We start from the raw sequence: 71,094 nt of genomic DNA on the forward strand, positions 1-71,094 counted from the left end.
GGTGCAGTGCAGTGCAGTGTGGGTGTTTACAGTAACACCTTTTTGATCTACAGTGTTCGCTTTCAATCTTTTTTTCCCCTCCTGTGCACCCAGGAGCTGAAACACACACTCAGACTGAAGCGCCTACGGTAGCCGCTAACTGGACGGACTCTCTGGCAATTGACCTTTTGCAGGTAAGCCTGGGCTCCCTTTGTACTATACTATTATACAAAATACAAGCTACTAGCGTTTGATCAGTTCTTACGCATATTTACCTTTGTGTTTACTTTTAGATTTCCCTAATTTTCCTTGAGGTGCTTCTTGTACCTTTTTTAGTGTAGTAACATTTCCTTGGCTTTTAGAAGGGTTTAGCAGTGTCTTTACCAGCAGGGACAGATTTCACATGACAATTATGATCAGATTACACACGGTAACATCCCGCAGCGAGGGGGTGGATGTGCATACCATGTCTGTGAGTGAGGAAAAACATACATTAAGGCAAAAATATAACGTAAAAATGAGTGATTACCCATAATCTTTAACAACAAAACCGTCATTTTGGATCATGACGTAGTCTTAAAGATAAGAGTAAGCGATGTAAGAGACAAAACCTGATTTCCCCTCTTAACTTAATTAGAGAACAATTTTTATGAGGTTCTCGTAAACGTGTGGTTTTTAGCGTTTTAATGATTTCTAGTGTATCGCTGCACCAGCTATTAAATGTAATATCCTCCCTAAATCACTGTATCTGTGAAGACCCACAAGATCCTGTGAATCTGATTCACAAGGGACGTCAGCAGCCATTGTTTTTAGACGAAGACGGCTGACTTGGGATAACCCTATCCCCGAGGCTTTGTGGCACCGTGTGTTTGTCTGAGGCATGCAAAGTGTTAATTGGAGCGTCTCAGGTGTAAAGTGCAGCACCGGTGCAGTGAAGTAAATCTTCTGGGACCTGTGGAAAGCAATCCTAGAGAATATACAACAGGGCAATCAAAGTAGGGAGGAAGAACAATGTAAGAGAAACAGTTTGAAACCGGTTTCTGTGTATCTGATGGCTTTCTGCAGTTGGATCGTCCAGTTATTACTTTATACCGAAACTTCATCATGAATACTTCATCAATCAATTAAACAAATTTCCTCCTCAGAAATTCTAAGGTTTGATTTCTTCCTCTTTTTTTTCCCTCTCCATCCTTCACACCGCTCTGTTTTAGTGGAAAAGCGGAATACGTCTTGAATCATGAGCTCAGTGGCAGTGTTGACCCCGGAAAGCTTTGCGGAGCATCGCAGTGGCCTCAAGGGCCAGGAGATGACAGGTAAGAGCCGCCCGTCATCCTTCTACCTGTTTTTACTTTTGTTAGAAGGTTTCACCTCAGCGGCCCGAGCTAGTTCAGTAACCACATTTAGATTCCCCCTACTTTGCTGTGCATTCTCTCTTTTCTTGTACTATACATGCTATTTTCTGAATTATGGTTTTTTTTCTGAGGCATGTATGATTTTTTTCCCATCTCGCTGTGTAACTACACCCATACGATCGCTGCATCCATCCATACATGCATTCAGTTTTCTTTCTTCATCCTCACCTTCATCCTCGCCTTATTCATCTTTGTCTCTCTGGGCCAGGCTGCGTCCCGGAGGATGAGGCCTACATCCCTACCTACCTGGAGGCCTTTCCTCCGCTGCCGGAGAAGGGGGCACCAGGGGAAAAGACAGGGGAGCCAGTTTCGGTGTGGGGGGGCAAGATCAGGCCCATCAAAGCCTCCGTCATCACCCAGGTCAGGCAGCCACTGACTACACACACAAACACGCAACACTATATAGCAGTATTAAAAACACTCAGTTTCTATTTGCTAACTGTTTTGAAGTCATTCATGCAAAAGAATGTAATGCATCAATACTATACATCGATGTTCATTCCTCTGCTCTTTAGATATCTTTCTGACAGTGACTAAATTTGGCCACAAAGCGGTCAATAAGATGCACCAGTTATGGGAAAATAAGCAGATGAGACACGTTGCCTGAAATGTGAACCTCCCTCTCCTCTGCTCTGCCCGGCTCTGTGTAGGTGTTCCACGTGCCCCTGGAGGAGCGTCGCTACAAGGACAACAGCCAGTTCGGGGAAGGCGAGGAGGCCAAAGTGTGCTTGGACATCATGCAGCGGACGGGTGCTCACATTGAGCTGTCCCTGGCCAAAGACCAGGGCCTGTCCATCATGGTCACCGGCAAACTGGACTCGGTCATGAAGGCTCGCAAGGAAATCGTAGCTCGCCTGCAAACGCAGGTAAATTCACTTCAGTGGTTTGTGCTTCTGTTTAGTTTTATGTTTACACTGTTGGGATACTGGATATATTGAAAATATTGCTTTTCTTTGGCTAAATAAAGATTAAGCAGTCCAAAGCATCAATGCAATTGAAATTAGTTCTTTCATTTTGACATTTAAAAAATGCCTGTCGTGACGCTTTTATTATTGATACATTGAGTGACGATATATTGGTGCAAGCACATTGTGTGCTAGTGATGATTAATGTGTTTTTAAGGATTCTATTTTTCTGTATTTTGGAACCTCACTAAGTCTATCTTTGAGTGACTGAAATATAAAAGTTTGTTTTGTCTAAATGGTGAATACTATTGGAAAAATGCCACGGAGTAACAGATGTTTCTTTGGAGAAGGAAAAACGACTCGCATCACTCAAACTTATGAATGGGATCCGAGCTTTTAATGCAACATTAAAATGGGACATCTGTTACTTTTATTGGTGTTGGCTTTTTTTACATCCTCACAAAATTATATAGCAGAGTTAGTTCTTGCTGCAGCTTGAGGAATCCTATCTGTGCAGGCAGGCCGGTGTAGGACAAAAAGTTGAGCTGAATAATGACCGTCAGCTCCCCAGGGTGGCCTTTCTTGGCTTCAGCAGTAAACATGCTGATTTCCACTTCAATTGGTGCACTGAGATCCACCCGTATAGCTGAGCTGCAGTTATTGATACAGTAATGCAGAAAAACAAGCCGCACTCTTCGCAAGGTTAAATGCTTTTGTTTTTGTTTACCGACTGAAAACTTAAATATTCCATTGTTACGGATAACTATGGTCCTTGATAAACTAGAGAATTGATATTTTAATATTATGGAAATGTCGAAACCGCAGCTGCTACATCAGCAATTCCATATTTTATGAATATGTCTGACCTCTAACTTTGTTCAAAAGATGGACATAATGCTAATATAAGAAGTTCAGCCTTTTTCCAATGCAACCCTGAATAAAACATCCTCCCGCTCCTCCCAGGCTTCGGCTACGGTCGCCATCCCCAAGGAGCACCATCGCTTTGTCATTGGTAAGAACGGTGAAAAGCTGCAGGAGCTGGAGCTGAAGACCGCCACCAAGATCGCTATTCCACGTCCTGACGACCCCAGCGCCAACATCCGCATCACTGGCACCAAGGAAGGCATCGAGAAGGCTCGCCATGAAATACTCCTGATCTCTGCTGAACAGGTGAGCTGTGGGGTTTGAAGTCATCTTTAAAGATGGAGGCCTGAAAACGGAAGTAGTTGAAGGTTAAATGGCTATCACCCCCACCTCACGCTCACCTGCTCAACAGGACAAGCGTGCAGTGGAGCGTCTGTCCCTGGAGAAGGCCTTCCACCCGTTCATCGCGGGCGCTCACAACCGGCTGGTGCAGGAGCTGAGCCAGGAGACAGGCGCTCGCATCAGCATCCCCCCACCCAGCCTGCCCAAGGACGAGATCGTCATCACCGGGGAGAAGGAGGCGGTCGCCCTGGCGCTCAGTCGCATCCGAGCCATCTATGACGACAAGGTGTGTTTGATCAGAACGGTTTCTAGTGACCATAGATCTAACTAACTCACCTCATTGACGAAGAATTGATTTGTAAAGCCATTCGTCTTTAATGTAACTCCAATGTATTTGATTGTGTGGGTGGACTCTTGATAAAGACACATATCATGTAACTGCAGCGTTCTCGTTCCAGCTGGGGACCTTTGTTTCATGGCATACAGCTCTCTCTCCCTCTATTTCTACTCTTAACTGTCTATGAAGGACAACAAACTGTTTAATGCAAGTTATTTTCCAGCATCTGGATAATAAATTAAGTTGATATATCAGGGCCCTTAAACTTTGGTACAACTTACTTTATTACCTTAAACTGTTAACATTCTAATTTCCATTGTCTATTGTCTATTTGCTGTTTGCTATTTTTTTGTCAAATTCCTTTTTTTATCTATTTATTTGTTTCAGAGATTTTCATTCTTTCACCGCTGTTGAATTACTTTTTGTTTTCAAAACGTTAAAGCTTTCTAAATGAAGGATCCGGAAACATATCAGCGTACAGTTTGCATGAAGCACTAAAGCAAAACCAAACATGTAAATCAGATTACAGACAGTTACTCACTTGTTTGTTTACATTCCTACCGGCTCTTGTTCTCGGATCATTCAGATTCTTTGTCGATTTTTCAGTAATTTATGCCAATTTTAGTCTGCGCTACGCTTGACCTGAATGAGGCTTTATGGTACGACACGGGTTTGCAGATGTTCACTTTGTGGTCCTCTGTTTCCACCACAGTCTCACTTGAACCACTTTTTCACTCCTGCCTGGATCTTAAACCTCAGCTGCGAAAGCGATGTTTGGTGACGTTACACAGACTGTGTGTTTGGAATAAGGAGGTTTTATCATTCTTTACAACAGTGGTGTTGTTGTTTTCACACACAATGGATTGATGAAACGTGGAGAGGAAGTGTGTGTGTGTGTGTGTGTGTGTTAGATGAATGCCGAAGATAGGCAGGTCGGAGATAATGTGGAAAGAAAATTGGATTTCACCAGAGAACAACAGGATGAGAATGCTAACGTTGTTTAGTGCATATGCATGAGAGGCAAAAACTAATATATTCTCCTGCATTCAATCCCTCTCCTCTCCCTCTCTTCTTGCCGGCTTATTTCCCTTTCCCTCACGGTCGCGTCTAACACATTACAACTTTCCTCTGCTCTGTCCTTCCTGTTTTCTGTCTACTGTTGTGGTCCCATCCATCCCTCAGTGTGCTCCTCAATTTGTTCCATGCGACTCTCTCATTTTTTCTAATCGTCTCCCCATCCCACCCTGCAGAAGAGGAAGACCACCACCATCTCTGTGGAGGTGAAGAAGTCTCAGCACAAGTACATTATAGGTCCAAAGGGCAACACCCTGCAGGAGATCCTGGAGACCACGGGGGTGTCTGTGGAGATGCCTCCTCTGGACTCTGGCTCAGAGACCATCATCCTCAGAGGGGAGCCTGACAAGCTGGGACCGGCGCTCACACAGGTGTACGCAAAGGTAAGCAGAGGGGTGGTTGAGAGTGCACGATAATTATCTTTTGGATCGTCGCACTAGCCAATCCTCACATTACTTGGCATTACAGTCATTTGATCCATTGTCAATATAACATGTGCTGGTGCAGCTTTAGATTCCAGCCAGCTATTTCGAGATTTCAGTGAGCTTGTGAATGTAAATTGTATGTGAACTTTTTGTCCCTGTGCAGGCGAAGAGTGTGATGGTGGTGGAGGTGACCGCTCCGGCCTGGCTGCATCGCTTCATCATCGGCAAGAAAGGACAGAACATCGGGCGGATCACACAGCAGCTCCCACGGGTATGGAGGGGGGAGAGATGAGAGAGATGGGAGTTAGAAACTAAGGACAAAACAGTCAGGTCTGCTCCTACAACATGACGGATTAATAGTTGTCGCAGTATGGCTCAGAGACCGCAACAAAACAGGAAGACAAGCGAGCTGGCTGCTAATAACAGCAATGTATTTGCCACAAACATAAATGAAACAATACAACGTGTAGGTGTCAGTCGTGAAGTGCATGTATGGGTGTGTGTGTGTGTGTGTGTGTGTGTGTGTGTGTGTGTGTGGCAGTGTAGGAAGAAGCAGAATATAAAGCAAAGGAACAGTGTCATGCCGTCAGCAGAAAGGATTTTCTCCCCCGGAGAGCGAGGCTGCTGAATGAAGGAGTCAGATGAGTTCAGGTGTGGCTCATCCAGCTGATGACCCCCCACCTGCAACAAGGACACCTAGTGTATAGGAAGGTCGTCACTCACATAGTGCAAACCATGTAGGAGGTGAAGAAGGAGGGAAGATGTAGAAGTGACAGCAGCATGGCAGAGGATACTTGTAACATATTCTGAGTTTTATTTACTGTGACACAGTGTGAGTCAGTCTTTATTTGTGTGTGTGTGTGTGTGTGTGTGTGTGTGTGTGTGTGTGTGTGTGTGTGTGTGCTTGCGTAGGTTCACATAGAGTTTACTGACGGTGAGGAGCGCATCAGTCTGGAGGGTCCAACAGCGGAGGTAGAACAGGCTCAGGCCCAGATACAAGAAATCATCAAGGACCTGGTGAGTGTACACACACACACTCACACTCACACTCACACTCACACTCACACTCTCACGCGCACAAACACACACACACTGACTCACTCGCTATAATAAAATAATAAACAAAATTATTTCAACTAGATTTTCAATTTATAAATGTGTCTGTTACCTAAGCTTGATATACATCTGTATTTAACTTTAGAGCGGAAATGATCAGTTAATTTATATTTGTTTTAAGTCACTAGCTCAAATTTGAACTTGATATTGTTTTGAACTTTTTGCCAGACAAAACAAGCATGTGGAAGACGTCATCTTGGGCTTTAAGAAATACTGATGTGCATTTTTCACAATTAAGAAACAGAAAAATCTGTAATTGTTGCCCTTCATGGGATGTTTAATACAAGAAGATGAGCAGTGTTAATCACTAACCTCATGAGTAAAAAGGCTCAAAACAGTCAGATACTCCCGATATTATTTCTTGGTGGTTCACATTCTTAACCAAAATTACATGAATCACTGCTGTCGGAAGTTCATTCCTATTCCCTCTTTGAAAGACTTAAAGTGACTAAATGGGTTCAGTACTGCAGCTCAGGGACACGTTGAGTGATACATGTCCTTCTGCCCCTCTGTGTCCAGCTGGTGAGGATGGACTACACTGAAGTCATCATAGATCAGCGTTTCCACCGACACCTCATCGGAAAGAACGGAGCCAACAGTGAGTACACTTCTGTTCCCCTGACCTCAGCCAAAAAAACAAAACATTAACATTTCTGGGGTTTTTACAGTTCAAATACCAGCCATTTTATTTGCCTTTGACTCAGTAAATGTACGGTAACCACTTTTTGGGTTTGACTCTTGTAGATGACTGGTTTGCTTGTCCAATGATAGATTGGGAGAGCCAGTTAAGAGACCTTGCATCAAGTTGTGGTTTCCATCATGCAAAATATATATACTTTAAGTTATGTTGTGTTACAGTCTGACAATAATTTATCCGTGGGTCTTGACACACAATCTGGCGTGTACTTAAAAGTCTTAAGGGCTTGAAAAGTAGCTGTAAAAAGTTGTAAAGCGAAGAAATAGACTAGGATGAAGGAACAATTAACTGATTAAACAGCCAATGTGCTCTATGACAGACAAACCTGCATCCTCTTTACAGCCACCTTTCATGCCTGTAGTTGTGAGTTTTTTTAATGCAGATTTGGGTAAAAAACTTCTTACACATCTTTGAAATTTCAACCCTCTCTGTCACACCATCCATCCCCTCACGACAGTCAATCGGATCAAGGAGCAGTACAAAGTGTCGGTGAGAATCCCCCAGGACTCTGAACGAAGTGGCCTGGTCCGGATCGAAGGAGACCCTAAAGGGGTCCAGCTGGCGCGCAGAGAGCTCATTGAGATGGTCCAGAGGATGGTGAGAATGGGGTCAAAGTTTAGATTGGTTCATTAATTCTGCTGGTTGGCATAACCCCCCCAAAAAAGCTCTTTACACAGAATACAAAGTGGCCTGCTCACACTTTTCCCACAATTTCCAGGAAAACGAGCGCACCAAAGACCTGATCGTGGAGCAGAAGCTCCATCGAACAATCATCGGGCAGAAGGGAGAAAAGATTAAAGAAGTTCGAGACAAGTTCCCTGAGGTGAACATTTTCTTTGACCCTTTCTGCTCTTTATCTCACCGTTTATTGCGAAAAATGTAGTTTCTAACCCACTTCTTATTTCATTTGACAAGTATTATCTCCTCCGCTTCTAGGTCATTATCAATTTCCCCGACCCGTCGCAGAAGAGTGACATCGTCCAGCTGAGGGGCCCGAAGAACGAGGTGGAGAAATGTGGAAAGTTCCTCCAGAAAATCATTGCCGACCTGGTACGACCCAGCTCGTTCTATCTTTGTCTCTCCACCTGTCTCCGTCCTTCCAGACGTGACTTCACAGCAGCTTTCTTTCTCTTCCAGATTGAGAGCAGCTTCTCGCTCTCTGTTCCCATCTTTAAGCAGTTTCACAAAAACATAATCGGTAAGGGCGGCGCCAACATCAAAAAGGTGAGACTTTGAAGTGGACTTTGCATTATTGAAATTTTTTATGTTAAAGGAAGAAAATAACAGATGTTGTTTGATCAGATCCGTGAAGAGACCAACACCAAGATCGACCTGCCGACAGAGAACAGTAACTCTGAGATGATCGTCATCACGGGCAAGAAGAGCAACTGTGAAGCAGCCAGAGAGCGAATCCTCGCCATCCAGAGAGAACTGGTGAGAGATGCAGGACTGTTTTTATCCTTTGCTGCAGCTTCCAGGGTTTCTTTTTTGTATTTACCTTCCTTCAATGGATGTGATTAACAATATTGAGACACTTAGCAGTAATATCCTAAAATCCGTTTAGTTTCTATACTTTTTAAAGGCGTACTAGCCAGCTTTAATATAAATAATAATAGTTTAATTTTGATTAAAATATAACAAAACGTTACAACCGAAATTGTAGTTCTTTTCACCAAATTTAAAGCTGGAGTGCGGGACATTAACATTTAGATGAACGTATGTTACATTCAAGCTCTTGCCAAAAAAGTTCACACTATGCTGATTATCGTTGGGAAAACTCTGCAGTCGTGCTGTCTGTGGTGTTTTTCCCACGCTGGTGATGCGTTTTACATCTACCAGCCAGAGCTGAAGGGGCAGGAAGGTGGAGACCACAGTGACGGAGCAGCAGCTGAGAGTATGGCAGAAACCATAGTGGAATATCCTCAGATTTCCACCATGCCTAGAAAATCTTCTTGAGTGGATGCTCAACATCCAACGCTGCAAATGTCCCTGGCTCACATTTCTCTCTTCATCTCTTCAGGCCAATATCAAGGAGGCCGAGGTCGCCATCCCTGCCAGGCTGCACAACTCTCTGATCGGCTCCAAGGGCTGCCTCGTGCGCTCCGTCATGGAGGACTGCGGCGGCGTCCACATCCATTTCCCCTCCGAGGGCTCCGGATCAGACAAGGTCACCATCAGAGGGCCTGTCGGTGAGGTGGAGAAGGCCAAGAAGCAGCTGCTGCAGCTGGCTGAGGAGAAGGTGGGTGGGGAAAGAAAAGTTTGAAGAATGGATACAAAGAGTTAATGAACACGAGAGGTGACTTAAATGAGAGATAAGTGAGTAACCATAGAGAGGAAGGGAAGAGAGGTTGAATACTTACATCCCTTTCCTGTTCTTTGTCCTCCTCAGCAAGTCAACAACTTCACAGCTGAGCTTCAGGCAAAGCCGGAGTACCATAAGTTCCTGATCGGTCGCGGAGGGGCCAATATTCGTCGTGTGCGGGACAAAACGGGGGCGCGCATCATCTTCCCGTCGCCAGATGACACCGAGCAGGAACTGATCACCATCGTAGGGAAGGAGGAAGCCGTTCGTCAGGCGCAGAAGGAGCTGGAATGTCTCGTCAAAAACCTGGTAATTACTACGCTACACAAACGTTTGTCATATTGTCTTGGATGTTCATTTTTAAATTGGAAATGCTAAATGTATCCTCCGAAAAAACTGTAATCTATTCAGAGTTGTATTCTTAACCATCCCTTTCTGTACTTAAGTGGCCTCCCCTTACTACGTGGCTGTTGTCTCCCTCTCCAGGACGACGTGGTGGAGGACAGCATGGTAGTAGACGCTCGCCACCACCGCCACTTCGTGTGCCGGAGAGGCCAGGTGCTGCGGGAGCTAGCGGAGGAGTACGGGGGCGTAGCCGTGAGCTTCCCCCGTACCGGAGCGAACAGCCAGCGGGTCACGCTGAAGGGAGCCAAAGACTGTGTGGAGGCCGCCACGAAGCGCATCCAGGAGATCATTGAGGACCTGGTGAGAGTTTGTTTCATTACAAAACATTTTGAAATTTTCTTTGTAAATTATGTTTATTCTCAAAAGCACACAGTACACAGTTATATATTGCGAATGTCATTTTTCATATATATGTAATGTGTATATACACAAAAGTGAAGATGGTGTAGGAGGGTATTACAGACACACAGAAACAAGTAATGAGTTTTAGAAATTGGAAGTTATTTCTATTATTAATTCCAAGATCACTAAATAAAAAATAAAACCGTCCTAGGCCACAGAAATGGTTCATGAATGTAATGAGAGCGTTTTCAATTTATCAAAGTATTGTATGATCGCATTACAAAACATCTTGAAAACATTTTTCTTTTATATATGTTCATATTGACACAGTTTGCTCGGATTAAATATGTTATGGAAGTAACCCTCCTGAACTCTTGATGTGTCTTTGTTTGTCTCTCGTCTTCCTCCCCCCCTCTCGCTCTCTCTCCCTCTCTCTCAGGAGTCCCAGGTGAGCGTGGAGGTGGCCATCCCTCAGCGCTACCACCGAGCCATTATGGGGCCGAAAGGTTGCCGCATCCAGCTCATCACCAGGGAGCACGAGGTCCAAATAAAGTTCCCAGAGAGAGACGACAGTGTCGCAGGTTAGACATATAACACACAAGAGAAATGCACCTGCTGCTACCATACTAATGGTGTTGTTGATACGTTGCCACCACAAAGAGAGCAGAAAAATAAGAGTCGTATCAGCCAGTTTTTGAAGAAGTGATATAATGTGTGGCTGCCAGTGGAAATGGAAATTGCACCCAAAGTTATATGCTTACTCCAGCAAAAAATGACTTTTAAGCAGTTATCTGTTGTGAAACTACAGGTCAGGAGGCTCCACCACAGGAAAACGGTGAGGTCAGTCCAGAGGCGGAGTTTGTTGCCCGCAAGTGTGACATCATCACCATTGCTGGGCGTGCAGAGAAGTGTGAACTGGCGAAAGCCGCCCTCCTGGTAAGCGGCACTGGTACTTCAATCACACACATATGATGCTGCCTCTTTAATTTAATTTCCTCAATAATATTCCTGTCGCTGCTTTCTCTGCCAGGCGCTGGTTCCCATAACGGAGGACGTGGAAGTGTCTTACGAGCTGCATCGCTACATCATTGGCCAGAAGGGCAGCGGGATCAGGAAGATGATGGAGGAGTACGAGGTTAGCTAAGACTCAATGGTGCCATCTTCTGGCCATGTGTCCTTTCATACTGCAGTTAGCAAAAATCAGCATTTTGGCTGCTTAACACGTGATACATTTAGTCATTTTATTAGTTTAATTGATGAGAAACATGGAGTGTATTTAAGGGGTATAAAGTCATCTCCATGTTGTGTGTGTTTGTTTTTTGCAGGTGAACATCTGGGTGCCTCAGCCAGAGAAGCAGCTGGACGTGATCAAGGTGACGGGCCTGGTAGCCAACATGGAGCGAGCCAAACAGGGTCTGCTTGACAGGGTCAAAGAGCTGCAGGCTGAGCAGGCTGACAGGGTACACACACACACACACACACACACACACACACACACACACACACAAAAGCATTTCCTTTGCAAGTATTGTATTTAAATGTTTGAGGTCTTTGCCGCCCCGTCTCCTTTCAGGCCCTGCGCAGTTTCAAGGTGACCGTGTCTGTAGACCCAAAGTTTCACCCCAAGATCATCGGCCGCAAAGGGGCGGTCATCTCTCAGATCAGGAAAGACCACGACGTCAGCATCCAGTTCCCCGACAAAGGAGACGAGCAGCAGGTGTGTGTGTGTGTGTGTGTGTCTCTTCTCACCCCTCCCTTTTCAATCGGCGAACTACGGTGGCCTTCGAGTCTTTATCTTGATCCGTTAATACCCACTTCCTCATTCCTCCAGGATCTGATCGTGATCTCGGGGTACGAGCGTAACGTGGAGGAGGCGAGTAAAGCCATCCAGCAGCTGGTGGCCGAATGGCAGGAGATGGTGAGCCGTGAGGCTCGTCTGGACCCGAGGACCCACGCTCGCATCATCGGAGCCCGCGGCAAAGCCATCCGCAAGCTGATGGAGGAGTTCAAGGTTAGATGTTGGTTTGGGACTCTTACTCACCGGTTCACAGTTAAATTGTTGCTCTGAATACGGAGGGGGGGAGTTCTGATTGTTCTTGTATGTCTGTTGTTGTGGTTGTTTATTTTAACCGGTTCTCCTGTTGTTGTTGTGTTCAGGTGGATATCCGGTTCCCTCAGCCGGGCTCCGACGAGCCCGACAAAGTGGCGGTGACGGGTCTCCCCGAGGCCGTCGACAACGCCATCGACCACCTGCTCAACTTGGAGGAGGAATATGTGAGTTCCCAAAAACTGCAGTAATCGCACAACAAGTATGAATTCAGTGTTTCTCTCCTGGCACTTCAGCTACAAAGTGTCAAAGAAGTTAATGGGGTGTTTCCTCTCCTCTCCCAGATGCTCAGCGTGACCGAGACGGAGACATTGGCAGCTTACATGAAGCCTCCCTCTCGCTATGGAGGGGGAGGCGGAGCCGGAGTTGATGACAGCAGCGGGGGTCCGGCTAAGGGCTTTGTTGTGCGGGACGCCCCCTGGAACGATCCAGGGAACAAGGTTTGACATGCTGTTTAGTTTTTTTTTGTTTTACCTTAAATTAATATATGAATGTAGAAGTTAAGGAATAGCAATAAATAATATTAAATATCAAGCACATCTGTTTATTCTTATCTAACAGTCCTCTGTTTGTTTCAGGCTCCTGACATGAGCAGCGCGGAGGATTTCCCCACGTTTGGGACGGGTGTGGCGCCGAAGCAAGCGTCCGCCTGGGGTCCCAAGAAGTTCTGAAGCCGCTCGCCTGGAGGGGAAAACAAAACACTTCTGTAAAGTAGACGACGAGAGACGAAACAAATCTCTCATCAAATTGCTGCTCGCCTTCTCTTCAGCCTCCCTTTGTCTCTCTTTCTCTGTAACAACTCGTGCACCATCCTCCCACAGCCAGCCACAATGAATCCTGGGAGAACAATCCCTTCTTCTTTTTCTGTCTTTTCCTCATAGTACCCCTGAGGGAAGAAAAAAGAACATTGAGTGCTCTCGTCATAGTTTATGTTCTTCTCTCTCCGTCTCACCGCTCCTGCCAATCTCGCTGAAATATTTCAAAGACCCTTTATTCACCTCTACCTGCCGTACTCCTCCTCAAAATCCGACCTCAAACTCACCTCACTGCAGTCCACTAGAAATATTTAAACTCTTCAGAGTCTGCTGAATCAGAGAAGAGGCGTCGGGGGAAAATATCCGGAAGGTTTTCAGGGAGGTGGCGCTCGCTAAATCTTGGATCTTTAAGCTAAAGAAAGGGGGAGTCTTTGTTTTACTACGAGAGAAGAGTTCGTAAACAACGGCATCGTTTAAGTTTCTTTTGCTGTAGTTTTTACAAGGAGGTTACTTGTTGACTCATCTTTTCAGTCACTTATGTGGTGCAGCAGGTGAGGCAATGAGCTGTGTGCGTGTGTGTGTGTGCGTGTGTGTGTGTGTTGGTGGGTTCAGGAGAGGTTTTCACCCACAAGTGTTTGTAGACCCCCTTTTTATTTATGTCCGAGCTGGGAGCAGAAACAGCTGCTGTAGTCAACTTACTGGAGCTTTTTCTTTTTAAATCACGATGAATCAAAAGGTGTTGAAGTCGCGCACCGATTGTTTGTACCGAAGGTCATTTTATTACTGTTTATTTATTTGAAAAAGGAGCCATTTTATTTAAACTACTGTGATCATGTGTTTTTATAAAAGCACTCTGTAGCTTGATGCTCACAACCTTGTGCGCGTGACTGAATGTTGTGCGTCAGGGTTTGGGAACATGTTACCAGTTGTTACGTGTAAGTGTACAAAGAACTTTTCGCTATTTTTTTAAAACTGTGTGAGATTTTGTTGTTGTTGGTTTTTGGCATATTTGGAAGATTGTATGTATGTATGCGCGTGTGCATGGAAGTTAAGATGTATATTTGAATGAAGCTGAACCAAACTTTTACATAATCTTTGTCCGTTTTGTCTCATTTAGAGGTTTTTACCCTCTGAGCTCGTCATTAACATCCACACAATGCTGCTTACAACCTGTCATCCCCTCCCACCAAACAAACTGAATCAGCAGCAGCACTTTGGTTTGTCTCATACAGGTGCGTTAGGTGCATTTATTGAGATTTCGTAGCAAAAACCCTTCTTTGCCCCACTTCTCCAGTTGTGTCCTGTTGCTAAATCGTACAATTGACCCAGATTTCAATCGGTTAAATCAAAGCTTTCTTGTGCCCGGAGTCTTTGGGGAATAGTTTAATAGTTTGGAAATACACTTGCATGCTTTCTTTCTGAAAATAAGGAGAAGATTGTTGTCAGTCTCATGTGTGTACGATAGTGTAGCATAAAGACTGGAAGTCGAGGGGAAAGAAGCAGATATGCAGACGCCTCTAAAACTTCTTATTCAATATGAATACAAGCAGAAATACTAAAAGTGCAATTATTTCAGCAGAAATATTTAGCAATTTGATGAAATGTTGTTTGTCAAGAAGTAGTTCCAGCAATAGTTTAACACCTCAAACAACAATTTGTTATTTTGACATGTATATTTGTGTACGTTAAAAAAAAACAAATGATCTGATAATCTACCTGCTCTGAAAGAAAGCTTATTTCTCAAAATGTGAAACTATTTGAGAGGGCCGGGAAGAGCTGGAGACCAGATTGGCAGCTCATTAGAACAAAAGAAAAAAAGAAAAACTCAGGATCCAATTAAAAAGTCAAAGCTGGTGCAGAAATGGCTCCTTAAGGCTCCAGATTATTGAACTAAACCGACTATGCAACCCAACAGGAGCGCACAGCAGACCGCTGTCCATCAGCGACACCACCGCTATGATGTCATCGTAGTTCTGTTTGTGTGACAGCAAACTGGAAATCTCTCTTTTTTTATCGGTTGAGTCTCTCCATTTTTAAATTACTTTGTGTGTGTCTTTTCTTAAACGGCAGTACAGCGCTGCCCCCGCAGCAGCCACTATTTCTGTAAAAAGCTATGAAAAAACCCCAATATTGGCCTTAATGAGTAATTAGTCAACAGCATTTTGGAAAAGGTGTGAGTGAGTAAGTATGCAACACTGCAATAACATGTCAGTGACCGGACTTTTTTTCCTACTCTAAATAAAATTCAATGAAAAAAAAAAACGAAACCACCAGCAGGTTGTCTTTTCTTCATGGCGTCTGTTTTATAGCCCGGAACACAAAACACAACTTTAACCATCTTCATCTGAGCTTCTTCAATTATAATTCTTCATATTTTTTTTAGATGCAAACTGCAACTTGTGCTTCCAACGACTAGGCAGTAATTCTAGTTATTTAATTTGAAAAAAAAAGTGCCGTCTTGGCAAGAGTTTGGCTCTCACACATGACAGCTGCATATATTTTATCATCTTACTCTGCTAGAAAGTAAAGGGAATTCTTAAATTTTTGTATATTCAAATATATATACGTATATATATATATATATATATATATATATATATATATATATATATATATATATGTATATATATATATATGTATATATATATATGTATATATGTATATATATATATATATATATATATATATATGTATATATATATATATATATATACATATATATATATATATATATATATACATATATATATATATATATATACATACATATATATATATACATATATACATATATATATATATATATATACATATATATATATATATATATATACATATATACATATATATATATACATATATATATATATATATATATACATATATATATATATGTATATATATATATATATATGTATATATATATATATACATATATATATATATATATATATATATATATATATATATACATATATATATATATATATATATATATATATATATATATATATATATATATATATATATATATATATATATATATGTCATTATGGATTCTCTCGGTTGTAACAAACTGTAAAGCTTCCAAAAAAGTAAATTGTTCGGTCAAATCTTCAAAAGATTTTTTTGGCTTTTTTTTTTTTATCATCTTACTCTGCTAGAAAGTAAAGGGAATTCTTAAATTTTTGTATATTCAAATATATATATGTATATATATATATATATATATATATATATATGTATACATATGTATACGTATATATATATATATATATATATATATATATATATACATATACATATATATATATATATATATATATATATATATACATATACATATACATATACATATATATATATATATATATATATATATATCATTATGGATTCTCTCGGTTGTAACAAACTGTAAAGCTTCCAAAAAAGTAAATTGTTCGGTCAAATCTTCAAAAGATTTTTGGCTTTTTGTGCAACCCCTGAATGTGACATGCATGCATTACATTTTTAACATCCGTGATCTATTTTTATACTTTTACTTTCTTTTTTGGGGGAAAAAGAAAGTAAAGAGATAATAAATTCTTAGTATTTCACTTTGAAAAAAAAAATCATAAAAAGTATCATAATATATGTAGAAAATAGTCCTAAAAAAGTGTTAATGCGTCTTCATTGAGTTAGATGTTTGTGGGGAAGAACACTTGTAATTTGTTTATGTTTAGGCACTTAAAAAAGCTTAGTAAAAAGCTATCTGAAAAAACAAAGTTGTCCTCAATGAGTAATTAATTATGCTTCACTGCAATAACATCTCACTAACCAGAATCCTTTTCTTACTCTAAATTTAAAGAAATAACCAAAAGCACCAGTAGGTGGTCTCGTCTTCATGGCATCTTTTTTGTTGGAGCCCGCATCACAAAAACAACTGTAACCGTCCTTCTGTGCATACTGTCTGTCAGTTTATTATTATTATTTTTTTATAAATCAGGAAGATATGATTTTTTTTTTATGTAACAGCCTGTACAACGCAACATACAGAAGAAAAAAAAATTAAGAACACAATACAAATAAAAATTGTACAAAGCAGCACTGGGCTGTAAACAACCCATATAATCATATTTCACATTTTTTGATTGAAAGTTTTTCCTTCTGCCAAAAAAACCCTGTAGATCCTCCGTCAGTCAGATCACAGCTGCTCTTAGAAGGCGACGGAGCTTCTTCAGTATAATAAAAACTGTGCCTTGAAAAATGTCGGGGTTGTGTTGGGGCGGCTGCATGTTCTGTAGCGAGTTTCTTTTTTTTATCAAATTGGCACCAGAACTGTGAAAAAGAGACGCTTTGGAAAGCAATTCACATACAATCAATCATTAGGTGGATGTTGTTGTTGTTGTTTTGGGATGAAATAAAAACCCTTTGTAGAAACGTTGGACAAATTAAACTCTGTTATGCTAGTTGACGTAAAAGACCCGAAGAGCCACAATGAATAGCATTCACATGTAAACACCAGCTTGGGGGCCGTGGGGAGCGTGAATCTCGAGTAAACGATGACGTGGAGGCGAAGGAAAACCACTTCACCCGTTTGGCGTCCGTTCACTTGACTACATTTTACAAGTTCAACATTATGGGATATTCGCTTCCTTTGCCGATAGTTTGCAAGAAAGTGAATCAGCTCATTTCTTTTTAAAAAAAAAAAAAAAAAAGTTTTAACTTCTCCTTTTTCCCCCTTTATCAAAACCTACCACGTCTAAAAGCAAACATCTGTACTGTTTAAATATCTCGTGACGTTTCCTCTCGGGGTAACAAACAAGCTGGAAGGCTCGAACATCGATGGCCGTCCGTTACCTCGATACATGACTTTTCCCAAAAGTACATCTCTCGGTCAAACCTTCCAGTTTTCTCCACAGTTTTAAAGCCCGTGAATGTTTTGCATTTGACGAGACGAGTCGCACGTGTCTCTTGGGGACTGGTAACGTAGCCAAAAGCGCTAATGTGGTGACACGAAGAGAAACCAACATACAGTCAGTCGTACACGTGTAAACATTTTTTTTCTTCCTCCAGTTTTAAAATCTTCCCACACTAATGAAGTCACAATCACAAGACACTCATTCTCAGATTCAAGTGTCTTTCTGTTTTTTACATTTTTGTGAAAACATTGTCACATATATATATATATTTATTTTTTTACCCACGTTTCAGTCTTTTTAGGTGACAGTCCTTTAACGTGCAGGTTGGCAGGGGACAGCTCCTCCCAAATTAAAAAACACTGACCAGCGCAGAGGTGATGAGTCGTAAAATAAGTGCCAAAAGATAAAGAAAAATTAGCTGAGTGTGTGGAAGAAAACATGTTGAGAAGAATGAAAAACAACAAAACGCGGCAAAGAAAAAACAAACCCTAAATGTAGCGAATGAACAAAACGTGTCGAGTCGATGAGAAGTTAGTTTAAAAATCGCCCACGAGTGTCCAAAACATAAAGTGCAGGCAGTGTCCGTCCTTCTTTGAAACCGCCGTAGCCCCCCGGCCTTTAAAAGAGTCCAAGAGCCAAAAAAAACAATAATGCTGAATTGTCAACAATCCACGGTTGGAACGGCTGGATTCCAGAGGAGTCTCTCTCTCAAGGCAGGGGTTGGATTTGGTTGTCAGTTTATTGAAAGCACGAGGAGCGCCACACAGACCCTCCCCACTTCCACCCGAATGCCCCCTGGCCGCTCCGGTCACTCGATCCGGATGAGCAGTCCGTAGAGCAGCGTGCCGCCCTGCTCTTTCGTGACCCATTCCACCTCCGAGTTGCTGAAGCGAGGGTCCAGGGGCTCGCTGTGGCCCAGCGTCTGCGGCCCCACCTTGTAGGAGCCGGGACGCACGCACACCTGGAACCCCACCTGAGCCTGGTGGCTGCGGTGAGAACGGGGGTCCCGAAATCTGCAGGAGAAGAAAAGAGAAGTATCAGTAGGCGCTCCGCTGCCGACGGGGAGGCGGGAACGTTCCCCCATGGAGGAGAGACTTTCTGATTCAGGACTTACTGCACTTTGGGGGCAAAGATCTCCATGCCGGAGTAACGCATCGTCGGGGAGAGACGCACTCTGGGAACCTCCCTGCCGGGGGCGCTGTTCTCCTCTGGCTCAGTGTAGCCATTAGGCCCCTCCGCCTTCACCGGGGACACCGAGAAGATGGAGGACGTCCCTGCAACAACAACAACACCACCACATTGAACGTGAAGACCGCAGTTTCTCAAGCACACGAAGGAATGGCGGCTCTCAGAGAGACATTTTGTGAACGTGACAAGAAATGAAGACGGAAGGAGAAGGAAGAAGAAGAAGGAAGGAAGAAGAAAGAAGAAGTAAGAAGGCGAAAGAAGATGGAGGAAGGAAGAAGAGAAAGGAGGAAGAAGAAGAAAGAAGAAGGGAGGAGAAAGAAGAAGGAGAAGAAGAATAAGAAGACAAAGAAAATTATCCTTTATTAATCCCCTTGGGAAAATTATTCTCTGCTCCTTAATTACTTAGGATGGTTAGATGCAGTGTGCTGCCGTGAGGCGCCCGGGGAGCAACTTGCTCAAGGACACTTCAACATGCGAACTATGGGGAGACCGGGGATCGAACCAGCGACCTATAAGTTACAGGACGTCCACTTTCCCCTTGAGCTACATGCATTATATTTTAATCATCGCAGTCCAGCTCAATACTTTCACTTTTATTAGTTCACATTTAACACATGACTCGGCTGGCAACCAGGGGAACCTCGCGAGTGACGCAGGATCTATCGACGCTCGAGCGTCAAGTTTGTCGACAGTTTATTGTGGAGGAGAGATGGAAAGGATTTACCCTTAATGTGCGCACTTTTCCTCAATCATCTGCCTTCTCCCTAAATTTGCACGCAGTCGTCAAACCTTAGACAATTGGCTGATGCTCTTAGTTTTAGGATTACAATTGATCAAATATCTACTCTTTCATAAAAACAAGGGTATGACGGCGTATGCGTCTTTGTCAAAAAGGAACCGTTTCCCCACCAGGAAGCAGCTGGCTGTGGTCCAGCGTGCGCCGCAGGGCTCCGACGCTCGTGCCGTGGTACGCGATGTGCCACTTCTTCAGTGCATTGGACACCTCACAGTGGGGCTTGATCCTGCACACAGAGGACACACACACACACACACACACACACTCATGTAGACAAAGATACGACAGCGCTGCTGTACACGTTAACTACAGGTCATTAGATACACAGCCTGCGAGTAGATGAGATGTTTTGACCCAAATGGAAAACGTAGACCTCTTGAATAAATTAATAAAATCAATGGGGATTTGGACAATTTGACAAAGAAAACTACGGAAAAAAATTCTAAATATTATCCTTTTGACTTTGTTACAGTCAGCCATAGTGGTAGGAAATACATTTGTTTCATATTTAAATATTTGCTTTCATTAAAAAAGGAAAATCTTGATATTACTCATTTTATTTGTATATTATAAGCTGCTTAGAGCTAATATTTTATATTAAGTTTCTCACCAAATTTATATTTTACATGATTTAATTTGAACACATCATGATAACATTATAATTGAACTTATTTCTACTGTATAGAATGATACTTCATGTTGTAACTCAATGTAACATATCACTGTAATAATAACATTTACGAAGAGACACAAACACATATTTATCTCCTAGCGTCAGTTTGAATTATCTGGTCATTTCAATCCTCCGGACCGCAGTGAAACTACGATACACGGCAGTGTGAGACCCTCTCTTGTAATCGTCCCCTCACCTGAGGGCGAAGCGGCACCACCCGAAGGGCAGGGCGTAGTCCCGGGGCGGCTCTCCTCTCTTGTAATACGCCTCGTCGCCCCGAAGCTTGTGGCAGGACTCGCAGTAGCAGAGGTTGTACTTTGCATCCTCGTTAAAATAGCCATCTTGTGAGAAGACAAACGGTCGTGATCGTCACATGATGTTAGCGCTGAATCAAAAAGGTCGTGGCAGAAAGGTCAAACTCACCTGGTAAGGTGAGCAGATCCTTAAAGCGCGAGCACAGCGCCTGGTATTCACACGTCTTGTTGGGGTTGACCTCTGGAGGCGGCGTCCAGCACACACTCTCTTTGATTCCTGCCCGTGAGAAACGAGAAGAAAAAAGGTCAAACGCAGGAACCGGAATGAGAAGATGAACTGTAATTACTGCCTCTGTTGCATCCGCATCTGTTCAAAATGTCATCACTTTATTATTTTTTTCACATTAGACATTCATGTGAAATTGTCAGAATTAGCATATGCATTTGATCTGTGGTCCTGCTCGACACCCGCTGCTTCTATTATTATTATATTTTTATTACTATCATTGCTTTTATCATCATTCTCTTTTATCCAATGCTGCAGTTATCATTATTCTATTATGATGTATGCTATTATTGCTGCTACTACTGCCGTTACAACAACAACATGCACACCAAGCTATTTACTTTCTATGACGTCTTTTTGTGATATACTATATTATGACAGAACATTTTTGACAGACATATGCGACTATAACTTGCTTATGGCATACTGTACTTTGGCTTTCTTGACACATTCAACGCTAATTATTTTAACAACAATATTTTTGATGATATAAGATATACTATGATTTATAGATTACATTGTTAATAAACTATTCTTTTACTTTTTATGGCATACTATCATAAAATATAATATATAAAAGATTTGTAATTGATGGCGCTGTGGATAAAGTCTGTGAAAAAGAGCAGCGCTGTTGCTTTATCATAATCATTTTTTAATCACACCATTATAAAACTATACTATGACTTTTTTGCTACTACTTTTATTTTTTCCTTTTCATGACATTTAAAAACATCATTATGACTTTTTAATTAATGTTTTGTGACACTTTTATGGCACACTATACAATTTTTTTACTTTCTAAAAATACATTTTGTATGTTTGTATCTCCTTCAAGGAGTTCCTGAGATATCGCATTGCATGAGGTCACAGTGACCTTGACCTTTAACCATCAAAACGTAATCAGATCATCACTGGAAGACATTTGTGGTAAATCTGAAGGATTTCCTCCAGGCTGGTCTGAGACGATGCCTTCAAGAGAATCGGACGGACGAACACCTGGAATCATGACGCCTCTGACCACAGCGGTCACCAAAACAACAACAACAGAAACCAGAAGCTTCTTACCGTCAACCATGTCCGCCTTCTCCATGTCGCCCTGACAACGGGTTTCACTGCTCTCTCCGCCCACAGCTGGCACGTTGTTTGTTACTATAGTAACCTGCCATGATGACACAACATGCATCAGCACATCGTTTTAGTTCATAGTGATGTCATGCTGAAATTATTAATTAACCATTAAAGTCAATCAGGAAAAGATCCTCAACCCAACATGGCTTCTTCAGTGTGTGTTTGTATGTGTGTGCGTATGTATGTATATATGTGTGTGTGTGTGTGTGTAAGCATATGCGTGTATGTATGTGTAAGCATGTGTGTGTGTGTATGTATGTGTTTGCATCTGTATGGGTACATGCATGTGTGTGTGTATGTATATGTGTGTGCGTGTATGTGCGTGTAGATGCATGTGTGTATGTGTTTGTATGTGTGCGTCTGTAGATGTCTGTGTGTATATGTGTGTGTGTGCGTGTATGCGTGCGTATATGTGTGTGTATGCATAAGTGTGTGTGTATGCATATGTGTGTGCGTGTAGATGTATGTGTGTATATGTGCGTCTGTAGATGTGTGTGTTTTGTATGTGTGTGTGTGCGTGCATGTGTGTGTGCGTATGTAGATGTGTGTGTTTGTATGTGTGTATATATGTATATGTAAGTGTGTGTAATTCTAACCTGTTCACACTGGCCATAGAGGTCGATGAACGGGTAGCAGGGTGAAGGAATGTCCTGCACCGCCACACCCTGGTCCATGCCGTTGACGTAGAGGTGGAGACAACTGTTGGCGTCCACCAGCAGACCCAACACCGTCCCCTCTGGACACGTGTCTAGATTAGGACCATAGTTTTCACATATCTAGAGGGGGGGGAAGACAAAGGAAGAGAGGAATGAGTGTTTGGAGGGAAGGATCGGAGACATAAGATCAATGAGAGCTCACGCAGTTTGTCATGCGAGACACAAATCCATAGAAAACATGACAGACAGATGAGTGAGGTGAGTGTGTGAGTGTGAGTGTGTACCTTCAGGGAGTTGTGGAAGACAGAGTCTCTCTGCAGCAGCCATGCCGAGCGTTTCAGACAACACGCTGTGGAGGGGAAGTTGAGCCGGTCGGGCGAGTGACCGATCACCCCCAACGACAACGACGACGTCCAGGACGGGTTCAGACGGTCGATTTGAAACTGGTGACAAAAGAGAAGGCTCACAGTCACGGCCTAAAATACCTTGTGGTCGTATTCTGTATATATTATACTATACTATTATAGTATAATGACGCAACAACACAGTCACCTGGACCACAAACCACACAGTTATGTTACCTGGAACAGCTGCTGGCGAGCCAGCGGTTGGGCGGTGACCAGCAGGCCCTGGTTGTAGCTGGATACTCTGGCTGCTGTCAGGTTCTGGCTGGACAGCTGGATGTTTTTTCCGTGGTTTTCCAGGAACGCCATCACGGTCGGCACTAGCGGACACGGCTCAGTCTCGACCTGGAGGCAACATGAAGAGTCTTGAGTTTCTCAGGAAATTCGATGATGCAGAGCATAACACTTTTTGTTAACAGACAGTCGAGCGCTTCTACCTCGCGGACGGGGGTGCTGTCCTCCTCTCCTTCGCTGCAGCTGTCCGAGGAGAGCGAGGGCGCCTTCACGCTTTCCATGTCCTCCATCAACGAAGAGCTCACAATGGACACCGCTGTTATCCGGCCATACAGGTCCAGAACAGCATAAACATTCTGCAGGGAGCCAGAGAGAAGCGCTGAATGGCAGCAAAGTAGCTGTGTGTGTGTGTGTGTGTCTGTGTGTGTGTCTGTGTGTGTGTGTGTGTGTACCTTGGCTACTGCAGTCGCTGCAGGTCCCATATCTTCCCCGTCGATGAAGATGTGCATGGTGTCGTCGCTGCACCTCTTCACACCCACGCGGTTCCCAACCTAACAAACGATCATGTCCTGGTGAGTTCTACGAGCACCGAGTGCGGTGAAGACAGCAGATATAAACTACTGGTGACCGACAACGTCTCAACTTTGTTTTTATGCTGAACAGACTCACGTCAGGAGCATGGGTCGCAAAAAAACCCGATCAAATACCTCAATAAGTACATCAAACTAAATGAATTACCAGTTTCTAATCTAGAACTTTATCTAGTGACCTCAGAATATCTTTATTTCCTTTAGACCGTCCACTGTAATAGATGAAAATCACAAAACAATCCACACCCTTTGATGACTGACTGTTGAATAACTGTTTTGACCACATTTCTCCCTTTGACATGTTAAATGCCGGCAGGGGAGCAGTAGCTCTCTCGGTAGAGACTTGGCTCGTGTTCAAGTCCCGGACTAACCAGAGACAGAGTGTGTAGTGGTAGCTGGAGAGTTGCCAGTTCACTTCCTAGGCAGCGGACCCCTAACTGCTCGGGGCTCTGTGCAGCACCGACCCTTCACTCTGACATGACTCCACAAATCAAGAAAATATACATATAAATGTAAACGTAAATAAAGAAAAAACGGAATAGAAACAACGTGAATGCATTGTTTGTGTTTGTCCTCATTTGCATAAGGACACTGCAATAGCAGTTTTTTTAATTTTTTATAAAAGGAACATTTACCGACGTGCTTTGGCAATAGTTGTAAATGAAAACTAAATAATAATAAAAAGATGGAAGGATAAGAGAATAAATGGTTATTATGATTAAAAAGAGAGGATAGATTTTGAGTTTTCAGATGAGACACTGATTTCTGTACGTCACTTCTTTTTCAGACTGCGACAATCCCAAACCTCTGATAACATTCTTAAAATCAGGGCTTTTAAGCAGCCAGCGGGGCTCTGTCAATTAACCCGAGACAGAAAAGAGATCCTCGAGGGTTTTAAGGTCGTTCGCGTGACCTCTAATCTAACAGCAGCAGCAGCTCACCGTCAGCCGGTCCAGTGAGCAGCCGTAGTTCTGGCGCTGCAGCACGCCGTTGCGACGGACCTCGGAGCCGCAGAGCAGCCAGGTGACCTTGGTGCGGAGCTGCGGGAGGGAGGGGGAGAGGCCTGACAGCGGGCAGGACGGCAGCTCCGGAGGTGCCAGCGTGGTCAGACCGATATGCAGCGAACCGCACCACTGCTCATCCACCTCATCAATCCTCACCTGCAGAGGGAACACAAGCATCCGTGAGGAAGGGAACACATAACTGCATTTCTGATACATGCAGACATACGTGTTCAAGAGGATAAGGTGTAGATTATTCATTTAAATGACACGGCAGGGAGCAGGTTAATGGTATTGGAGGCTCCAGCACTCGTTTACCTCAAACAACTCGTCTGCTTTGAGTTCCTTCGCGCTGAACACAATGCCGTGAGCGTAACCTCCAACTCGGACGCCCTGGCAGCCGTCGCCGAGCAGAACCACGTTCTTGCCGTGTTTACTGTGCAGTCGATGGGCAACGCCAGCTACTGGACAGAAAAGAAGAAATATGGAGATGAGGCTTTGAGGACAACTGATATATGATGTTTTGTCTTTACTCCCTTTCTTCTAATCTTTTTATAGCGTTTATACAAAAGCCTTTTTGGAAATTCCATACAACTGCATGGAAGATTTAAATAAAAAGTAAAATAAAGATGTTACTAATCATAGTATTAGCTGAAAATGATCCGTCTTTATTTGTTATGCTTTTCAAGGCGAGGCGAGGGAGCCAGGTGTTCACCTGGTGAGTGGATGGGGAAGCTCTTCTCCGTGATGTTGCTGGCACAGAGGCTGTTGTCCAGCGGGCCTGAGGAGCTGGTGATGGACACCTGAACACACTGACCATACAGGTCGATCACAGCATACACCTCTGAGAGAGAGAGAGGGGCATGGATGAAGTATTAGGTCATATGGAAACTACGCTCTTCATGGTTACCAGCAGTATTTCAACCCCGTCAGTCCTGATTTTCCCCCTGATCTTTACCTGGAGGCAGGCCGGTGCAGGCGACCCCTTGATCCACCCCGTTAATGTAATAATGGAGGTCTCCGCTGGCTGAGCGCATCATACCAATGCGAGACCCCGTGGTCAGGGAGTCCAGGTCACAACCGTAGTTGTTGCGCATTGTGTTACCATCCTGCATGACGGCTGTTCCACTGGGAAAAAGAACGAAGACGACAAAACGTTTTGCATTAATGATCTGAACTTCCAAAAACCTTGGTCGGGTAATGAATTCCTTAATTATGGGGGTTGGAGGAGGAAACATCTTTATTCAACAACTTTATGGGCATTCAAGATGAAAAAGGTTGACAAAAAAAATTACAGACACTAACATTTAGGAAATGAAAATAACAGCCAAGTGTGCGTTTCATAAAAATAACTACATGTGACACAAACTGTTAATAATCGGCTCCAATTGTGCAACATTGGCTCGTTGGACATATGTGGGGCAGATTTATTTATTTTAATCAAATTCTTCTGTTATTATCTTTTTTTTATATATTCATATCAACATCGCGTTCTACCTCAGCATCCAAGTGTCATAGTCGATATCAGTCATAGTGTTGGGAAACTCAAGCTCATCGGGCCTGATGGCTGTCACTCCTGGACACAGAGGGGGGAGGAGAAAATCTGTGGTGATTAGACATGAAATATATTTACAAAGAGGTAGATGTTAGAAAACATACAGTAGCTTTTCAATGATATTTTTGATATTTAAACGTATTCATATATGAAAAGCAGAGTTGAAGATATAATAGAAACATTTCACCTGCTTCAATTGAACCCGACCAGCGGTCCACCATCTTCTGAATAATGATTTCGAAGAGCTCTCCATCTCGAAGGAACCTACAAGGAGGTAACGAGTTAAAATCCTGAGGCAGCTCCTTCACAACAAATTATCTGAATGTCGTTTAGTATTTGTTGTTCACTCATGCGAGAAGGAACTGAGAAATGTGTAAAAAAAAAAAAAAAAGATTATCAATTTCAATGTTTGAATTCAATGTAGTTCATCATTTTGTCTGATCATCACCTGGCTCACACTTGTGTGCGAGGTCACTCGGGACAGATATGACCCAACAAGCCCAACACATCATCATCATCATTTTATGATCCATTGATGGAGATTTGCTCAAAGTTAGTATCATTTGTTTCCTCACCGGTTGGAAATGACTATAGCGTCGTTGAACTCGCTGCGGCAGTTCTGGCGCAGCGCGGTGCGCCCCCCGTTGGTGATGACGGCATTGGTGCCGTGCAGGTGGTGGAAACGCAGGTCGTTGGTTGTGCTGACCCCTCCTACCGAGCAGGGGCTCCCGGGGGACATGGCTGTGGGGCCCTCTAAGCTGTCCTCTGGGAGAGGCAGGAGGTCCACTAACAAAAAGAGGAAATGGATAGAAGTTCATATCAGCTAATGTCAACATTTTCCAGTTGTTTTAGTATCTTAAATGTTCAAAATGAAGGTTGTCTTCCTCCCTCTCTCACCCATGTCATCCATGATGGTGGCCTGAGCCGCCTGGCCGTAGAGGTCCACCACGGCATAGACACTGGGAGGGACGTTCCAGGCCGCAGCGCCCTGAGCCACGCCGTTGACAAAGAAGTGGAGGCTGCCGTCTTCTTTTCGGACCACACCTACTGTATCACCTGCCTGCAGCAGGAGGAAACAGGGGGAAAGGGTTTAAGAAAACGTCGGAGGAGAAAGGAGGGCAGAGGGTGATGGGTAATGAAAGACAAATACCCCTCACCTTGAGCCGGTCCAGGTTGTGTCCGTACTCATCCAGTATTGTCGTCCCGTTGTGCATCACGCCGTTCCCCGTCATCATCCACGTCCCTGGAAAACAAGAACGCAGAGAAAATGTTTTGTGTTGTTGTGGCATCTCTTTTAAAAAAAAGGGATCTCAAACTCCTCCGCACTTACAGACACATACAGTTATGCACCTTATAGAATCATCCAGCTTCCATCAGGTATCTCATAAAAAAAAAGACCCACTTTTACAAAGCAGATTGTGTTTTACCTGAGCGCAGGTTGGTCATGGTGGAGGGCAGCTGCAGGTACGCAGGGTTGTGTGTCGTGACACCAATCTCGATGGAACCCGCCCACTTGTCCACCATCTTATCGATGCGGACCTGGAACACCTCGTTGGAGCGCAGCGGCCTGCCGCTCAGCACCACGCCGTGGTTGAAGTCATCCGTCGCGCTGTGAAAGCAGTTTTTTTTACTTATGAGTTTGTCCCCGATTATGTTTAAAGTGTTCTTTACATCCTTCATTGTAAACATTGTATTTTCTTTCACATTGATATTTACTTATGAAAAATACCAACAGCAGAATTAGACCATATAACTCTAAAAATGAGGAGTTTTTTCAAACCTTTTGAAACGTTTTGAGAGACTTTCCACACGTAGAAATGTGATTCTCAGACAAGGAAAGTGCATTTTTATACTCATATTATTAAACCTCTATGGCAGGGTCATGATGTCCCCAATTTTACATCCAGTGTTTGCTTGGTGACGGAAGATTGCATAAATCCCCCCATAAATTATTTTTTTTTAAGGCTAGAATTCACCATAAGGATTTGTCAAGCATGTCAAGAATAAGAAAGCCTGTAATGAACTCACTGTGGCCGCAGCGCTGTCCTGCCGTCACTGATGATGGCGGCCTTCTGACCACAGTTGTGATGGAAGAGCAGTCGGTCTGGCCCCTCCGAGTCCGGCGTGAGGGAAAGAGCCGGCCGGGGCCGGCCGACATCTGGAGATAAAGCCCTCATGATGGCGTTATTGCGTCTGAGGCGCTCACTGTGGTTGTGGTTGTGCACTATGGTGACTTTGACGGCCATGCCGTAGAGGTCGACCACGCCGTAGACCACGTCAGGGGTCTGGGCCGCCGCGACGCCTGGGGAAGAGGCAGAGTGGTTAGAAGTGCAAACAAAAAGGTGCAGTAATTCACAAAATGCTGTATGTCTAACGTGTGTTTGCACATATTGATTACATACTTATAAAAGCAAAAGGTAGTACATCTTCAGTCTTAATTATTGCAGTCAATTCAGTCATTAATTCTGTCAACAGCAGATTCTTAATGATGTCAAGCATCAGGGGATAACTAGCCAACAATGATATAAAAATCAAAAAACACTTAACCCCCATCTTTATGTTCCGAGCTGGTTGGTTGTGCGCATCTCAATCCCTCATTTATAACCATCACCATCACATCACTTCCAGCCCCCACCCCGCATGAAGCGCCTCGATGTCCCTCACCTTGGTCGATGCCGTTGATGTAGAAATGGAGCGCTCCACTGGCTTTGCGCATCAACCCGATGTGATCTCCCTCCTAAATGTGGACGATAGCCGTTGACGAAGATTAAAATAACCAGACCCACTTCTTGCTCGGCCGGTGGCAGAAATGTGCGTCTGCATCAGTACTAACCTGGAGTTCATCCAGGCTGAATTCACAGTATTCCCTGCGGGTTCCTTTGCCGTTGGTTAGAATCCCACAGCCACTCATCATGATTGTACCTAACATACGCAGCCAGGACAATGTCATTCATTTCACTTTGTTTAATACAGTTCTTTTTGCGTGTGTCTCTGTGTGAGTGTTACCTGAGCGCAGATTGGTCATCGTTGCAGGATAGTCCAGGTTGTTGGGATTGTGTGTAGTCACACCAATCTCTATGGAGCCGGACCACTTGTCCACTAGCTTATCAATGCGGATCTGAAAATATAAACAGAAATACATTTACACCTTCCTTGGAATTTTGTTTTCATTATTAAAATCAGCTCAAATGCTTCTCTCGCCTCAAGCCCAGAGTGATGAATAGCCATATGTTCAGAGAGCATATGGTGTTTATGCTGCAAAAATTGAAAAATACGCTGATTACTGTATTTAACTTTTAAAAAAACAATCCGAATGAATAAAATATCCTGATATTCAACTTATTGTATTCTTTGTATGCGCCTGCTTATTACTAGCAACTCTCCTCAAATGTATATATATATTTTTTTTTTATTGCGTTCCTAGTGGTGCTTAAATGTCTGTAAATCAATGGACGAAAATAAGTTCTGGAAAATCCTGATGAGCCTTTTTACTAATATTATAAGATTTTAAGTTTGAAGATTTTTGGTCAGCTATACCGTGAAAAGTATTATTTCAGCATCGGCTCTGCTCGACTAAAAACGATGGCGCCGGAGTAAATAAGTCAGTGATCGCTCGTCAGCTGTCATTCCGTACACAAACAAACATCACAGCACCGAGTCGTGTGATCGTAAACACCTCAAACATCTCGTTGTGTCGGAGCGGCCGGTTGGTCATCACCACACCGTTATTGAACTCGTCCAGCGGTCTCCTCCGCTCCGCCGTCTTGTTGTTGTTGCTCAGTTTGATCAGTGTGCCGCATTTCTCGTGGAACAGCAGCGCGTCGTTGGTGGTCACTGCCCCCATCACCGCCGCCAGCCCGACCCCGCCGTTACCCGCGGGACTATTGTTAGCATTTCCGCTGTCGCCGGTACCGGCGGCTCCTCCTCCACTTCCTGCTGTTGTCCCTGTTCCACTGTCGCTGTTGACGGCACCGCCTCCACTGCTGCTCCCCCTGTCGTTTCTGGTAGAGGAGTCAGAACCTGAATTTCCTCCTCCTCCGCCGCCTGCTCCTCCGCCGCCTGCGCCATCTTCCCCTCCGCCCTCGTCCTCGGAGCGATAAAAAGAAACTATTGCGTTGTTGAACACGTCGAAGAGCTGGTGCTCCGTTAGAACTGGAGAGAGAGAGAGAGAGGAAGAGGAGGTTGTCAACGCTGGTCACGTCGCACAAGGTCCATCAACTTATAATAGAAGGATTTTCTCACCCGTGTCCGGCTCCAGGTTGTTGGGGAACTTGTCCGGTCTGCTGTGACTGCAGCTAAGCTCAGGCACTGTGAAAGGGATGAAACGGGTGAAAACAACAAATCACAGACAATATGTTGAAAAAAAAAAAAAAAAGAACCATATTGATAAAAGATAAAAGTCTCCCTACCTTCATCTCCATTCATCATTCCATTCATTGCTGCGACATTCATCAGTGCCGTGATCCCCCCATCCTCCCGACCCCCACACACCACCACGTCTTCCTCCTCCTCCTCATCCTCTTCCTCCTCCTCCTCTTCCTCCTCCTCGTCGGCCTCCACCTCCTCGTCCCGCTCTATTGTCTCTTTCTCCGTCGAGGCCGGCGGCGGCTCGCAGCTCACCACCGTCACTTGAGTGCACTTGCCGTACAGGTCCACCACCGCCCAGAGCTTGGGCGGCAGGCCGCTCGCGGCCGCACCACAGTCCTGCCCGTTCACCCAGAGGTGAAGCTCCCCGCGGGCGCTGCGCTGAATGCCCACGCGGTCTCCCTCGGCTAGCTGGTCGAGGTCGCGGCCGTACTCCTCCAGAACCGAGCGTCCGTCGCGGAGCACCGAGCAGCCCGACACGATCCAGGAGCCGCCCTTCAGACCCGTGGCGCTGCTGGGAAAGTCCAGCGCGGAGGGGTCCAGTGCCGTCACACCGATCTCAATGGATCCGCTCCACGAGTTCACCTGAGGGGGAAAGATTCCATGAACATCCGTCTGTAATATGTCACAAATAAGGCCTTCACAAGTTCCCACACCTGAAGTTGTGTCCTGCATTTTCTAACACACAAAGCTTTCAATTTGCAAGAATACAAAATACATAAAAAAAAAAAAATGAAACTTAAAGACAGTAGCAACTACAATAAGTTGTCACAGAACAACTGTCAGCAGCGGCTACTCTGATCACAAAAAGGACTCAACTCGAAGCTGTGATGTGAGAGGAGTGACGCACTGAGCTAAAAACTGCAGGTAGATATCTATGGAAAACAAAGCGTGCCTTGTTGTATGATCCATCTTGTTATTTTTAGTCTGTCTGTCAGTGAGGAGCATAGCTCAGGGAGCGCTCCTTTGAAAATAAAGCAGGACAGTGTGAACACACAGTGACACAAAAGAAAGAAACACTAAGCTGTGTATGCAAAGTGTATGTCGCGCAGTATGCAAATGTCATTATTATTACCTCGCAATACTGAGTGAAAAAAGCATCGCCCGGGGTCAATCTAATTCACTTCTCATCTCTCAGCACACCACTTCCAAAATTAGACTTCCAATACATATTGATGCAGAAAGGCAGTCGAGTGCCGTCCTATATTTAGACGCGGTGCAAGAGACCGGATTTAAGAGCAAAATAGAGTATGCAACACTTGGGCTCATATTGCAAGTGTTGTACATGTTTCTGAGCATGAAAACAGAAGCTTGTGATCAGTGTGATCCTAATATACACCTCATCCTGTCACGCTGGCCTGTCACCTGACAAAGACCCGGAAAGCCAAACCGGTCCCTTTTATGGTCGAATGACGTTTTGGAAGTTTCATCCAATGTGCAGATTCTCTCCATTTTTTCCCCTTTCTTTCTCATTGGTTTAATTAATTAATTATTGTGTTACTATAAGAGATAATTATAATTCCTCAGCCGCTCGAGTTGCCAGATGGCGGTCGTAGCTGACGCCCTGATCTCCTTTATCGTGCTTTCTGCTTCCCACTGTGTAGTGACTGAAACAATGAGGTTCAATGGTGATTGAACCGATGCACACAAAGCAAAGCTTTACCTCCCGGATCTTTCCTTTCTGAGGATTCTAGACATGAAACAACTGTTTCACTGCAAGACTCCTTTCGCCATGGCGTGACATTTGAATCGTGTCACATAACCTGCAGCCAGAGAAATTAATTTCTTCCCCCGAAACACAAAACTCAGCTCACAATAATGCGATACTTTATTGATCTCCAGGGGTGAACTCTATTTCTCGTGCGTTTTGCCTCCATGGTGTGGACGACAGAGTGCGGTGTCAGCGATAGAGCGGAGTCAGTGCAGCTGTTGGAGATTCATAGTGTCGCTGAGAGACATTTCAGCCCCGCAGACGCTTGCCGACACAGGGGCGCGAACCGACGTCATCCAAGCGAGGAGTGATCTCCCGGCTCGCTGCACTCCACCTGCTGCCCCCCCCCCTCAGAGGACGTCCAACGAAAAAGCCATGCAGTTTGTTCCTCAAAGAACAAGAATTCAATCAGAAGTCACCGGAAACTTTCGTCAGCCAGTCTCCTTTACCGCTCCTTCCCCGGGTGCTCCGCGGGACGCCGGTCAAAGTTGGCAGAAATCCTCCCTGACGAAGTGACCTTGAGCATAACATTGATGCCATAGCGGCTCCCGGGATGTTTTCCTGCAGCTCACGCCCGTGCCGAGGAACAATGAAAGAAGATTTCCTCCGAGACCAAATCACTTTGAAAATATTGCATTTTATACATCGCCTCCTCTCCTTCGTCTGCAACCGTGGTGTCTCCCTCTGCTCCGTGGCAGGTGCTATGTAAGGCAGTGTGCTAAAGCCCGGGTATCTGGGTTAACAGATTTAGTAGTAACTCAGCCTGACCGGGTCGCTGTGTGGAGGAGACAGACATCTCCTCGCCTCGCTCATTCACTTATGTAACAGCAGCCTGTGGGTGTCTGCCTCTCAGTGTCTCTCTCTTTCTAGCTATCTCTCTCTCTCTCTCTCTCTCTCTCTCTCTCTCACACACACAAGCTCTCTCTTTCTAATACTCTCTCTCTCTCAATATCTCTTTCTATCTCTCTCTTTCTAAGCCTCTCTCTCTCTGTCGGTCTCTGTCTCTCTCTCGCTCTCTTTCTAAGTCTCTCTCTCTCTCTCTCTCTCTCTCTCTCTCTCTCTCTCTCTTTCTTTCTAAGTCTCTCTCGCTAAGTCTCTCTCTCTCTATCTCTCGCTAAGTCTCTCTCTCTCTCTCTCTCTCTCTCGCTAAGTCTCTCTCTTTCTCTCTCTCTCTCTCTCTCTAGAAGACCAACAACTACAGGATGCGTGCAGAGTATGACCACTGGACAGCTTTTGAAAAGATGAAAAATGAATTGCATCCAAAGCCGAGCCTGAGAAACGCTGCAAGCACAATCTATACCGAGAGGTGACGGGCTTCTCATCCAGCAGAGCATAAACACAGCAAGACAGAATTTACAGCTGGACCCTGTACAGCAACCACATAAAATATTGACGTCAAGTTGATATTTATTCATCATGTATTATTTACATTATCAATCAATCTGCCATTTTATCAATTAAACACAATGCAACATATAGCAATTAGGTTATGTTGTCAATTAAAACGATTAAATTACTATCAAAGTAGTCACCGGTTATTTTTCTGTTGATTAAATTAAATCTACTAATTGATTCAGCGCTAATCGGCTGTGACTAACAGTGTGGTGATACAAGCTACAGTATAACTACAATGAAGCATCTCCAATTATAAATAAACACTACGCGATATTCCACTATTCATTTTGTGGATCACGGCTTTCTACAAACCCTAAACCACCGACAGCGTCCAACTCCGGGTAAACTGCTCAATAAATCACTCCATTTGCTCCTTCTATTGCACTCATTTTCCAACATCCACTATAGCTCGTAGACAGGATGGGCAGTCATGCCAATCCGACTGCGCCGTGATGGGAAAGTATTGATTTTCAAACAGGCAATGCATGTCATGCCGGAGCATTTGGCTGTTTATGAGAGCCCTCATCAGGCTGAGAGCACCGTAAGGGACGGATAATCATTTACATACAGTAGGTGCTATTAAACCACATGTGTATCTTTACTAGTTTAAAGGCAACTCGGTCTCGTCATGGTGGATTTTCTTAACTAACTATACAGCCTGGCCGCACACACTGTCCTTCAAGAGGTGTGTGTGTGTGTGTGTGTGTGTGTGTGTGTGTGTGTGTGTGTGTGTGGCCCAGTTGGCACTGGCACAAGCTCAAGAGCTGCCATGTTGTTGACAAACTCCAGTAGGGTTGCAGGCTGCAGAGGCAAAAGCCATTACCACAGACAAGCTCTCCAACACTGATAACAGACAAAATATTATCACTGTGCACGGGCGATGGTGTGATACGGAGAGGCCTGAGTCACAGGAAGAGCAGCAATCGTCATGAATAGATAAGCACTTATGTGGCACTACTACTACTACACTACTCTGTTGAATATAAAAAAAGACATTAAAAACATCTTGTTTACTGTATATAATATGTATATATGTACAACGAGAGCAATGTATAACCGGAGTCAAACTCCATGTATGTGTACACATGGCCAATAAAGCGGATTCCTATGTGCAAGTGTTATGAAAGCTACACATTTGAGGAAATGAAAGAAGGATGTGTGGAAGAGTTACATTTGTTCCTTTTAAATCACAGCAACAACTTCATACTCAACAGCAGAGTTGGTCATGTAAAAAACACACTTTATGGGAATATATGTGTAGACTTTTAGGTTATGAGATGCTTATAGAAAGCAAGATATTGTTTTGATAACCGAATAGTATTAAGAGTGAGCCACCAAAAACGCAATCAATAAAAACTGGTCAAAGACAGAACCTCTAAAACAATTAATGTACGTAATAAAGGATATAGTTGTGCTGGAAAATATGATTTTTCCCAGAAGTGAGATATGGATCTCCCTTCCCTGGAGAGAGGACGCCCTCATATCTAAGTCTGGATGGATCGGAGGACAGTATGGAGACGGAGACACTAGAGTAAGAAAGGTGCACTTTGGTTTCCACACTTTGATCGATAACGAGGGACAAATGAGTTAAAAGAAAGCAGAAGCCCCTGCAATGGGATGAAGAGTGTGTTTACAGATTGCAGTAATGAGTTGTACCTTTTAGTGGTTTACTGCTCGTGCATTAGGCTGCTGGATCCCTGCTGGTCCCACTGAGGTCTGTTTGAGTCAAGATGCTCGTGCAAAGCAACATGGCAGTCTGAACGTTAACCACTGGTAACCGATAGCGGTGCAGCTTCAGGTTAACCCCTAAAAAAAACTCGGCGAGTGCCGCAGTACATCAGCAACGGCTGTCACGGACTCCTCACAAAACTCACCGGAGCCCACGTCAAGTTAACGAGCTTAGCTGGGCTCGAGTGGGGCGGTAAACAGCAGCAGGTCCTCGTCAACAAGCTGCCTCCACACTAAAGCTGGGCTGCGCGCGCTAGCCGCTCGCGAGCTAACTGACGGTTACCGAGGAACGAGCGGGTTCTCGTCCCGTTTCCCGGTAACCACGCGTCAAAACGTCCTCATTCCTCAGCGCGGTGTCCGTCACTGGTGATTCTCAGTGCGTGTAATGCACCCACGAGTAACACCCCGACACCCCGTGAAACGCCCCGGGGAGGAGAAGCCCCTCACTGCGGGCAGAGGAAAGACCCCCGGCCCGTCCGACGAGCGCTGTTCCCCGCAGCTCTCATCCCCGCTCGGGAGCAGCGGCGGCGGCGGCCGCGGGGCCTGTTGTTGTTTACCTTTTTGTCGATGCGGACGGTGAAGACATCCCGGTCCCTCAGCGGCTCCTTGCTCAGCACCAGGCCGTGGTTGAACTCTTGGACTGGCTGGTTGCGCCGGGCGGTTCGGTTCGAGTTGGACAGGCCGATCAGCTTTCCGCTCCGCGGATGCAGCTCCGCCGCCATCTTCAGTGGGCGGCCAGTATTCACGACAGTCGGGGTTTTGCGACAGTTGCTGGCGTTATGGCAACCGGTAGATTACTGTAATCGATACGAGTTGGCTGCACCCTGCACCGCACCCAGTCCTGTATACAATGTGTGCTGTAGTGAAACGGCATGAAACCTATTTCACGTCGCAAAATGACTGAATATAATATATATAACGCACATTTTACGACCGATACTTTATTAAGTTGTTTTAAATATAATTAAAACACTAAATTCAACTTAAATTGTAGAGGTAACATTGTTGTATCATAAATCTACGTTTTCTATTGTTTATATTTTTGCTTTGGTCTGAATGGGATGTTTGTTGACGAGTTTTGATTTCATTGGTGGAGCATTTTATTCATAAAAGTAAATACTCCAAATTAAGTGTGAGAATGAATTGAACTACCCTATTTGCATAATTTACATAAACATGTAAAATATTGTTTTCCCATTTCTTTTCATGTTGTTTCATAAATGTGTTGTTACAAATAATAATAATATTAGTAATAATAATAGCCAATGCTTACACATTTCTGCAATAAAGAGGTGAACATGTCAGCACTTTTCCCTTCAATGTATCATAACTTTAATTAAAATACAAACATGCGCATAATACCGAGATACATTTTTCATCCACAGGAATATCTTGAAACATTACAAATCTAAATGATGATTATGATTTTGAGCCATTTGATGCCATATTTGTTGTCATTTGTTTTCTTCTTTCTATGCTAAATCAACTAAAACAATTACTTTGGCAAACAAATGTAATATATTTCAACTTTATGACCATTTAATAAAGGGGGGGAAAAGAACCTCAAACTTTCTGGCAATGTGAAAATTGTGTTTATTCCTGAAGACCGTTTTTCTTGGGTCTTAAACAATATTTTAGATTTCTTTTGTGAATCTAGTGTAGTTTAATTGTTTTGATGGCATCATACACAATGGATGAAGCAACTCTAATATTATCTTTAATCCACTAGAGGGTGCAAAATCCATGTCTTAAATCTCAGCTTCCCTCAGTATCTATTAAACATTCGTGTTTTATCAGTGTTTAAATCTCTTCAAGAGCACTATTGGGTTTTAATTTGCCCTAAATGCAGCAGTAAAATTCAAATCTTTGCAAAGCCATATTAAGGAGAATCATATATTATTTAGAAACAGACTGTTGCACGCACTAAAGTCCCAAAACCACTTACATTTCTCAGATTAATTAGCGTATTTTGTTAAAATGGGACAAACGGGAGGGATATCTCTTAAACAACATATTAATATTTGATTATAATTCTCCACATTTTAGAGGTTAATTGGTTCAAATACCACATTCAACTCCAGATTGACTATTAGCAGACAATTCTTCCCCTTACACACCTTTTTTATTTTTGTTAATTTGGATCCACAGGCATCTACTGCAAACATCGAGTCCACATATTGAAGATGCATCGTTTCCTGGTCTATGCAGGGCAGCTGTGAGATGAGATTGACATGTGTTTGACAGATAAATCCAGGTCCAAATCCTTCCCTTGAACCTGGATCTTCTCTAGACAGCCTGTCAAGAATTGGGAGCCAACATTGTTCTCTTCTTCACCTGGAAAATTAAAAAGAAATAGAATAAAAACCAAGTGAGATCTGTCTGGCCTATCAATATATTTTCTTTATGGATATACTGTATATTTAATTGTAACGGGTTGTTTTCTGGGCCTTTATCTAATTCATTTTGTTATTCATTTATTTTATTGTGTGTTCTGCATGCAAATCAAATTCTTCTTCCCGAACAGTGACCTAGAACCGATATATGCCGACTGATGCTAAATGTACAGACCATTTTGAGACACGTTTAAACACTCATCATCACTTGATCTCACCTAGGAGACCTCCGAGAGCAAGACGACCCTCTTTCCATGCGGTCAAATACCCGGGGAGGCTCCCTGGACTGACAGGTAGCGTAGTAGTCTTTGATTCATCTTCATCTTGAAGCACTTGCAGTAAATTAGTCTGAAAGATGATCACTAGTCTCTTGAAAGTGTCTTTCATACAGATCTTTTCTTCGCCGAAAGTAAGTGTGATTTCCTGCAAATTCAAGAGAGAGAAAGAAGAAATATAATAACTCTGTGGATGAAGTCATAATGGTCTCATTATGCAAATGTTCATGTAAGCTATGATGCCAATGCTACAGTGCCATGAGCAGTTTTAAACAAACGCTATCAATTGTTTGCAAATTTCGTTTGACTCATGTCTGATTTATGTGCATACCTTTGTGTTATTATTGGCCACTAAAGCAAACATCAGCTTTTGCCCAGGAGCCTTGATGCTAAAAATGGTCCCATCCATCTTACTGAAATCTCCCCACAATTCAGTCTTGACCCGACGATCTGCTTCCATTGGGAAAACTGCAGAGGACAAATAAATGTGCAACTCACAAAATAAATTTAACCTGAGTACGGATTAAACGTATATTGTTACCCAAGATGTTATGCCATGCAAGAATGCCTTATCCAGGCCTGTTGGAAAGCTCGTTAGTATATAAAAATAACACTTGTATCTTGTATAATGGAGCACAATGTTAGCACCTGAGGTGTTGAAAATAGCCGATCCAGTGCCAGGGAAGTAGCTGCCAGGCTGGACGTTTTGATAGCAGGGCCAGAGCTCCTCCGCCTCGACCTCCCAGGGGACGCTGAGGTTTAGCCAGCTCCCTTTCCGCACACAGCCATCCATGTGCGGCTCAAACTGCAGCAAAGAACAACAACAATGCATTTAGTGAAATGAACTGCGAGACAAACAGAGCAGGTGGTTGGGTCAGAAATGTTATTTGATTGTTTGAGGGTTTTTTTTGTCAGTGCACAGTCATGTTTCAGGGTGATAAAACAAATAAAACAACCCAAAAACCCCTTACGGCACTGTTACACCTTACTGGTACAAAACAAGTCATGTTGCAGCTACAATGCAATGTGCAAAAGCGACAAAAGACTAACACAATAACTTCTGGACTAATGTAAACTACTGTAAAGTATCCAAAGGTGGGTTAACACACTATACCTGAACAATCATCTTTTCTTTGTCGATCAGGATCCCACCCAGGGCCAGTCGAAGTTCACCCGAGAGGACCTCAACTGTCTCTTTGGACTGCATGCCAACCACCATCCTATTGGAGCCATCCACCTCAAGAATCACAAAGGGATCTTGGTTGCTCACCTCCAGCTTGGTGGCACCAGGAACACAAGGATAATTCATCAGTATACGGTGTGGTTATTATGCAAATCAACTTGTTTCTAGGGGCCAATGTTTTAAGACATTGAGACGACTGCACTCACTGTGTGCCATTTCCCGTCATTGAGCTTGGGGCCTCCCGCCACGCTGACGAGGCTGTCTCCCCTGCTGATCTGCATCAGGGGGAGCCCGTCTTTCAGGGACAAAATAAACCAGTCCGCACCGTTTTTGGTGTCTCCGTAGAAAACGGTTCCTTCTGGGTCAAACGTCCGTAAATGAAAGGATGACTTGATACTGGAGAAACAGAACCCAATAGTCATAGTCAAGGGGATGCTGGACCATACAAGCAAAACAATATCTTTTATTACTTTTTTCTCCGGCTGCATTTTAAATCTCAATAGGTATCAAGAACATTTTGGCCTTCATTTTACCCGGACCAGTTCCACTGACAGAGGGGTGCAAAGCGGTAATGGTTCTAGAGGCCTACAGTCGGAGAAATGCAACACGAGGGTGGGTTATATAATATGAGTGTCATCAGAAATAAGAGGGCTGGGATCTTCCAGAATACCAAACATACCCCCTTATTTGCTTCCACATATTCTCCCCAAGCTTTTTTGGCCTCATTCATCCCATATGTTTACGTGTGAGGTTTTCGTGGTGCAGTGGTTTGCTCCTGCTGACGTACCTGCTGATCTGACTGAGGTTTACTGTTATGTGAATCAGTGGCCTCCAGATTTCTCTGTCCTGGCCGAGGTAGACGGTGGCCCCGCCTGATACTTCTTTCTGGAAGATACAATGTTAACATGAAATCATTACCTCAGCTCTTTTTCATTAAGATGCTTTTGTATTTTCTTGTCAGAAATCTTGATTGTTTAGTGCAAAATCCATACCAAACCGAGTAATGATTTTAATTCAGTTATTTATGGATTCAACTAAAAAACTTAATTATCTTTTAACAAGTGAAGTGCATGTGATAATGAAGTGCAAAATCAATGTAAAGTCACTGACAGAGCCATATGGCATCCCACTGCAGTATATCAACACACAATGGCCATCATGAAACTTAATGTGCAAAAAGTCCTTCAAAGGGGTAAAAACAGCTTGTGGTGTTGTGGGCGTAGACTGTAGTTGTTTGTCCTCCCACAAACTAAGCAAAGTCCTAAGTCTAAATAAACTATTAGGGCATTGGGGATATCCCTATTTAACTGGCATCTGAATTGCATAAAGAGTTGATTCATGTTTTTTTTTACTGGTTAATTAATATAGGCTTTTATTTGGCAATTTGTTTATCCTCCATCTTAAAAAAGAAAGAAAAGAAACATAATTAATAAAGATGATGCTTTAAAAACAGTATTACAATACTATTTTTATTTCCCGAGAGGCTCTGAGACAGTCAGGTATTTCCAAATACGCATAACTATGTGACCTTCTCCTAATTTTACAGTGAGCACATTTTTTATTTTTTTTTTAAAGATTTATGAAAGCTAAAAAATGTCCGCTCTCTTGCAAATGTGTTCCTTTGATACAACCAACGGTTACACAAGATCTTTAGACTATCAGATAGAGAATGTTAAGAGCATTTTACCAGTATACCAGTGCACTGCTCATTCCAGGTATAATCGCGGCATTGCATGTGAACATACCTTACCCCGTGTGTTCCTCTGCCCCTCAACTCCCCACCTTAGAAGAGTGAGGCTCAACGTGACCAGCAGTCCACCTGCCATTGCTTTACAAAACACAGCCATCCTTCAGTGCATTCATCCACCCAGGCCTCCCAGTGTGCAGTCTCCTCGGCCCTTGGTGGTCTACTAATTCCACGCTACCCTGAGGTGTCAGAGGTGTGACGAAGAGCAGAGAGACACTTCGGCAGTGTGTGATTCAGGTGTGTGTGTGTGTGTGTGTGCTGGCACACTGTCCTGTGGTCCACAGTCAGCGCAGGTTATCGATCCCCAGGAGGGGGTGCTTTTTGGCTGCATGGTGTAGGTGGGCGGAAGACCGAGTGAGCAGCAGGCCAACAGAGGGTAAAGAAGAAATAGAGTGGATGGAAAGTTAAGAGTTGTTCTAATTAATATTAGAAATAATAAAAAATTCAACAACATTTAGAAACACCGTTTTTTTTATTTAAGTGTGCATTACAATCACGCTATAAATCTCCTGCCTTTGCGGTGATTCATTTAGAGTGGGCACTGGGCCCCGGGTGACTGACCTGAGCCAGATCACTGATGTGTGTTTACCCATTACACAGGAACCTTGATTCACTTTATGACTCAGTGTTTGTTGCAGAGTGAAGAGGAGAACGAGAGGAGAGGGGATCTGCTTCAAGTCACAAAACTCTTTTTTTCCCCTTCTGCTGGCCGGGTTCCCTGTGACACAATCTCCTTCCAGGAAGACTGTGATAACTGGGGAATACTGGGAAAAGTGTAACACACAAACAAACACACAGAAAAGACCAATCAGTCAACAATCTGTTATTCAGCGGTTTGAAGTTAATCAGAAATGTCAAATCACGCCAACACATCCCTCGTGTGTGCACTCAAAGTCTGACAAACATCTGATCGTCATGAAGTGTGTGCAGATAAGATTTTTTTCACACCATACTTGATCTCTTAGTTGGACAAGGTAAAAAATAACATTAACAATGGCTGTATTTCATTTAGCTGGGTAAGTTTTGGGGTCCTTGTATTGCCCGAAATGGCTCATTTACTGAAAAAACAGTCATTGTTAATGGTATAAGCTGTGAAAAGATCCATCTCCTTGCATAAACTGAATTTATTATTGGCAAGAGAACACTGTACCTTTAATTCCCAGCCGTCCCCAAGGCCATGAATGCACCATCCCGCCGCCCCACTCGACATTTCTCGATGAATATTTTTTGATAAATCTATTCAATTTCTGAAATTATTTCATTCATATTTAGTTTTCAATTCATCTCTGACATCTTATTTTGAGAGTGCGAAGAAGAGTGAGTCACCGAGCCGACAGTTTCTGTTCAATCCACTGAGTGTCACTAGTGGGAAAGTGCTCATTCAAGGATGGTAAGAAATTGGCCCCCTGACTGCCAAAGCTGTATTCAGTCTCCGGTTTACGTGTCAGCAGCAAACTTTAAAGACATCGTGTGTTTTATAAAAAAATGAATGTGTGCTGTGGTTAAAAGAAAACATCAGGAAATGAATTATCAAAGATACCAAAAACTGTTCACCAGTGGAAACAGAGAAGATATTGAATTAACGCTAAATATAGAGCGATAGAAGTATTAAACAATGGACCATGTGCTTGAAAGAAGAGCAAAGGAGGACCACAATCTGTCCTGCAGACACAAATCCACTAAATGTTAAATGTATATTTCCCTCGAGAATTCACGGGGAAGATGAAAACCAGCATCCGTCAACTTTAAGCACATGGTTCATATTAAGAACTCTAAATCAACTTGTAAAGATTAATAGAAACAAAAAAAAATATGAGTCCAGACTAGAGTTGATTTCATTGGGTCATCAGGTTAATACTTTATTTTGTTTGATTGCAGCAAAGAGAAAGAAAGGGAGACGGAAACTAGGGGAGAGAGAGAGAGAGAGAGAGAGAGAGAGAGAGAGAGAGAGAGAACAGGAAGAATGTCGGAAAAAAAGGAGACTACAGAGCTGTGGCTACAAGCCTTTGTATCAAATCTAGAGACAAAGTCATCAGGCAACATTAAAACATCTTTTAAAAATAACATTAACATATTTTGTGGGCTCTATATGGCACAGTATTACCCTAGACATGTACACGATACCAAATCAGTTTAGCCACGTCCCTACATCTATGAACAGCTTCATAGCAAACAAAGCCATGATGTCTATCTCCAAATCATACTGCCATTTCTCAAGAAACCGTTCATTCACCATTCAAATTTCTTATGCCATAACAAGGCACCTTAACAGTTGAAATCTGGCAGGTCCACATCTTACTATAGATAATTATTTAAATATCAAAGCAGAGGCACATTCATTTAAACTAAAACATACAGTAAATAGTTGTATATTACCACCAGATTCCAGTCCAGTCACTACAATACGTTGATTTGCATGCTTTTGGTCTGTATGATAACCATGATGGCAAACTATGGCATAAGAAATGGTCCAAAAACACAAACATGTCAATCTACAGGAATGGCTTGAGATAGTGTATTGGAGACAGCAAGGCTTTTTTTACACTGAAACTAACCCACAGAAAAGTGTCAAAGAACAAAAATATAACAGGTGGCCCATATACTGCCAAGGGATATGCTGCTCAGACAGATTTATTTTGGTTTTCATATTCGCGCAGTCACTCACATTCGTACACGAAACACGTATGTCCACGCGCAAAAGGCTTGAAACCACACCCGAGGGGATGCAGTTGGTCACAATGCGTTTTTACACACCTGCCGAAAACCAAAAGGCGCCCCGTTACCATCACACACGCACGCACACACACACACACACACACGCGCACACAACATATGTACTTCATTCAGAGAAGGTGCAGTGTATGCTTGAGGGAAGAGGGAGAATCAAACAGCTCCGAAGTAGTGACTGTGAGATGTAAATGTGGAAGCTAGTTTTGTGGAATTGTTCCAAACGGTGGTCTATGATGAATAACAAAAAAAAAAATAGATATGGAAGATGAAGAGAGGCAGAAAATATCAAACAGAAACAAAAGCTGTGCGCACATTGCCAGATTTGCTGAGGATATAAACGGTTAGGAAGCAAGTGTTGCTCATGCTTTGTGAATACAGAACCCAAGATTACTGACATGTTCCTAGGACTACTGTATATATGCATACCAGACGTTATACGGTTCTTTAACAGGTTATTTGTGTCAACAAAAAAAAGGAACTGAAACCAACTCTACCATTAATTAATGCAGTTGTACTTCATTAACCTCATGACTAAATGTACATTCATATTTTTAAGTTTACTCCCCCTTTTCACTGAAGCCATTTCCATCTGGTAAGAGGGCTAAACAACATAAACAACAACATAGTTGAATAAAAACAAACACATAGAGATAACATTACACTGAACAAAAAGGCCCCAGGAGCGCTCCCGGGGAGTTTCGGCCACCACTTTGGCTGCTAAGTTCAGCCTTTTCCTACCTCTTGGTAAATGACACAGGGAAGCAGGGGAAATTATTTGGGTCGTTTCAAAAGCCCCCTCCGTTGGGGAGAAGGACATTTCTTTTTGTCCCCAAAGCCATTTCTGTGGGTCCTTCTGACTCAAGAGTCCAACAGTTTTGTGCCCATATATTTCTTTTCCTATACAGAAATAACTCAATACCCTGAATCCATTTTTCTATTTCCTTCCTCGCTGTCACTTTATTCTTCCTGGCTTAGGAAATGGAGCCTTTTCCTCTTTCAATCAAAGCGGAAAAAGCTCCGCAAGACGAAGGCTAACAAGTTTTTATTCTTTTCCTTTTCAATGTGAAGGAAATGAGATGAAAAACGGAAGTGCAATGGTCTACCAGCCTCTAACTCTTACCCAGTGGCCAGCTACATATCCCAAGCAGCTACAAGTGTCCCCTTTAAGTGACCACTACCTTTCTATTGTGTGCACATAAGGTATAAACTATGGTGAATGCTATACAGATCCTACAGTGCCATATGGCCACAAAGTTGCCAGGTTAGTTGAGACATTACAAGCTCAGATGATCTGTCATTGTCATAGGCTCGCGTCCAGCCATAGCATCGACTTCTTTAATGATTTGGATATGAGGAATCACTTTTAAATGCACTTCTACATTTTTGACCGACAGTAGCTATTCCAACTAGAGTAGGAATGCTGTGCAAGTCTCACACGGAATGAACTGGCCATCACTTGCACGCACACACACACACACGCACACACACACACACACACACACACGCACGCACGCACGCACGCAGTAATACCTGCTAAAGCCCACCTCTGCATGCAGAAATCACCTACATACATGTGCATGTACATGCTCATATATAACTTTCGTGGACAGTTTAACGACAGGATACACCTGCAATCTCATTCGCTCATACAAATATGACGCACGGTTCGAGTTGCTTAATGCTCCACCTTCCTCTGTGTTTGGAGTCAGAACTCTTCTGCCTCATACCGCGTCCTCGCCCACACAAGCCTCCCCTGAAGAGCGTTTATCCTCGCTATGCGGCGACTATAAAGGGAAGCGGACTGAACTAATTTTTCACACAACACACACCCTGTTAGCAGTTCTTATTCTTATAGATAATATAATGAGTCAGAGAGGAAGATTAATCAAGCTCTAGAACTACGACACACTACAGCAAGACAGGAGAGACACGGAGAAAAGGGGAGCGAGAGAAAAGAGAGGGGAGTAATGATCAACACTATATTATCGGCCCCTCTCCCGTTCCTTTGCTCCTTCTCCTCACTTCAGCTTACTCCTGAAATAATGCCTAGCTCTGATCTCTACTGAAAAACAGAGAGGCAGGGGTGCCGTGCGAGTGTACTCAGTGACCCAGTGAGCACGCACCCCTCCCGCTCCCTTCCTAAACAGGCCAGGCCCTCCCCATTGAAATATATTCCACATCGCGCTTCTGTGTCCTACGGTTTGCCGCTGCTGCTGTCTCGTTGCTTCTTGCCGCTGCCGCTGCTGCCGCTGTAGTAGTTGGGATTCGCCACAAGGGGGTGAGGCGCTGTGCCCATGTACGGCCCAGCTGTGTAGTTGAAGATGGCGGGGAGGAAAGGCAGAGGCTCCACCTTGTCCCCACCAGGTGCCATCATATTCAGAGCCATAGGAAGAGCCGCCAGGTTATAGGGGTAGGCTAGCAGCTGGGGCCCGTAGAGCAGCTGGTAAGGGTCCGGATAAAACGGCAGCTTAGCCAGGTCCCCGCCATTGGGGACCATCATTTTCCCCAGTGGGCCAAAGGGAAGAGCTCCAGCAGGATAGGCGGACATGAGCAGGCTTTCCTCTTGCTTCTTATCAGAGTGGTAGCTGTCCGGTGCAATATGGGGCAGGGGGTAATTCTGGGCATGGTAGCCCACTGGGGTGGCGTTCCCCCGCTGCGAATCTCTGGAAGAAACGGCATCGCGGCGATCCGGCTCAGGTGCTTGGGGGGCTCGGGGGAGAAGCAGAGCGTGGGCAGAGGGGCGGTCACCGGCACCAGCTGCTCCAGTGGGCAGAGGGAGTCTGTCGAGTCCTTGTGAACTGGAGTGAACCTGCCGGTTGCCTTGAGCTAGGAGGCCAATAGTTGAGGGGGACCGGCAGGGAGATTTGGGAGTGTGCCTGTGTGAGGAGGATCCATTCATAGTGGTTTGAGTGGGGATATGCTGGGGGGACGGCACAGGGCTCAGCGGCTCCTCTTTAGGGACCAACAGGGAAATCTGGTCCTGTGGGGAGTGTGCAACTCTACTCATTTGATGGGCCCTCTCCATCTCTTTTTCTCTCTCTTTCACCATTTCTTTGTCCCTCTCCCGCTCTCTCCGTCTCCCCAGCTCCCTCTCTTTCTCCCTGTGCCTCTCTATCTCCCTCTCTCGAGCTAGAATAGAGGACATGGTCAGGTCTTGTGCTTCGTTGGGAGAGGGACTCCTGGACAGGGATTGAACTCTGAGATCTTGGATCCGGGGCGGCTCCTCGTAACCTACATGCAGAAACATGCCACTCCCACTCTGCCGCTCTCTGTCCATAATGACCCCATCCCGTTTCATGAATCCCCCCTCGGAGCCGAGAGCCGTTGTCATGGAAACAGGAGGAGCAGCAGCAGCGGTTATTCTGGTCTGTGACGTCATGGGCGCATTTGGAGAGGCGTTGGTGGATGCCACGATGTGCATAGGGCTGGGTATTCTGTGTATCTGGCTGTCTAGGCTCTTTTTGCTGGGGGTGCGGTAGTCCAGACATTCAGGTCCGTTCATGACGAGCACACTCTGGAGAGCAGAGGGTGGGGCGGGCGTGAATTTGTGTTTAGTGGGTGTAAGGTTAACGGGACTTTCTAATGGAGGGTCAATTTGTGGGCTGGGCTCTCTCTCTCTCTCTGGATGCGAGAGCCCTGTTAGTTCAGGTTTGACACTTGATTCTGACACCCGATGTTCATCTGTCACTTCACTGAGATGGCCTTCATGTTGCTGTAATGCCAAACAGTCGCCGCCGCTGGGGGGGTCTGGTGTTGAATAGCTGATAACCGAAACAGCGCTGGGAGCCCGGCCCTTTTCAGTGTCCAGGTCTCTGCTAACAGCGTTAACGACCTTCTCTGCTGTTTTGGGCTCTGTGTCTTTATCTTCCCTTTCTCTTTCTGGGGAACTGCTTAACTCATGGCGTCGGATATGGCGAGTGAGTGCTGAAGACGTCTTGCACACCTTATGACACTGTGGACAGGTGTGTCGTGATAAGGCTCTTCTGCTGAGGCAACTTGGACTAGAATTACACCCTATTAAGGCCACTTGCCCCCCTTTTTCTTCATCATACTTTGCAATCTCCGGCGCAGATTTAACGCCAAGTCCTTCAACTTGTTCCCCAAGTGACACATTTTGGGGTACAGGAGGGGCCTCAATAGGCTTGGGATGCTGGGCCCTCTGGTGGTCTTCCAACTTTTCCCTTGAGGGGAAAGTGGCTCGGCAGAAGAGGCATACGAACTCCAGCAGATGGCTCAGCTCGTGTTTGTCTCGCTTCCTCGGGCTCGAGAACCAGCAGCCACATGTACCACATTCTGCCGCATTCCCATTAGTCCAAGGCCGCCTCTTTATTCCCGTAGGGGCCACTGAGGTAGACAGAGGAGACTTTGGAGAGGGCAGAGGAGTGGGAACCTCGTGACAGGCCTCCTTAACTTGTTCTTCTGGGTCTTTGTTTTTCTCCTTTAAAGCGGCAGAGAGATAATCTTTCTTTTTCCCGTCTCCCTCGTCTCCGTAAGCTTTTGACGGTTTTTCAGCCTCTCCAATCTCCCGTTCCTCCTCATCTTGTGATTTCTCTGTCTCTTTATTCACATGGTTTTTGAGCCTCTCTGTCCTCTTCAACCGGATGGAGCGCTTGAATTTCAGTTTCCTCTGCCAGCTCTTGACCCTCTGTAGATGTGCTTGGGCCTTCCTCTTAGGCTTGTAGGAGTAGTAAGGCCGCCATAAATTATCCTCTGTGTCATTGTCACTGTCCTGATCCCGCACCTCCCGACGGAAATAGTACTCCCTCACTTCATCAGGGGATTTAGAGCTCTTTTTCCTGACCTCCTCCTCCTCACAATCTCCTTCTTTATCCCCGTCTTCTTCCAGGCTGACTCGGCGGTGGAGGCGGTGTTTGTGGTGATGGTGATGGGAGTGCCGTGTTTCCCGCGTCGATGATGTTTCACTCCGTCTTGCTTTCGGTGGAGAAAGGCTCTTGTCTCTCCTGAGATCTGTCTCAGAGATGCTGCGCTTCACTATGGCTTCCTCACCAATACGTACAGTAATCTGGCACAGGGGCCCTGCCTCTCTGACCTGTGACCCTACAGATGCTGACAGATGCTTTGAGTTAGAGATGTCACTCTTGCTGTGGGATTTGCGTGATTTGTGAAATGATCTGCCCGTCTCTTCACCCTGTCCACCTCCTGAGCCCTGCTCTGTGGTATCTGAACGGTCTCTTGACCTCTTTCTATGGTTATCTGCACTATCCCTCTGCTTTTTGATTGGCCTGGGAATGCCCCTGTGTGAAGTCTGACTGTTGCTGGTATCGGGGGATGGACTGCTCATTGGGCTTTTTTCACTTCCAGAGGTGACCTGGTTGCTATGCACAATGACAGAGGAAGACACTGCCGTTCCATGAACTATGACGGAGGGTTTCGTATGGCCATAAGTTATTACAGAAGGCATGCTTGTGTCTGTGCCTCTACCAGTCTTATAATTTTTGGTTTTGCTGCTACTAGACATTTTGAAGCTGCCACTGCTTCTCCCCTGCTCTAACTCTGGGGCCTCACTCTCATGTTTTCTAACGTGGGGCATGTCCGCTTGGGGGAGGGGTATTAGTGTGGAGAGGTCCCCGTGCTCAGCAGAAACAGGGAAGCCATCAGGGAAGTCATCTGGATCGGGCTTTACACTCTGAGGGTGGGCCCCACTGATGAGGCTTTGTAGGTCCCCAGGGCCCAGAGTACAGCCCAGTCCAGGCAGGGAGAGGGAAGGTGTCTCAGTTGGGGGGAGTAGCAGCCCATTATGCAAACTGTCACTGTAGGTCTTGTAGGGTCTCTTCTGGGAGCGCATGGGGAGGAGGCGGTAGAGTTTCAGGGCATTAGCTTTCTGCTTATAACCCCCATTAGCTGTCTTTTCACTGGAGATGAGGCTGGGATTAATCCCATGAATGGTCTTCTGGTGTGTTTTGAGATTGTAGTAGGTGGCGAAGGCATCCCAGCAGAAGATGCACTGGTAGCGCCGCTCCCCAGTGTGCCACACCTCGTGCTTTGTGCGGTACTCAGCCAGGGCAAAGACCTTGTCGCAGAAATGGCATGGATATTTGCGGCGCCATGAGTGCACATTGGAGTGACGCTTCAGGCTGGATAGGGTCATGTAGGAACGTTCACACACGGAGCAAAAGTAAATGATATTGCCATCTACCACCTTCACAAAATGGTGCTCATCACCCGCTAGTAACTCTGCGGCTGCTGCATCATCACCTTGGATACGTGCCAGGAGGCTTCGTGCTTTCTTCCCCGGCCGCGCCTTGCTGATGTCTGATTGTCCCACAATCACTCCCCCCTCCACTCTCACCTCACCCTCCTCCAGTGGCTCCTCCTTTGGCTGCACAGTGAGAGAAGGAGGGCCCAGGCTGTTGGAGGGTAGACCTGGCACCCTACAGGAGGCCTCATGGGACTGCAGTCTCTTGCTGTGGATGAAGACTTTGCCACAATAGCAGCAACTGAGGGCGCGGCTGCCACGATGCAGCCGCATGTGGACCGTCAGGGAGGAGGCCGAGCTGAAAAGCCGATGGCACACCCCGCAAATCAGCTCGGGCTTCAGGCTGTCGGTAGGGGAATAGGAGGACGAGTGAGGGGGTGCGGTGAGATCCTCAGATGGGGGAGGAGGAGGTGGTGGTAATGGGGGAGGAAGGTGGAGGGTGGGCGGGTGAAGACTTGGTCCATGAGGGCTTCCCACTTTCCCAGCAGGTCTTCCTGTCATTTTCTCTCTCCTCTCTGCATCCCCACCTCTCTGATAGGGTGATGTGCCCAGGCTGAAGAGGATCTGGGCGGTTTGAGACGGCGAGGCTGTACCGTTGGCCACCCTGTGCCTCTCGTCCCAGCCATCGCCGCCATAACAGCCGCCTGAAGACCCACTGGAGGATCTTGGGGGCGACCTGTGGAACTGAGTCTCTGGATTGAGTTTGGAGCACTTCAGAGGAGGCGGGGATTTTAGATCTTTCCTACTAAGTGCATGAACAGTCATGGGAGATGAGGAGGAGGAAGGTGAAGAGGACGGAGAGCTGTCGTGCCTCGGGGGCTTAAATGGTCTGTGCTTAACGTCCATGGTAGCATCCAGTTTCCACAGCGACCCCTCGTCTGAGCTCTTGGACGATGGCCGCCGTCGGTGAGGCGAAGGGGAGGATGATGAAGAGCTACGACAGTGGTTTGGAGATGTCAGGGAGGCTGGGAGGGGGGCGGCACTAAGTGGGAAGCTTAAGGTGATTTTTGCATTTTTGGGTCCATCAGCCATGTCCTCCAGCCTGTCGTCCGTCATGGCCTCTCCACGGCCTCCATGCCTTTTACCCTTCATTACCAACTGCTCAACTTCCCCTCCCTCCTCCTCCTCCTCCTCAGATGGAGAGGCCACTCCAAGACAGTGGACTGGTTTGTTTAGCCCTTTGATCTGGTTTGAGCAGCGGAAATTGACAGGCAGGTGTGATGGTGAGGAGGCCCGAACTGATTGAAGGGTGTCTATAGCCACTAATGACAGTGGCGGGGAAGACAGAGGTGACAACCGCTGACTCTGTTGGCACGTAGAGGTCTTAGTTGCACTATGTCTGATATTGCAGAGGGGAGTTAGCCCAGCAGCCAGGTGTTGCTCACTCAGATGCGACTGAATAAGGCCCGCGTGGAGAGGGTCCCACACCTTCTCACCGGACACCATGACCAGCACCCGAAATCTGAAAGAGAAATCAGAAAGTATACGTTAGCATTCTAAACATCCTGAAATACATGCGCAACACAAAAATGTACATCGACATAAAGCAAAGAATTCACATTTACGTACACCCAAAGCTTTCGCAGTAACAGTCATGACGCTTGTGGAACACTTTTGAGAAACGGAAAAGAAAAGTAAATGCCCCAGCAATGCTGAACTCTATGAGCTCCGCCAGGAATGGTGAGGGAAAGGAGGGAGAGGGTAGGGGGAAGGAATGAATCTGCGGCAGTGCTGGTTTAGATTTCAGCGTGCCACAACCAAGCCTTTAGAAAGGCATTCCAGAGATCCATCTCTCTCGGCCGTGACACAACATTCCCTATGCCTAATTGGAAGGAGTTCAGATTTAATCAAGATTCCCTCAGAGTGTTGACTTAGATCCATGGCCCGAAGTGCGCACGTAAAAATAGTCCCATTCTCTCGCTGTTTGAGCAAGAGCCTTGTTAGTCATTCCTGGCCGTGGCTAGTATTTGCCGGGCATGACTCTAACCATTTATTTGTGAAGGCAAAAGCGGGAGGGAAGGAAAGAGGGGAAGAGGAGAAGGGAGGGAGATTGCATGCATGTGCACAGAGATGGGGTGTATTTCAGTCCTCTGCATCCGGTACAATCTCGGCTAAGCTGGAGAAGATGAGCGACAGGCTATTCTCATTTCCATTTTAATTTGACTGCCATGGTGGTGGATGCAGTCCTGCTACAAATTCCCCATACACGAGATAGCAGCAGATTCTTGCGCGATAGGCAATTTGCTGTTATTACTTATTTAAAATAGGGTCGATTTATTTAGGTCTGCATATTGGGGAAGAAGAACGGAGACAGTATAAGGCCATAATGATGCTACGAGAAGAAAAATCCTCAGTCATGCTTTTCTGCCTGCGTTTTCAAGCAGCAAAGCGGCCAGGAAGGCAGGCCGCTGTAAAATTCCACAGGCAGCCCTGAACAGGCAGAAACTAGGTCAGCACTGTTATTGCAGAGGGAAGAGGAGGGAGGGAGAGAGAGAGGGTGAGGATGAGGGAGAGTGAAAGGGTGATAGAAGAAGGGAGAGAGAAAGAAACCGGGAGAGCAAGAGACAAGGAGAAGTAGAAGGGGGTTTGAAACAGGAACAGTCAGTCAGACAGACAGGAGCCCAGGCAAACACTCACACTCACACTCACACACACACACACACACGCAAAAGTAAATAGACAAACATATAACCACACACACGCACACAAACAAACATGCATGTGTACACAGCGCTGCACTTGCACTCATACGTGCCCACGAGCAAGACAGACCGGCATAAACAAAGCAGTTTAACACTTGTAAATGACATTCAAAATCAAAAGGTGAATCTCAGTGCACCACGTCACTGAGGATACAGGTGGAATTAAGTATAGTCAACAAAAGGAAAACACGTGTGTCTGTTAATGACGTAGTGGCACAAGCTTTTTGTTGCAAGTGGACAAACAAAACCAGGTCATGCCTATTCAAGAAGTCTGTCTAATAACAAGGATGCACAATCCTATCTCGCCGGGCTTGCTATATATATATTTTTTTTAGCTCTGTATTGAAACGGGCCTCACATTTGCTGAGCGATAGATGTTGTGCAGGAAATCCCTTATGGCAAGCGCCAGTCTGCTACAAGTGGGCGGACACAGTGAGAGACAGTGCTAAGGCTAAAGATTTCACCATCTCAGGAAAATGCGTATGACGCCCCCTCGCTCTTTTTCTTTATCTCCCTGTGACGCACACAGCCGCTGCACAAGCGGAGTCTGCACGACGCGCCATCTGACTGTGACAGGGAGCTTTTAAACGCGCTTTCAATGTTCTGGATTTACTCGTATTCTCAGAAATGTGTGCACATGCAGAAAGGGACACTTTTACCTCTCTGTTATTCGTGCAGACGCAAACACACACATACATCCTTCTGTACGACTCACAAACAAGCACACAAACAAATGTGACCATGAATGTGGCGAGGACCCTAAAGCGAAATCAAAATAAACAGCGACCCTGTTCCCACACCTCTAAGTAACAGGATGTTCCGCACAAACAAAAATGTTGGTCGGCCTATGAAGTGTTCTTCTATTTACGCTCGTGGCACTATATAACCGCATGGCACGAACAGGTTCTCAGCTGGTGCCAGAAAAATTACTAACTAGTCTCGTGAAATCATGAAACACATTAAACCAAACGCATTGGCTTCTGCATAACAACAAAAGGCTCTTCACTGACAGGCAGAGGGAACAGAGAGCCTACTGATTCAAATTGCATTTGATATCAAATGACAAACATGAAGTAAACACTTTTTTTTTTTTTATTCTTGGAATTTCATTCTCTTAAGTTTAAACCATTACAAAATAGCACAAACGTTCGGTTGAGTCTCCCTCTCTCAGCACAGTTCAGCGTTTGAAACCAATTAACTTTGCAGAAAATAAAAAGTGCTGTTTGGCTCAATAATCTGAACATATTGTTTGCATGAATTTTGGACCAATAGAAAACAGCAGACTGGCAAACTTTTCCATTAAAATCTGAAAAACATGGATCGCTTTATGACCTTGGAAACCATTCGTTTGTAATCCACCGAGTCTAAACGGTCAATCAGTCACTAGGAAAATCACCGCTAAGGTGGCTTTGCATAACATAAGGCCGGACGGCCGAGGAGTTTGGCTGGCACGTCAGCAAAGGGCCTTGAACCAGCCGTTGAGCAATCTGTTTATTCCACACTGAAACTGCTCCTTGTCCTGACAGACAAATAACTATGAGGATTCGATTATGATGCTTTTCTTTTTGCCATTTCTCATCGCAATGGAAATTTCAACCTCAGGTATTGTGATATTATGCAGTTGAAACTAAAACTAAACTGTTTTAAGCTATTTGGTCCAATGCTTCGTATAATTGAGGAGTACAAGTCTGATCATGGGAAATTATATTTTTAATACTGTTTTAGTGCATAATTTACTTTCATAATTCAACATTAATGTAAGCAGCTAACATTTGTACCAATTCCTCTTTAAAATGTCTTGAATAGAGTACAGCTACAATGATCAAGCTTCCACTGTACTCTCACTATTAAAGGACAATTTAAAGTAAAAGTCTGGTCTTATTTTCATAGTTTGTGCTGCCGGTCAGACGACAGTTTAGAAGTTTAGAGATGAACACAACCACTCTATCCTGATATGAAACTGTCAGTGAGCACATTTGAAATGTTGGTAATAACCTCTAATTGCACAGGAAACACGTGTGTTCACAAAGCTACAGTAGCAATTTAACGGCGTACTACTTGTGCCTGCAGGTCAAAGCAGAAGCAGGAATTCATTTTGTAATTTGCATATTTCTTCTTCTCACTTCTTTTTTTGTCTCCGCATTCACAGATCTACACAGTTAGTTCAATGAGTGCAACTTTATTATTTATAACAGGAATGATGGCAAACACTATAAACAAAATAAAACTATAAACTATCAACCAAGTTAACCAGGATCATCCTTTACCTTTATCTTAAAGCTGCATAATACGAGTGGGAGCATTGCTTTTGCCTCTCGACAGCTCTAAACATGGCGACGCGGCTAGCAGCTAACGGTGCTGACGGGGTTAACTGTGCAAACAACGGCAAAAAATGCCGGCAAAGCTAACAGCGTTTACCGGAGGGGGAACCGGAGGGTTACGGCATGACCAGCCGTAACCCCACATGCTGATCTCGTGCATTAACTTGAGACTAAAAGCACGTGTGGCCGGCCGGCGATGTTAACAAAGCAAAGAGAAGCTCGGATAACAACACACACAGAGGGAGAGCCGCTTCTTCCTCTGCTCAGGTAGACATTACTCCATTATTTCTTTACACAGCAAACAGCTTTTTGTTGCTATAATATTGCTCCTTAAAGCACTAATGTGCCATCAGCGTGTGTGTGTGTGTGTGTGTGTGTGTGTGTGTGTGTGTGTGTGTGTGTGTGTGTGTGTGTGTGTGTGTGTGTAAGGGGTCAAGGGGAGTGACTGAAAGTCAGAATGTGGGGGGCCTCGGTGTTCCAGCCGGTGAGCCAGCGGCGAGGAGCATGTGGAAAGAGGAAGGTGTCAGTTGGGCTTTTTCCCTCAGTGAGGGGCAGCCAGAGGGGCCCAACTATCGGAGCAGCAGTTGGTCTGCGTGTGTGTGTGTGTGCGCATGAGGGTGTGTGTGTGGGTGGGTAGGGGGGCATTGTTCGCAGGAACAGCAACTGAACTCTCCACAACCCCCCGTCCAAGAGAGCGTGGTGGAGCCAGCCAGATGGGATAGAGGGAGGGAGGAGGTAAGGGAAGTTGGTATGGGTTGGGGAGTGGTTGAGCGGAGGTGGTAGTGGTGGTTGTGGTGGTAGGAGGGAGAGGGGGGGCAGAGTTTGGGGTAACTTCAAACACGTCTCGCCTATGTTCACATTTCATGGTTTCCTTGTCTTTCAGATCCCCCTCAGCATGACTGAGTGCTTGCCCCCTCCTCTCCCCCTCCCAACTTGTAAACTGTTGTATGGTCGTGTTTTCGCATGCCACTCCACGCACCAGCGAACCTGCCCAAGTCTAAAACACCATACTCTCCACGCTACGTTAGCTCTCAGCCCAGCACGTAATTCCCATAATTCTGCTCGCTGCGAAGGAATCACGCGAGGCATTTGGGAAACAGTAAGGCCCCAAAAAAATAAAAGTACCCCTGGAGAGCAGTAACACGACACTGGTGACCTTTCGAAGGTAATTTCCCCAAAATCATTTTTCAATTTCACACACAGTCCCTGTTGAGGGGGGTGTGAAAGACACTTTGGAGTTCTCCGTCTCAAACATCCAAGAAACATTAGAGAATTAGCGAGGCCGAGTCAGAGCGGCGTGTTCAACGGTCCCCGCAAACTGCAAAACGATGGCAGGTTAGAAAAGACGAAGCGCTGCACCGGTTTCTCAAAAGCAACCACATCCTATATGGTTGTGACATTTTAAAAAACTGCATAATAAAACAAAGCCAACCAACTCGGTCTTGCAATCTGCAAGACATGAGTGTTAGCGGGACAGAAAAAAAGGCCCACATGCAGACATGATTTATCTAATGTGTGACCCAAACACACACTGCCACCACTATGACAACATCATTGGTGTGACACACTTCCTATTGTCTGACCTATGACCCCTATCCCTGTGGCAGAGTGGATCATATATACTATACATTGAGCACAGGGGCTTGGCTTGGCATCCATGGAAACCAGGAATGTGGAGTAGTTGGCAGCAGATGCTGTGTTGTTTTGGGGAAGAAGAAAGAAAAAAAAAGTAAGGCTTCGGGCAGCAAAAAACAGAATTGGTGACATCAATATGCCCTCTGCTGCTCGTCCAGAGACAACCTCCGGCTAAACAACAGGCTGGTAAAATGGATGACGAACTGGGCGGCCCGTGACCGGAACAAGAAACAGAATCAGTCGGGTGGAACTTGAGATGTTTACCGTCGCATACATGCAAGTTTTCCCCAAAAAACACTTCCTCTGGTGTTGTTAGTAACTTGACGAGAACGATCGGGAGACCGGCCTACCATGTTTAGACCCCAACAACAAAGCTCATATCTGTTCTGACCGGCTGGCCGTCGTCCCCCCCGGCCCCCCCGCCCGTCTGCGGTGAATCACAGAGACGCAAAAGGCTTCGATAAATTAAAAGTTTCATCACAATCTCAAAAACGAGTCATCGCTCTTGAAAAAGAACTGCGTGGTGCGCCAGCAACAGAGGGGAGAATGAGGGAGACGAGGCCTGTTACTGGCGCACACACACACACACAAACACACACACACACAGATAGACCCAGCACAGGCGCACACATACACACGCACGCACACACACACACACACGAATACGCGTCTACAAACACACACTGCATAAACACACACACCCACCCACCAACACTCACGCCCCAACACACGCACAGTAAAATAAAAACCTTTTCCTCCTCTTCAAGCGCGGAGCAACCGCCGCCGCAGCAGCAGAGTGAAGCAGAAAAACAAGCAGGAAAACAACAGAAATCAGCCTCTCTTCCTCTTATTCTCTCTGGCTGTCTCTCAGGAAGGCAAGCATACAAGAGAACGTACCTCGGAAAACCTCCTGCTGCATCTCTGCTGCGATGTGTTCTCTCCCCTCACTCCCTCTCTCTCCCTCGCTCTCTCTCTCTCTCTCTCTCTCCCCCCCTTGGTCTGTGTATGCGCACGTCTGAGTGTGTGTGAGAGAGCGAGTGAGCGCAGGGAGAGGCGGTGCGCACACACACAAACGCGCACACACACACACACACACACACAGGCAGCAGTGTGTGAAGACAGAGGGCAGGAGCGATTCTCACACTCGAACTTGCTTGCTCTCTCTCTCTCTCTCCTCTCTCACTCCAGTTTTTGCCTCTGACACACAATTCTTAGTGTTTTTGCTCTTTTTTTCTCTCCAGCAAGTGAATCCCCCCCAAACCCCCCTCTGAATCCAATCTTCTTTTTATTTGGAAGTGTTGTTCCCTCTCCCCCTTTCTCTACACACACATTCACGCATGCACACACACACACACACACACACACTACTTTATATACACAAAGCCCAGCGATAGGGAGAGGGAGGGAGAGGCAGAGGGAGACAGAGTGGGAGAGCAAGCAAGAGGACGCCATTTAAGCAGTTTGTTACGAGCACTGCAAGTCCCCAAAATGGCTGAAAACAAACAGGAACCACGCCAACTCAAAAAACCTGGGCACAAGGACGGACGGACAGACACGCAGAGAGGGAGTGAGAGGAGAGTGTGCGAGAGAGACGAGGAGACAGAGAGAGGACAAACTGCTGGTAGTCAAATGGCGGACGGGAGCACTTCGTGAAACAAGTGAAGTTGAGGGAGAAATGGGTCATTAAAGGGGAACTCCGGCGATTTAGCATTGCACTTAAATAAAGTTCAGGGACTTACGAGAGACAGATAAAAAAAAGAACGGTCAAAATGGAAGAAACAGAGGCCAAGACGGCCTGACTTTAAGTACCCAGTGTGGGTCAAGCTCCAAAAACACTGGATCCTACATTTCCCAAGATGCATCTTGATAGCACCTTTCACTCGATTCTCTCTGTCCGGCTCATATGAACGCCTCCAAAATTGCACTTCATGAAAACAACGCTACCGCAACGCTACATGCTAATGGGACAACTTTGAAAAGTTCCATCCATCTTGACAACTACAAAGTAAACAGTTATCCACTGCGGTGAACGAGCATGGTGTAGGCCATGCTCGTTCACCGCGAGCATGGCCTACACGCCATGAGTTCCCATCATGGCTGCCAGAACACAACCTTATTTCCTTAGAATTTAGAAAGCACCATTAAGACATTATACAAGAGCACCCCCCCATGACGAGTAAATAGTTGTTTATGTGCGAGTGCCTCTTTGAAAGAGAAAAGGAATAAAGGTGGCCAGACCTGGGTCAGGAACATGACCTCAAGCGGGTTCAAGTGCTATCAGCGACGATGACAATTAACTGCTTTTAGGTCAGTGGTTGCAACCGAGTCTGAAACCAAAACTACTGGTGACCAGCCCCCTCCCCACCTCACCAAAACAAAGGCGCCCCTGCATCACCATCAAGTTCTGCAGATGGATATCACTTCTGATTCATCCGTATCCGTGCAAAATGCCCCACAACAACAACGCTCTCCGTTCTGGTTCTCTCGGCCTCGCGAGCGAGCGTCATGGTCAGAGGAAATTCCACATCGCTCATTTCTCCCTCCGTCGGCCACGGGCCGCTCGGCGGCCTTAGATCAGGAGCTATTCTATCAGCTGGAACAATAGGGCAGAAATATTTGAGGAGGGGTGGAAGAATGTTCTAACACTGTTATGCTTCGACACCATTATACTTCCCACTGTCCTTTTGAGTGGAGCCGTTACCCCCCGACTCCTCCCCAGCACCCACCAACTGAACCTTGACGCCAACAACCCGCCCTCCTCCTACTCGTCCCCTGCCCTTTCCCTCTCTCCCTCTCCTTCATCACTCTCTCCTACCCTCATTGTACGCTGCCACACTTGTCTCCATGGGAACCGCTCTGGGATTGGGTGTTGTTCCCTCTGACCTCTCTGGCTGTTGGAGTTAGCCAAACTTTTTTTTTTAACCCCTCTCCCACCCGTGCACTCGTCCACACTTTCAAAGCATGCTGGGGGTGTGGGTGTGTGTGTGTGTGTGTGTGTGTGACACATGACAGCAGTTGTGAGCAGCTTCAGGACAGGACAGTGAAATTAAAAAAGAAAAAAAAGGCTGTGTGTGTGTGTGCGTGTGTGTGTGTGTGTGTGTGTGTGTGTGTGAGGCAGATTGCCCGTTGGCAAAAACAATAGAGTGTGAGTGTGTGTGTGTTCCAGGAGTGCGGCCACTCGGTCCACACATGTGTGCCGGCATTGTCCTGCGGCTGCAGCCAGCCACAAACTCTGTATTCAGAGCACCCCCGTAGTCCAGCCGTCGCTATTCATGGGTGTTTGGCCAAACGTGATCATAGCTTTTCATGCTGTGCTACCAAGCGACACGCACATCTGAATACACAAAGATGGAGGAACTAAGGAAGCCATCTTGGTGGAAAATGTAAACCAAGACTTTCAATATTTAACTGTTAGTTCATCGATCTGTATTAAATCCAGTCTCGGCTAAAATACATTTATTTAATATTCTATACGTAAAAGATTAAAAAAGTTCAACAGGATAATTGATTATTTAAAGAATAAAATAGGAATAAAATTAGCACAATGATCATAGAAATCACACACACACTTGAGTAAATGGTGCAGTTAAAGGCACCCTGCGGGTGTTTGCTCACTGACGGCGCCGTAGGAGCAATGTTTTGAACAGCGAGTCCTTGTATTGTTGGTTTGTCATGGTCTACCAGCATGACGAAACATATGCACACACGATGGGGGTCAAATAAAACACATTTCTGCCGACTGTTAAGGGCAGTAACAGTTGGCAACACGCATGTAGCAATGGGCGAATATTAGAGAAGAATACCGCAAGTTGCTCTAAAACAACTCAGATTTCCAATTTAAAAATTTAAAAAAATCTTTTGCAAATGTTTTATGGAGACAAGATTAAAGTAATTCAACATGTTTGTTAGGCCTTAAACCTGCAACCATTGATTTGTTGGCCACATGGGGCAGCGAAATCTAGCTGCACACACATATAGCACACACACATATATATATATGACAGTGGTTCTCAAATGGGGATAAGTATAGGTACGTGAGATATTACAAAATATATTAAAAAATGACATCCATTCAAAAATCCTTTAAAAATAGTTATTTAATAAATATTCAATCAAATATAAGTTTACGTTCAGAAAGTGCATTTTCAATATTCTATATCACACCAGACACTGATGACACAGCGCTGTATATTACATCTTTTTTCCAACCAAAAAGGCGTTGTGCTGGTTATTAGGTACTTGGCTGAAAACTAATTTCACTAAAAAAAGGTTGAGAACCACTGGACTATGAGAACCCTTAAAAGTGAAGCGCTTTATAGAGTCTATAGAGTCTCACAGCGTATGGACACAACGGATTTTCCAGGGCATTTGACTTTTCCTCTCATTTTCCATGCGTTTTGCATGACTGGAAGTGTTTTCCAGGTTTTCCAGGACACGTGGGAACCCTGGTTGACTTCCTACATGTGCTTTGTGGTTAAAGTCAAAAAGCGGTCGAGTCAGTCATCGTATATTTGATAAGGAAGGGATTGATTGACGTGCATATCAGGTTTCAGATCTCAAGTTTGGTAGATACAGTATAGAGACAGCAGTTACACAGTTACACAGCCAGTGGCAATATTAGTTTCTTTTTAAATTCAGGCTGTATTTACCGATACATGTATGTGAATATTTCCCGAGGCTTGCTCAAGGGTTGGTAAACATTCAGTGCTCTCCAAAAAAATAAAAGGATAACTAACCTGCTCTCCAGCTGAATTGGACTAAGATCAAAGTGGGAAGTCAAACGGCGCTGGAGGAGTTCAAATGTCTGTGGTTTCTTAAAGAGAAAGTAGAGGCTTCACAGGGACGACACAGCGTGTCTGCAGCCTGCACACAGGAGGACAGAGGGAGAGTGGAACCCTGGCACATGCATGTTCTACAAGTATGTGTTCAGATAAGCATGACAAAGGTTTACATTCAGACAGATGAAAGCGTGTTTTAAGTGCTCCGCTTTGTTTTACAGACACTGAGGCGGTACAGCGGGTAACTTGATGAAACCGCCCTTGAAATTGGGACAGATGAGCGTGCTGGAACATGTCCGGAGCTCACGCTTCTCTGCTGTTTACAAAAACAAATGTCAGGGAAGCAGTCGAACAGTACAGACCAGAAAAGACATGTATTCCTGTGTTACTCCGCTGTGTATTGTTACGTGCCAGACTTATGTCAAACTTTTTTCTGACGCTTCAAGGGGCAGCAGAAAACTCATGGAATAAAACATAAGAGATCTTGAGGCGACCAGTCTTTAACTTGGCTCGGGTGAAGAGGGTTTCAATTGGGCCAGCAGAAATGTAATAGAAGTTTAAATATTTAAGTTCTGCCTTGACATTCTTCTCATGTGAAAAACAGGTCAAATCCAATTGGAGGAGTTTAAACTTTCAATATCAATTTCTTTCTTGTTACATTTGACAAAATGTTCAGGAATTTTAAGCTTTTTGAGTGTCAGTAGAGGAGAAACCTAAAAAAAGGTTCAGGCACTCTCAGCTTTTTTAATTTTCAGCAGAGTTAGCGAGTTCGACACTGCACCACCCCCTTTCCTGCAAGACAATGCTGAAGGACCAAAACAGTCAAATGCCACAGAGGCTATCCTGAGCAGACGTCCACAATCTGCATGCCGCAAAGTTGAGACTATTCCTATACAGCGTGCCGGATGAAAGCGGCGGAAGGATTCATAGAGTTATGTTGACATGTGATGTAAGACAATTATTTTTAGTCGTGACTTTCGAACACAACTCAGTGGGCGGCTTCGTCAGAATATCCAATGAGCGAAGTGGAGTTTCATCACGCAGAAGAGTCGAGCAGGCCGGCTTCAGACGCGTTGAGCTATATAGCAAGCATGTTTGTGTGAGCGGTGAAACACTGCTGAGTCACACAAACTCCCCCTGGGCACACACGAGAGACAAAAAGCTCTTTTAAAATAAAAAAAGGATTTAGATGGGTTTAGGCCAAACAAGGGAGTTACAGCTGGAACGCAATTTACAATCAGTTTGATACGCAATAAACAGCTGGCAAAATATGGTTGTATAACAGGAAATAGAAAAGAAAAAGAAGAAAAAAAAAGAGGATGAGAGGGTTCGGAGTGTGGACGTTGCCAAAGGAGACTGGAAAGGATAGGTGGAAAATCATCTGGGAGGGGTGCCTGATACGGCGTTGAGGAGAGAGGGGGCTGCTTTTTCCACTGCCAGAGAGAGAGGACGGCTAAATCAAATTAATTAGCTCCTTCATCTCCAGGCAGCTACTCAGGCATGCTGTACTGGCGAAGAGAGACAGTTGGAGGGAGAGAGGGGGGGCTGTTGGCATAAGAGAATGGGAGAAAGCGAGATAGGACACGGTGGAGGGGTGAAAAGCCTGCTGTGTATGTGCGCCATTCAGGAGGACGGGCAGCGGAGGGGGGGGTTGGGGTGCATAATTCTCTGATAAGCGTGAGGGTTGTTTTGCTGGAGCCTCTGTTCAGTCAGGAGGAGGAGGAGGAAATGGCTGCGTGTTGGCTGACGCGCTTCGGGGCGATGGTACTTCCTGTTTCTAGACAGCCTGTATTTTGAGGGCACTGTACTGTAAACAACCCTGCTTTGCTGCACGCCTCTTTAAATAGCACACAGGCACTTCAATCAGAACCTCCCGGAAAGACGGGGAGCCGAGAAAGTCTTGGGATGAGAAAGAAAAAAGAAAGACGCTCCGGGGTTCTGAGCCGTGGCAACATGAGGTAAACTTATCCTGTGATCAAAAAAAAATAAATCATAATAATAATAGCAAAGCACTAATAGTTACGCTGACATTAGAAGAAAGGGGAAAAGAAAGCGGTAAAAAAAAAAAACGGAGAAAAGAAACGACAGATGGTTTGAGGCAGTGGCATCATGCCAGGGGAAACAAAACAGCAGGAACAGCAGAGAAACTAAAGACAAAAAAGTGAGAAAAGAGGAAAAGAGGCAGGGCGAGCTGTAAGCCCAGGGGAGAGCCACCGCAGGCAGCATGTGGCCATCTCTGAAGCTTAGTGTGCACGAGAGAGGGGTGAAGGAAACGCAGCGAGGGAGGGAAGATGAGAGAGTTGAAGAGGGAGTCAGAGAAACTGGGAAGACGGTTTGAGTGCAAGTGGGAGGTTCAGACAATAAAGGAGACGCTTCCGTGACGGCGGGGGGAAGCATCACGTGACGACATGGGGGGACTTTACAGAAAAGAGGTCGGCCAAGTTGATCCAGAGTGAAAAATGTAACTCGAATTAACGCTTCGCGGCTGTTTGCCTCCATCAACCAGTCGAGCTGCAGTTTGTATTCATGTCTGTCCAAAATGACTTTTTTTTTTTTATCTTACTAGGGTTAGGGGGTTAGAAGAATTGTCATAATTAGCACACAAGTTCTTGAGTTATGGCTGAAACAGTGTTTTGTGAGGTCACGCCGACCTTTGACCACCACGTTTTAATCAGTTCATCCATCAGTTGCAATATAAATTGTTAAAATAATCCCTAAAGGGGCTCCTGGGATATCACGAGAATGGTACGGACAGACAAACGTATACAACCCAAAATCATGGCGCCTGGTGGCTGTCGCCAGCGTGGAGCCATAAAAATGATGAGGAGAATGATGTTGTATGGCAAAGGGGATGGCAGACAGGGCCAGAGGTCAAACCCTCGGGAGAAGACAGCAGTGGGCAGCTCAGTGCAGCAGCGTTTCCCGGACGAGACTTGGCTGCACTGTGAGAACCCCAGATTAGCACTAAGCCGATTGCAACGCCAGAGGTAGGATCAAGAGCAAATAATTTAGCACCCAGATAATTCCAGGAAGAGGCTGAAAAGAACCGTAACAAAACGTAGGTCTCCTGCTAAATTTAAAACATCAGCTGACTTAACGCTCCTACTTCAAGTCCGTCTTCTGCAAATTAGCTGCCTCAAAAGAACTGTGTAAAAAGAGAGCAGAGAGAATCTGGAAGGTCTGAAAGGATGCGTGGATGATAAAAGGACGGATAAAAGAAAGATGAAGACGCTTGGCAGGGGCTGACATCAGCCAAAACAAACACCCAAAGAACAGGACATTCTCTAGCGGACAGAAATGGGCCGGCCTGTTCGGCTCCAATGGGCTCTCAGGGAGAGCATGCCTCCGACCCTACGTCACCCATTTTTTTTTAATATAAAACAACATCCTGGTGCATAATTTACGGGGAAAATACAGCCTCAAACATTTCTCTCTCATTCATATAATAACAGGCAATTCACGTGCAAAAAAGCAAACACACAAAACTACCAAGACACGGTAAACTTCTCGCAGCTTTGTGTCTATTTTTAATTGAGCAGATACTGTAGATTAGGGTTAGTTCATTTTACAGCAATACGTTCCCAGGATTTGATTGACAGATTTTACTGAGGCCGACGATCTTAATTTCATGGTTTGCTGGGATGTTTTAGTCAAAGAACATTATAAAAGTCTTCAGGTGTTGCCTTGGTGTTTAGTTAAGGTTATTAATTCTCACCAACAGTATAGTTGTTTCAGAAAAAAGGGATGTTAATTGTTTTAAACCAGAGTGCCGGTATAGTTTAGGGCTTTTGATTGTAAATCGGCTCCTCCCACCATGCTTTGCATCTGCCTGTCTGTTTCTCCCGCCCTCCTTGTTCGCCTACTTTATTGTGCTACAAGACTCCCCCTTTCCTCCTCTTTCCTCCTCCCGCCCTCCAACCAACCCCTGAAAACACACACTCACTGTCAGCTTTGACATCAACAGCCAAGAGCTCCCCCTGGATACATAAATCCTCACCCCACCCAGGAATTAATGCCTCGGGAAGGAAAATGACTTGCTGCAACATGTATACGGGAATATACTATATGAACATATATTTAAAAAATATACCTAATTATTCCAAGTCAGAACTTTTTTTTCTTTTCTTTTAACAACATCACTGTGATGATTGCTCTAAAAGAGCAACCACTGCAGACAACCTACAGCCATCCATACAGTTCATTCAGAAAGCCCAAAACAGCCGAAACCAGTTACTTTCCTTCGGCAAGGCTTGAGGTTAACAGGGTACTTTCAACTTCAGTCGGTTTGGATTTAAGACATCTTCGGCTCTTAAAAACCACAATTACAATAGAAAATATGACCAATTCCATCTCGGAAATAACATAACATGTAAACATAACTAAAAGGTGAGTCAACAGTGGGGTTCTCTTGAAACATCCAGTATGTAGCAAACTGACATGTGTTTAGTTGTAGTCCAGTAGTGGAAGAAATCAGATGCTGTAAAAGTAATAATAGTGTAAAAATACTAACACGGTAGTCCTGCATTTAAAGTTTTACTCTGGTAAAAACACACAAGTATTACCAGCAAAATATTATTTAGGTATCAAGAGTAAAAGTGCTTTTTTCCCATTATACAATTAGATGATTAACAGAATTTTACAGCTGGAGAGGTTGAGCAAATTTGATAAATTGTATATCATATAATCTACATGACTGTTTTTTTTTAAATCTTAAATCAATTATGAATTTAATGGGGTTTTTAAAAAGGGCATTTACTTTGTCTTTATTTACAAAATATAAATTGGCACAGTACATGCTATGCTTGCAAGCAGTCCCTTGATTGATCTTCATACATTTCACTTGTAATACTGAAATTGTTAAGTAGTTGCCTCTCATATCACGCTAACATTTTGCAGACGGTACTGTAGATTTTAAACTATTCGAAAAATGAATTCCTACCACACTCCAGACCTGACAGTCAGGCATCCCCCATGCAGCAACCTCCTTGCAGCAGTAGAGGGAGCACGTTTGACAGCCTGGCGGGACTTGCTTCCGCATTGAAAACGTGGTTGTGCAATGTCTTTGCAACGCTGATCGTTCTCAATGTGAGCCAGAGGAGGGAGCCAGCTGGTCAATAATGAATCCTTTGTATAGTCACGGTATTGCATGGCACATGGTGAACAAAGTGATTCACTGTCACATTCATCTATGCATGTCAAACATGGCCTGCGTGCATTTTTTTCAGTTTATTAAAATGACTTAACACAAGAACATGGTTTTAATTTCACAAGGATACTGCAGATGTGGCATCGAATCTTGCTTCTCGGCTTGACTGATGTCTTTCTCTGCTGTACCTGCCAAAAAGACATGATGGCAAAGAGGTATGTTCATGCTGGTAGCAGCATACAACTAAGCTGTCCCACTACACATGTAGTATTTCAACATGACTATGTTGAAAATGAATTGTGTTTAAGTACTCAAGAATAAAACAATCCCACAGTCCACCATGTTGGTTCAGTGTCTTTATTTAAACAAAAAGGCAGTACACATTTAACAAAGTGTCATGATGTCGTTTTGGAGTGGTCACAAAGTCATTGCATTTAATAAACACTACATCAGAATGAGTTTCTGCAATCATAAGCACAGATATTGAGACGTGATTGAATCACTATCTAGCTAGCTTTTACTTCCACCTCATTCTCAGCATCTTGTGCCAAAAACACAACACTGCTTGACTGGTACAATGGATGTGTATGACTCTCAGCGGCTCAGCCATTAACACTGTGTAGTGTTTTGCTTTTAGATAATTATAGGGCGATTACCACCGGGCAAACTTGTTTCCTTCCCTTGGGCAATCCTAACGAAAGCTAACAAATCTATTGTGTAACAAGCTGAAGGCATCCGAGTCCATGAAGACAATATTGACACTCAAACTAACCTACAACACCTAGCTAATATGAATTCAATTAAATCAAAAGATTGGTAAAAGCAGCTGATACAACAGCTTATTGTCTAAACGACAAGCGTATCCTTTCAATAACAGACTAATGGGTCCAACTTCAAAACCGCCGAAGAGTCAAGACCATTGAAATAACGATACTGACCGGCAAAGTTGCTCCAGTTTAAACCCCATCACATTACAAATAAAGTAAATATAACACTCACACAGCCTCTTCTTATTTAAGCTCGTCGTTTTCTGAAAATGCGCAGCTATGTGACCGGTCAAGTGAGCCAACAAGAATATCCCAGACTCCATTTTTCTCGTTCACAACAAGAAGCATATCGTCAAACACCCGCCATGTTGGGTGCTCCTGGAGCCCAACAACGCCGGCTAGAATATTCCTTATTCTTGTCCCCAATGCACGTTATAACACAGGAACACAGCCATTGCTACAACATGCCCGCCAACTAACGTCACGTTACACTAAGACCCGTAAAACCAGGGCTTTACTCAGCTAACGCGAACTAATAACTAGCGTTAGGTTACTGGGAGGAAGCTAGCTGGTCGTTTTGTCCCGTAATGTTAATTACAAGGCGACGCCGTCCGGCTACTTTACTTTACCGTGACATGAAGACATCTTCTGGGCACAACAGCACATGAACACGGGCTATGTTGCATTGAAAGCTCACGAAGCTTCACCAGACAAACAGCGGACACACGGTCGTCGTCGTCGGGGAAGTAGCTAGTCGTTTGCTAAATTAAGCTAATGAGATCAGCAGCTACGATGCTAAGAGAGAAAATCTGAGCGTTTGTAATACAAAATGTATTCAGTTGGCGCTTGAATTACTAGTAGAAATCTTACTTCTTAAATATAAACGAGTTACCGATTAAATACACACTGAACTGACGATACAAACGAATGTTATTTAGCTTTAACCGCCAAAACGACAGTATTTCAGACCGCTTTCGAAACGCGGCCTTCGACAATTTCTTACATTTTAACAAAAAAAAAAAAACATAACAACAACTGAACACAATAAATGAAAAATAAATTGCACAGAGAACATGATAGTCTAAAATTTTGACAAAGGTTGTGAAAAAAACTATGTTGAATTAACACTTAAGGCTTCCCCCAGACTTTCCTGCAGGGCGTACGGGAAATCCAGTCTCCTGGCCGGGCATCAATCCCAGGCGAGTCCGAGGCTTGCAACAAAGTCCCAGAGATACAAAAATGCAGAAGACGAAAAACCGACACGTCGATGTGTTTGTAAAGAAGCTAAAAAATAATCCATGATACAGTGTTTCGAGATGAAAATATCATGTATTTTGACTATTTTCCCAGTTTAATCAAAGGTCTTAACAGGCCTCAGCCCTGAGCCTCTTTTCTTAGAGCCCAGGCTGATCTACAGCGAGACGAACGGGAGGATAGAGATTTTTTTTATTTTTGCTCTGAGGGAAGAATTTCACATCGGACACATTCGGCAAACATCGGAGGAAGGGCGGGTTTTGTTGAAATTATTCTAAGAGGGTTCATTTCTTCATAGCCATTGGTCATCTATGTTGTACTCCTCAATATTAAAAAGAAAACGGACGAATCGAGAGGATTTTAATTGGATATTCATATTTTGCATGCAAAGCATACGCAGCACCGCCTACACTGTTTTAATAAAGCCAATCAGGGTGAGTTTATATTAAAGCAACACCCGCCTATGATTTTGATTCGTTCAAAACACAAACGTGCTTTCTAATTGGCTCTACGTGAGACAAAATTAATTATTCATACAACTGTCTTGAATGGCCAATGAGCGTTTTACTACAGAGATCCATGTCCCACCCTCCGATGAGTCAGTCCCTGTCTTTCTGAGTCGGCAACCCCGTAGTATGCACTCAGTCTATAAAACCAAGCGTTGGACCGCTTCATGTTCAGAAGCGCTCAGAGCGCTCCACAGTGTAGACCTAAAAAGGGAAGGGAACAGTCGGTAGCCATCATACTTAGGACCTAAACACAAGTAACTTGGTTATAAAGGCTAACGACAGCAGAGGTCCCTGGGATATCGCCTTCGGAGACTTTCCGGTCACCGTTGGCGGACTGACCAGAGTCGTGGTGGCAATTTAAAGGCTGTTCCTGCTCACAAAGCGGCGTGCCGAGGAAGGACGCGTCTCTTTGAATACACAGGATGCACGGACCGCCCTCCGGCGACAGCGCATGCCCATTGCGCACGATCAAGAGAGTTCAATTCGGCATCATCAGCCCAGATGAGCTTGTAGGTTTTCTTTTGGGGGGAGTTGGGTATTTTATTAATTACCGGACAGATCACACATCACGTATACAGTTTCTTGATTAATCTTGTATCGTAACATGTGGCAAAGACACGGTTCTGTTTACAACGGGGAATGCTCGCTGTTAGCCTAGCCTAAGCTAACTAGCTATGGCAAGCTGGTGGAGCTTGTGCTAACTAGCATGTTGCAGGAAGTTTGAAAAACTAAGCACAACATTCTCAAAAAAGGATCCATGCGATCACATGAATTAAACCCCCTTTTTATTTACGTAATGTACCCGATGGGCCCATCAGTAATTCAATTATTTGCTTAATTTATAGCTTTTCGTTATGGACACAGTTAGCTTTGTTTGTTACAAACTCGTCGCATTGTCCGTATTGGTCTCTTTATTCACAAAATAAATTAATAAAAGGGTACTCGTAGCATGTTTTCTTTAACTCAGGATTGGATCTGTATAGGTTTGAATAATCTATTATGTTTATGTAATTGAGCATAACGTTTCACATAACATGAAAGTTAATGTTTACAGAGCTATATTTTAGCCAAACTCGACTATCGTTCTACAAGCTTTGTCTAGATCTGAATTAATGTTTAGCACTCAATATTGGATGATGGTTTATATAAGCGGTGTATATACATTTAGATTGTATTGCCGAAGATGGAAGCATGCTTGTTAGAAAATGTATATTTAGGACTGACATGTATGCAGAAGACGGTAGATGGTCAACTGCCGATGATTGTGTATGTATATATATTAATATTCACATGACCAATGTCTTTCTCCCCAGAAACGGATGTCCGTTACAGAAGGGGGAATCAAGTACCCCGAAACAACAGAAGGTGGGCGCCCTAAACTTGGTGGCCTTATGGACCCCAGACAAGGGGTCATAGAACGAACCGGAAGATGTCAAACATGTGCAGGTATAATGTCACGTTAGCATTTCATGCTGAATGTGTTAGTGATCCGTTGGCGGTGGTTCCTATC

The 71,094-nt window shown here is 44.6% G+C and overlaps 5 protein-coding genes across 8 annotated transcripts in view; 2 read left to right on the plus strand and 3 right to left on the minus strand.

Annotated features, from left to right (window-relative positions):
- Positions 1-1,216: 1,216 nt before the first annotated feature.
- Positions 1,217-12,978, plus strand: hdlbpb (high density lipoprotein binding protein b; the record flags this gene model as incomplete). 4 transcript variants are annotated; one of them, XM_079215539.1, is made up of 26 exons in its annotated part: positions 1,217-1,292; positions 1,600-1,751; positions 2,042-2,257; positions 3,260-3,466; positions 3,573-3,788; positions 5,090-5,296; positions 5,502-5,609; positions 6,251-6,355; positions 6,974-7,052; positions 7,609-7,748; positions 7,870-7,974; positions 8,088-8,201; positions 8,289-8,375; positions 8,454-8,585; positions 9,172-9,390; positions 9,541-9,762; positions 9,940-10,158; positions 10,640-10,781; positions 10,988-11,136; positions 11,231-11,335; positions 11,526-11,660; positions 11,774-11,917; positions 12,032-12,211; positions 12,358-12,474; positions 12,592-12,747; positions 12,886-12,978. In XM_079215539.1, the coding sequence occupies 26 exons, from the start codon at positions 1,217-1,219 to the stop codon at positions 12,976-12,978; spliced, it is 3,825 nt and encodes a 1,274-aa protein (XP_079071665.1). The 4 variants fall into 4 exon arrangements, with proteins under 4 accessions (XP_079071665.1, XP_079071667.1, XP_079071666.1 ...); XM_079215541.1 differs by having other exon boundaries at positions 11,009-11,136; XM_079215540.1 differs by having other exon boundaries at positions 10,640-10,772.
- Positions 12,979-17,003: 4,025 nt separating this feature from the next.
- neurl4 (neuralized E3 ubiquitin protein ligase 4) lies at positions 17,004-36,676 on the minus strand. Its single transcript, XM_079214822.1, has 29 exons — positions 36,485-36,676; positions 31,138-31,678; positions 30,971-31,036; positions 30,405-30,880; positions 29,735-29,846; positions 29,562-29,650; positions 29,393-29,465; positions 28,757-29,030; positions 28,156-28,337; positions 27,886-27,971; positions 27,626-27,788; positions 27,304-27,514; positions 26,916-26,992; positions 26,671-26,749; positions 26,132-26,301; positions 25,889-26,017; positions 25,492-25,637; positions 25,114-25,332; positions 24,035-24,133; positions 23,786-23,938; positions 23,526-23,693; positions 23,229-23,387; positions 22,885-23,064; positions 22,226-22,319; positions 21,044-21,151; positions 20,817-20,961; positions 20,061-20,173; positions 19,078-19,237; positions 17,004-18,976 (listed from the first exon to the last, which is right to left on the minus strand). Exons 1-29 carry the CDS (start codon positions 36,647-36,649, stop codon positions 18,772-18,774), a joined length of 4,842 nt encoding a protein of 1,613 aa, XP_079070948.1. The 5' UTR covers positions 36,650-36,676; the 3' UTR covers positions 17,004-18,771.
- Positions 36,677-38,037: 1,361 nt separating this feature from the next.
- On the minus strand, positions 38,038-41,625 carry shbg (sex hormone-binding globulin; the record flags this gene model as incomplete). Its single annotated transcript, XM_079216167.1, has 8 exons — positions 38,038-38,261; positions 38,539-38,743; positions 38,927-39,063; positions 39,244-39,400; positions 39,710-39,871; positions 39,985-40,174; positions 40,566-40,663; positions 41,524-41,625. 8 exons carry the CDS (start codon positions 41,623-41,625, stop codon positions 38,128-38,130), a joined length of 1,185 nt encoding a protein of 394 aa, XP_079072293.1. The 3' UTR covers positions 38,038-38,127.
- Positions 41,626-46,449: 4,824 nt separating this feature from the next.
- zbtb4 (zinc finger and BTB domain containing 4) lies at positions 46,450-51,918 on the minus strand (the record flags this gene model as incomplete). Its single annotated transcript, XM_079215223.1, has 2 exons — positions 46,450-47,254; positions 47,363-51,918. The coding sequence occupies 2 exons, from the start codon at positions 51,916-51,918 to the stop codon at positions 46,450-46,452; spliced, it is 5,361 nt and encodes a 1,786-aa protein (XP_079071349.1).
- An 18,088-nt stretch (positions 51,919-70,006) lies between these two features.
- polr2a (RNA polymerase II subunit A) overlaps positions 70,007-71,094 on the plus strand; it is a gene marked incomplete at its 5' end in the record, with an annotated part of 12,869 nt that continues 11,781 nt past the window's right edge. Inside the window, 2 exons of the mRNA XM_079214910.1 lie at positions 70,007-70,093; positions 70,898-71,030. Of these exons, the coding sequence (XP_079071036.1) occupies positions 70,007-70,093; positions 70,898-71,030 (220 nt within the window). The remainder of the gene's footprint in view (positions 70,094-70,897; positions 71,031-71,094) is intronic.

Source organism: Taurulus bubalis, assembly GCF_910589615.1.
Source record: "Taurulus bubalis genome assembly, chromosome: 3".
NCBI classification, from domain to species: domain Eukaryota; kingdom Metazoa; phylum Chordata; class Actinopteri; order Perciformes; family Cottidae; genus Taurulus; species Taurulus bubalis.

Coding starts and splice junctions, on each gene's coding strand:
- neurl4 (XM_079214822.1), bottom strand. CDS start 36,649: ATGGCGGCGGAGCTGCATCCGCGGAGCGGAAAGCTGATCGGCCTGTCC. Junction 29,847..30,404: donor GACACAACGAGATGTTTGAG/GTGTTTACGATC, acceptor TTATATTTTCAG/ATCCGCATTGATAAGCTAGT. Junction 23,388..23,525: donor CTCGCCAGCAGCTGTTCCAG/GTAACATAACTG, acceptor TTTTGTCACCAG/TTTCAAATCGACCGTCTGAA.